This window comes from Capra hircus, unplaced genomic scaffold, assembly GCF_001704415.2.
Source record: "Capra hircus breed San Clemente unplaced genomic scaffold, ASM170441v1, whole genome shotgun sequence".
NCBI classification, from domain to species: Eukaryota; Metazoa; Chordata; class Mammalia; order Artiodactyla; family Bovidae; genus Capra; species Capra hircus.
In genome coordinates this window covers 50,213-122,301 of record NW_017189818.1, presented here as the reverse complement: position 1 = coordinate 122,301, position 72,089 = coordinate 50,213, and the positions used below count along the sequence as shown (strand labels likewise).

Below are 72,089 nucleotides of genomic sequence, written 5' to 3'. Positions count from 1 at the left end.
CAGAAAAGAGATACAGAGATAAAGCACAGACATTTGGACTCTTTGGGAGGAGGCGAGGGTGGAATGATTGAAAGAATAGCATTGAAACATGTATATTACCATCTGTGAAATACATCACCAGCCCAGGTTGATGCATGAGACAGAGCGCTCAGGGCTGGTGCACTGGGATGACCCTGAGGGATGGGATGGGGAAGGAGGAGGGAGTGGGATTCAGGATGTGGGACACATGTACACTGATTGCTGATTCATGTCAATATATGGCAAAAACCACTACAATATTGTGAAGCAATTAACCTCCAATTACAATAAATAAATAAATTTTTAAAAAAGCCAAAAAAGTTGCCAAATTAAATGAAATTAAGAAATTCCTTGAATGACACAAATTCCCAAAACTAACTCAAGAAGAAAGTGAAAACCCTAAATATCCCTAAATCTTTCAAAGTTATGGAACAGAAAACTCCAGGCCCATGTGACTTAACTAGTGAATGCTATGAAATACATGAAGGAGAAATATCACCAAGCCCATACAATTTGTTTCATAAAGTAGAGGAGAGGAAACACTTCTTAAATCATTTTATAAGACCACCCTTACAAAATACCAAAATGAAATGTTAGCAAATTTAATCCAGCAATATATAAAGCATTATGACCAAATGAGAGCTATCCCAAGAATGAAAGATTGGTTATGCATTAAAAAATCTTCAACCAGTGTTATTCATTATATGAAGAAAACACAGGAGAAAAACCAATATGATCATTTTGATAGATGCCGTAAAAGCATTTGACAATATTCCAGAACCACTATGATAAAACTCTCCAAAAACTAGGACTACAAACAGACTTTCTTAATCTGATCAAGGTCACCTACAAAACTCCTACAACTATCCTGATAGTGGAGGAAAATCTAATCCCTCCACTGGGGGTGGGGAAGGCTGCTGGCCTTGGATTTGGAGGGCTGCTGAGAGGCCTATCCAGTCAGGGGGTGAGGATCAAGAGGACTGATTGAATTACCTGCCCCTTCTCGGGAAGTGGCCCTTATCCAGTCACCTCCCATGGCACCAGTGGTTCCCTAGGAGACACACACCACCTCCCAGGCAGTGGTGCCCCAGCCCTTACCCCTGTGTTGAGTTGATCCCTTCCAGACACAGAAATAGACTTGCACCCAGCAGGCCAGGAGACACTAGGTCAACCTCACAGTTGAGGGCAACTGAAAGGTTGTTGCTGAATCACGCAAAGACACCAAGATTCTTGGCCCCTGGAGAAGAATTCAATCCGAGGCCAGAGATGAGGCTTGATCACTCAGAGCTTTTGTGTGATAAAGTATTATTAAAGTATAAAGGAGATAGAGAAAGCTTCTGACATAAGCATCAGAAGTGGGCAGAAGAGTACCCCTCTGCTAGTCTTCAGCTGGATGTTAAATAGTCACTAGCAGTCTGTTAATAAAAGAAAGGAACTTCTTAAAACTCAGCACCAGGACCCTCACCCATAAGATGCATTTTGGGATAATCTTGGCACCAAATGGTTCATCCTGGGCCATAAAATGATTAACTTGAATCTTGTAGAAGGGCAGATCACCATACAAATAGTTTTGTTTACATAGATTAGGGGAACAATACCTGAGTATAACACACTGGTTTGTCAAGTAGATTCTGAGCCATGAGGCAGAACCGACTTGAAGACAGAGTTTGGGGTACATTAGCATAGTTTAAGACAAACATTTCCATAAGAGAAACGCATTGGTTATCTCAAGGTTATCTCAAGGTTTGAGAATAGTTAACTTCAGGTGAAACCAGGTGTCATTATGGCAACACAATATTTTAAGAGAAACCTCCTTTTAAATTTGTATAGAGAAGGAAAAAATATCGATAGTTTGTTTCCTCCTGCCACTTAAGAGAGGTAAACATGTTTGACACTTGCAGGCTATTTCCTCCATTTGGAGACCCCTGGCCTTCCTGCCTGTTACCCTCTCACAGCTGTCACCTCCAGCCCTCTGGAGAGCTGCAAGACTTGTTCCTGGAGAGGGAAAGCCCGTGACAGTTGTGCTAGCAGAGGCCAAGTGACTAATGGTGTCCTGGAGGGTACTGCCCTTCCGAGAGCCCTTGTGTGCAGCTGGTCCCACTGGTGCATCTAGCCAGCCTGGGCTAAGCCCCCAGCCTGAAGGCCCCTGCAGTCTGTGCGCCTGCAGCCCCAAGAGGCCCAGCTTCATGCCATCTCCAGTGAGTCCAACAGCAGTCCTCGCTTCCCTCCCCAGACAGTCAAGCACAGCCCCCTCTGCATCCCTAGTCTCAGGACTCTAGAACTGGGTCCCATCCATCGCCATACAAAGGCACCTAGGCATGAACACAAGCACACACAGATGCCAATTTGCATGCCTCTGACCTGTGCTCTCTTTCATAAACACACACATGCCCATGTTCATGACCCTGTGCACAAGTACACGTACACTCATGTGCATCCACGTGACCACATGCTCTCTCACACACACATACACGCACATGTACTAGCACCAGTGCACTGGCACTTTCTCTCTCTCTTGAGGCACATGCACACACAGACTTGGACAGGCAGATGCCCGTGTTCGTGCACCTGCCTACAGACACACAAACGCACACGTGAGCTATGTGTGGGACACCAGAGGGACAGACCAGGCGTGGCCCAGGGGTGCCCGACTCCCTTCCAGAAGTCGATGACAAAGACCTGCGCTCAGCAGGATGGTCACCTGTGAGTGCGGCCAGGTTAGCAGCAGCACAGACTTGGAGGTGCACAGGGACTGGGGCTCACTTGAGGTTTGCAGGCTTGGACTGGAAACTGTCCTCAGCATGCACTGAGGAGTTGGGTGGGGTCTGTTTGAGCATGCGCACTGAGGAGCTGCCACCCCACACCCAGAGGCCTCACTGATAAGTGGTTTACCAGGGTTCTGGGCCCGAGGCAGGGCTGACTTAGAGCGCCCAGACCACGTGGGTGTGCATCTGCACAGGCACGTGGGGGTGATGTGGCACACTAATGCATGAAGTTTCAGCATGGGTGCCCATTGCCTGAGAGCCTGCAGTCATTGCGGGAACCAATGGTTGGTGGGAACCAATCATGAGGCAGTACCAGGGTGTGTGTGCCCAGGTGGTCTTATGTTGAACTGCAGGTCGCACTATAGGACTGGTGTCTGTAGGAACAGATCAGTCTTTCCCGCTGCGAAGGGAAGGAGAGGGGGTTCAAGATGGAGCCCGAGGCACACGATGGAGGAACCATGACAGCCAATGAAGATGCAGGTGCTGTGGCCTTTGTGGCAGACACAGCACATGGCAGCCACAGTGTGCCAGGTGGTGCTGGTGGCCGCAATGGCCCTGGTGACCCAGCTGGCTCTGGTGATGCCATCACTCATGGAGTTCCTGGTGGCGTCAGCAACCTGAATAATCCCAGAGGCCCCAGCGCTGCAGAAGAGTCAGACGGCGCAGCCTGTGTCATTCCACAGTTCCCAGGGCACCTCACATTCCAGGGCCTGGTCGAGATACTGCACCTAGGGCCAGAGTTCTGAGTAACCGTCCCCTCCAGTTGTATCCTATTCCAGGAGACTTGGTGGACTGGGCGGCTGCAGAGTTCAGGGTGTGGGCTAAGGGTGGTTTGGGGTGTTGCAGGTGGTGGGGTTTAAAGTGTAGGAGGAGGGTACTCTGGAGGGCTGGAGGGTATGTGTCAGGGGTGGTCTGGCTGCCAGGGGAAGGTAGTGAGAAAAAGCATTCTGAAGGGATCCAGAGGGTTGGGAGGTGATATCCAGGGTGTCTGGCAGTGTCCTTGTAGGAGAAAGCAGTTCTCTGTGAACAGGGAACCTGACTAACGTACAGGCAAAATGACTAGTGTGGATGGTGCCTTAACCGTATCTCCACCAGCAGCCGCACTGTGCCTTTCTCATCACACGAGGAGACAGACAATGCCGGTCACTTCCTGACTTGACGTACTCAACTGCAAGGGCGGATTCGGAAGGAGCTCAATGTTAATGGCCACATGTTGGTTCTGTCAGTTGTAAAGAGGGCAGGGGCCGGGCCCGGGAGGGGGTGGTGGGTGGTGGCCAGGGCCAGTCTCGGCCAAGGAATAGCCATGCTGCTGCTGCTGCTGCTAAGTCACTTCAGTTGTGTCCGACTCTGTGCGACCCCATAGATGGCAGCCCACCAGGCTCCCCTGTCCCCAAGATTCGCCAGGCAAGAATACTGGAGTGGGTTGCCATTTCCTTCTCCAGTGCATGAAAGTAAAAAGTGAAAGTGAAGTTGCTCAGTCGTGTCTGACTTTTAGCGACCTCATGGACTGCAGCCTACCAGGCTCCTCCGTTCATGGGATTTTCCAGGCAAGAATACTGGAGTGGGTTACCATTGCCTTCTCCAAGGAGGAAACATAATGGTGGGTTAAGCCTAAAGGAGTGTGGTGCTCTGGGCGTGTCGGTGGGCAGGAACGGAGTGGGGACATGCTCCTCTTCCTCCTCGTTGGGAACTTGAATTTCATTTTCCCTCGCTTTTAGCCGATTGACTGCTGAACACCATGCCCTTCTCCAGACGTCAGTCACCTTCTGTCGGGACCAGCTTTCCCAGGTGATGCGGGCCTTGCAGCACTTTGTGCCCCTCATTTTTGCTAAGCCTCAGCAGTGAAGAGGGGGTTAAACCTAGGCTATGTGCCCTAGCCTCAAGTGTCCTTCCCCAGGGCATTGCTTCCTGCAGTAATTTGACCGGGCTTCATCTTGTGTCTGTGCTGCTGCTTGAGGGCTCAGTGGCTTCATAGTTTGGTGATTGTTAACTGCAGAAAATAAAACTGAGCTACTGTGCTGTTTCTGACTTTATTTTTAGCTTCTGCACTTTCTCATACTGCATTTGTCTTTCAGTTGGAGGGGAGGTTCTGAGATCCAGATATTCAAGGAGTACAATGTAATTGAAAACAATGTTAGAAGTGGGAGAATAAGAAAGTTGTATACTGTCATTCAGTATTAATTTTGGAATATTTTCTCATTTTATAGTTATATTAAATATTAATATAAATTATCAGAGGCCTTCTCTGGTGGCTCAGATGGTAAAGAATCTGCCTGCAGTGTGCTAGACCGGGTTCAATCTCTGGGTTGGGAATATCCTCTGGAGAAGGTAATGGCAATCCACTTCAGTATTTTTGCCTGGAGAAATCTTGGACAGTGCAGCTTGTAGACTACAATTTATGGGGTTTCAAGGAGTCAGACTCCACAGAACAATTGCACTTTTCACTTTTCATATAACACCTGAATGATGTTGTTTTTCAGTCTATAATTCATGTCTGACTATTTGTGCCCTCATGGACTGTAGCACAACAGACTTGTCTGTCCTCCACTATCTCCTGGAATTTGCTCAAATACATGTCCATTTAGTGGGTTATGCTATCTGACCATCTCATCCTCTGTCTCCCCCTTCTCCTGTTGCTTTCAGTCTTTCTCAGCATCAGGGTCTCTTCCAGTTAGTTGGCCCTTCACATCAGGTAGCCAAAGTATAGGAGCTTCAGGATCAGCATGAGTCCGTCCAATGAATATTCAGGGTTGTTTTCCTTTAGAATTGACTGGTCTGTTCTTCTTGCAGTCCAAGTCCTCTCAAGAGTATCCTTGTATACTGAAACCTTGCTAAACTCACTAATTAACTGTAATAGCTCTTTTATAGATCCCATTGGACTTCATACATAGACAATCATTTTGTCTGTAAATAAATGCACATTTCTTTCTTTCTTTCCAATTGATGCATTTTAACTGATTTCTGTTAAAATGAAAGCTCCAACACTTTGGCCACCTGATGTGAAGAGCTGACTCATTTGAAAAGACCCTGATGCTGGGAAAGATTGAGGGCAGGAGAAGAGGACAACAGAGGATGAGATGGTTGGATGGCATCACTGACTCAATGGACATGGGTTCAGGTGGACTTTGGGAGTTGGTGATGGACAGGGAGGCCTTGCCTGCTGCGGTTCATGGGGTTGCAAAGAGTCGAACATGACTGAGTGACTAAACCGAACTGAACTGGAGCCCCCCAAAATAAACCTTTCACTTTTTCCACTGTTTCCCCATCTATTTCCATGAAGTGATGGGGCCCAAGGCTACGATCTTAGTTTTCTGAATTTTGTGTTTTAAGCCAACATTTTCACTCTCCTCTTTCACTTTCATCAAAAAGCTCTTTAGTTCTTCACATTCTGCCATAAAGGTGTTGTCATCTGCATATCTTAGGTTATTGATATTTCTCCTGGCAATATTGATTCCAGCTTGTGCTTCATCCAACCCAGTGTTTCTCATAATGTACTCTGCATATAAGTTAAATAAGTAGGGTGATAATATAAGCCTTGAGGTACTCCTTTTCCTATGTGGAACCAGTCTGTTATTCCATGTCCAGTTCTAACTGTTGCTTCCTGACCTACATACAGATCTGAAGATGCAGATCAGGTTGCCTGTTATTCCTGTCTCTTTAAGAACACTGCAAACAAATATCACTGGCATGTATGTCTAGAGTGCTCACAGTGTATGTAGCACACAGGGTTTGCCCTGGATCATGATGGCCTATGCTTTCCCAGTCTACAGTGCTGAGGCTCCAAGTTGCTCTGCAGGGGATCTCTCCAAAGTAGTCTCTGTGTTTCGTTCATGTCCCAGATGTAAATTTCTCAGGTTCAGGTTCTTGGGTATTCTGCAAGGGCACAGACTCACTTGTGTATGCGTTTTGTGCCCTTCCCAGGTCTGAACAGCTCAGGCGACCAGGAGCTTGGTGCGTGCAGTGTCCCAGGTGGGCTGTGCGTCTTAATCACCTCCCTGGTACTGGCCACTCAGTTTCCTGGGTGCGCCACAGAACACCATCTCAGGTGTGCCATGTGTCTCCTCTGGGGAGCTGATCTCAGGCTCTGACCTTCCTAGCAGATGTCAGCCATCCAGGATCCCAGGAAGACATGGTTACCAACAGGGAGCCTACCCACGCTTTGGTGGAGGATGCCGTCTCTGGGACAGATATTGCCCCTCACCTTCCGGCTCTGGCTGTTGGCCACCTTCAGTGTGGGAGGGGCCGGTCCACAGCTGCTAGCTGTGGTATTCACTCAGTCCTTTGTTCTATGAGAAGGCCAGGCTGCTCGTTAAGTCAGAGCTCTTCCTGGGAAAGTTATTGCCATTTTTTCATCCTTACCCTAAGCATGAAGCCCGTGACTCCCTGTCCAGCCCCTACTCACTGGTGGCAGATGTGAGCATCTGGGGTACTTCTCCACTGGCAGTTGCAGTTAAGTGCGTATTCTCTGCTGTTTTTTTTTTTTTTTTCCTTTCAGTTATGTTGCCCTCTGAGATTCCAAAACTCCCAACAAACCTGCTGGTGAGAGTGTTTCCTGATGTTTGGAAACTTCTCCTCCTTCACGACTCCCTCCCAAGGACGTGTCTCCATCCCTAACTCTTTTGTCTCCCTTTTTGTCTTTTATATTTTGTCCTACCTCCTTTGGAAGATAATGGGCTGCCTTTCTGGGTGCCTGTGTCCTCCGCTGGTGTTCAGAAGCTCTTTTGTGTCAGTTGCTCAGCATTCAAATGATCTTTTGATGAATTTGTTGGGGAGAAAGTGGTCTCCTGGTCCTATTCCTCTGCCATCTGAGGAGCGCCCCTAAATTGGCAATTTTATTCACAAACATTGTTCCTGATGTGCTGTGCTTAGTCGCTCAGTCGTGTCCAACTCTTTGTGACCCTATGGACTGTAGCCCGCCAGGTTCCACTGTCCACAGCGACTCTCCAGGCAAGAATACTAGAGTGGGTGGGTTCTCATGCCCTCCTCCCGGGGATCTTCCGAACCCAGGGATTGAACCCAGGTTTCTTGCATTGCAGGCAAATTATTTGCTGTCTTAGCTGCCAGGGAAGCCCAAGAATACTGGTGTGGGTAGGCTATCCCTTCTCAAGGGGACCTTCCCAAGCAAGAAATCGAACTGGGGTCTCCTACATTGCAGGAGGATTCTTTACCAGCTGAGCTACCAGGGAAGCCCTTACACCACCTGGTCTGTGGTATGTTATTATTATTTTATATGCCAGGCGAACCTGACAAATGGGCTTCCCAGATCGCTCAGTGTTAAAATAAAGAATCTGCCTGCCAAGCAGGAGACATGAGTTTGATCCCTATGTTGTGAAGCACCTCTAAAGAAGGAAGTGGCAACCCACTCCATTATCCTTGCCTGGAAAACCCTATGGACATACACAGAGGAGCCTGGTGGACTACAGTTCATGGTGTTGCAAAAGAGTTGGGCACAACTTAGTGACTAAACAACAAGCTGACAAATTCAGGGTTGGGAGTAAGAAACTGAATACTTTCATACCCAAATGTCTGGAGTTAAATCAATGCAAACTTTTTGGAGGGCCATTTGGTAAAATGTATAAAACATTTTAAAAAGAGATTACTTTTTGACCCAACAATCCTCCTTCTTAAATTAGAACTATTGTACATAATGCGTTGGTGGTAGTGGTTTAGTCACTCAGTCATGTCCAACTTGTGGGACCGCATGGACTGTAGCCCACCAGGCTCCTCTCTCCATGGGATTTCCCAGGCCAGAATGCTGAAGTGGGTTGCCATATCCTTCTCCACATAATGAGTTACACAAAAACAAATGTACCAGAATATTCATTTCAGCATTGTTTGTAATACTGAAAAATTGCAAACAGCCTAAAGGCCTATATACAAGAGATTGGTTCAAATAACTATGGATTATACATTTTGAAAAATATTATATAACTCTTAAAAGCACTGTGGATGGTGCAGGCCTAGCTGTATCCACTCTGTGGCCCACTTTTGTGTCAATTTTTGGTGCCCTGTCTGGAAAGGGATGGCCCTCCTCCTTGTCTCCTTCCTCTAGTTGCCCCTTGCAGTGTCCCTCCCCTCTTTTGACTCATTGGGCTCCTTTTCCACCATGATATGAGTTCATCAGCAAGGAGCTAATCCATTAGCAACAAAATAGGCCTATTTCTACCTTGAAGTAATAAAGAAGGGCCAAGTCTTCAGGCCACATTAGTTAAGTAAGAAATAAATTTATGAACATTCAATTCACTAATAGTCAAGACTTTACTACTGCAAGTGAAAAACAAGTGAAAGAAAAATGACCCAAAATACCCCATTGGTTTTTAAGCCAAAGGGATAATTTCTTGGTCTGTGCAACTACAAGGTACAGAGATAGCTTGTCTTCAGGCATGGCTGGATCCAGCATTTTGTTCCATGAGATTTACCTTCTTGCTCCAGTTCATGCTCTGTCCTTTGCCAGCCTGCCTCCCCTAGAGACCTGAAGTGTCACTGGTTGGATGATATCACCACAGCAGGAGGAAAGTGGTCCTCCAATGGCCAGGCCTGAGCCATATACCTACCCCCGGAATCAAAGGTGAAGTCAACTCTATCACAATCACAATGGCCTAGAGAAAAGGAAAGGGGCAATTTTCCAGGGTGACATTATACCAGTACCAAGAGAAGGAAAATGGATGCTGGGTTACAAAATCCATACATATCTTTGACAGTGGTATAGACTTTTCATCAAATTCAAAATCAAGTTCCAATGTTTTAAAGGAACAAGACTGGGAATGGTTATTTCTTAATCTAAAAGAGCATGCATGCTCAGTCGCTCAGTCATGTTCAACTTTTTACAACCCCATAGACTGTAGACCACCAGGCTCCTCTGTCCCTGGAATTTTCCAGGCAAGAACACTAGAGTGGGTTGCCATTTCCTTCTACAAGGGATCTTCTCAATCCAGGCTTTGAAGCTGCATCTCTTGCATCTCCTGCATTAGCAGGCAGATTCTTTACCACTGTGCCATTTGGGAAGCCCATTAATATAATAGAGCAGACAATTAGTTTCCCAAATAAAGAAAATACTTATGTCAGGGACTTCCCTGATGGTCCAGTGGCTAAGCCTCCACACTCCCAATGCAGGGGGCCCAGGTTCAATTCCTGGTGAGCCAACTAGATTCCACGCACCGCAACTATTAAATAAGAGCTTGCATGCTGCATTGAAGATCCTGCATGCTCCAACTGAGACCCGCACAAATTTAAAAAATATCAAAAGTAATACCTACAGTCACATGGTGGGAGCATACTGTTAAGAATAAGAACATATCATATCCTTACAGATTCCCAACTTCTTCTGATTTCTTTCTTTTTTCTTTGTTTAGTTGCTTAGTTGTGTTCTACTCTTCAACCCTATGGATTGTAGCCCACCAGGATCCTCTCTCTATGGGATTTCCCAGGCAAGAATACTGGATGGGTTGTCCTTTCCTACTCCAGGGGATCTTCCTGAATCATGGATGAAACCCAAGTCTCCTGCATTGGCAGGTGGATTCTTTACCACTGAGCCACCAAGGGATGGGCTTACTCTGATTTACTGAATCTTTATTCAGTGAAGATGCACATTTACTTTTTTTCAGTTTTAACACTGTGTCACTTCCAGGTGGCACACTGGTAAAGAATCTGCCTGCCAATATAGGAGATGTCATTTTGATCCCTAGGTCAGGAAGATCCCCTGGAGGTAGAAATTGCAACCCACTCGAGTATTCTTGCCTGGAAAATTCCATGGACAGGGGAGCTTGGCAGGCTATAATCCATGGGGTTGCAAAGAGTTGAACACAACTGAGTTACTGAGCACATCTTATCTGCAGATAACCTGATCATACATGAAGAAAATATGTTGTAATTCACAGAACTACTAAAACTATCAGGAAATTTGGTTAGGTTGCAGGAAATACTAGACACTGGAGGGAGCTAACTCCTCCCCCCAAAACTTAATTAATTGTCCCCAAACTTCTACATTGAACTGAAACAAGGTCAGTAGGCCATAAAGTTATAGTTCTAGTGTTTCTGAGTTGTTTGATCTTCTGCAAGCTAAGCTTGTTACTTTGGGAGGAATCAGACCTACTGATAAATGGTGGTAGGCAAACTAGAATTCTGGTGGGAGGGCACACTTTTGAGTAGCAACCACCTACTGTAGATGAATAGCCTTAAAAAAATCAATAGAAAAGTGAATTTTTAACTAAGTATTTGTACCCTTTGGAATCTATCTTGAGGAAATAACCAGTCAGGCAAAGACTTTTACAGAAGAATTGCACTGAATCACTATTAGGGACAAATGGAAACATTAAATGTTTAACACTGACATTACAGTACTTCTTTTATGCATCCAAATACATGTTTTTGAAGAAATTTTAGAAGGAGAAAAAGCTTATATGTTAAATTAATTTCAAGAAAAATCAATCCTGAACTTTCAACAATTACATTATTGTTATATATGCAGTGACAGTCACTCCTCCATTGTCCAACACTGCAACCCCATGGACTATACAATCCATGGAATTCTCCAGGACACAATACTGGAGTGGGGTTGCCTTTCCCTTCTCAGGGTATTTTCCCAGCCCAGGGATGGAACCCAGGTCTCCCACATTACAGGCGGATTCTTTACCAGCTGAGCCAAATATTGCCACTATAAAACTAAGAAAATATTCTAAAATACTGACAGCAGTTAACGCTGAATGACAAGACATAATACATTTTAATTTTTTTTCCATTTCCTAAGTTGTCTTCAATACACTGTACTACTAGACTATCTGAAGCCCAGAACCTTCCCTTGAAACCAAGGACAAAGGCAAGAAACTGTAGAGGTGCAGTATTTGAAAATATATTCAGACACAGAATGATAGTTCAGCTTCATTTTATGGTACAAGAAATATTGAAACACCCTCCTCCTCCAGCCAGAGAAAACAACAGGGCCAAGAGTGCCCAAAGGCCAGTATAAGGAAAAAATTAGGCCCCCACAATAAATCAGCAACCAGTGTAGGAATCAATGTCCTGGGGAAGGATGCACTGCCTAGGTTAATTTTAGGTGCTCTTTTTGGCCTAGGCTTAGGGATAACCGGGTCACAAAGTACCCTGTCATTGGTTGGTTGATCCTAAGCAACTAGAAAAGCTGCTTAAGACAGGAGATAATGGAAATTCGGAGCTGGCCACCATCTTCAACAGTCAGTTGTCTAAAAGGGAGGGGAAAAAGAATAATTAAATATGTTAACTGTTCCCCTAATCCTCTCTACCCCCTCAGCTGCTGACAGGCTCAGTGTACATGTCTACATCCTTAGACTTCACCTTTGGGGGGTCTCCAATTGACTATTAGAATAAACCCAGACACCTGCCACCCTCCCAGGTCCCTTTGCAAACTAACATTGCTGGGATGCTGCTGTTCACTGTGAGCGCCTTCCCTACTGCCCTGTGGTAGGGCTAGACGTGTGGGGTCAGGAAATGGCCAGCCATCTCTGCCTCCATGGGTGATGGGATCTGCAGTATGATGGAGCTGGTAGCAGTGAGGTTAAGGGACCATCTCACATCAACCTTGCCTGTGCCTCAGACCTACTCTTCACTTGGAGGCCTGTTTCCTTCTGTCCGTTCTCACTTATCTTCATCCCCACCCCAAGTCTGCTTCATGCCCTTCCAGTCCCTCAGGCCATCTCCCCACTCCATCTCTCCATGCCACCACTGACCCATACCCGCAAGGCCAGGCCCTCCAGCCATCTTTTTGTTCTCCCTCCCTACACCCCTTCCGATCCCCAGGCTGACCACCTTCTCTCCATTCCACTGTCTACAGGAGGCCCATTCCTCCCCACTCCAGGCCCAGCCCCTTGCCTCTCTTCAAATAGGATACAAATTGTGAAGTTGACTTCTTGGTCCTCCAGCCATGTGTGGCACATGCCTATCAAGTCCTGATGCAACATTTACACCAGGCCACGTCCCAGCGTGTCCTCCTGTCCCCTGACCGGCATGGCAACCAGGCCCTAGCACTGCATGTCCACCTGGTCCCCAGCACATCGTGGCCACCGGGCCCCACCAAGGGCTGTCCGCCCAATCGTGGCAAGGTGTCTCTGCTAGGTCCCTGAGGGTGAGGTGCCTGTGCCAGCTCTGGGGCTCCAGCCATGGCTGCGCCTGCTTCTCCCATGCTTCTGAGGCCCTGGTGCCCTTCAAAGCCATCTGGGTCACCAGGTTCATCCACACCTCCCTGGCCTTCAGCACCTCCCGTCACGCCACCTCCGCTTGCACCTGGGTCTGCGGCCTCCAGAACCACTCACGCTGCAGTTTAGCCCACCAAGACCAGCCGGACAGTCTGAGGGGCTGAGACACCCAAAGGAAACCATGCCCCTGGGCGGGTGACGTTACTATGGGTGCCGAGAACACCTATGCAATCAGGCCCTGACAGCAGTCCCTGGATGGCCCTCGTAGGTGGTTATGAGCACATGACTGTTTCCCGCCAAATGTGGAAACACCAAGTGAGCCCCTTCTCCTTACACCTCTGCTGCCATGTTCACGAGACCAGCCTACTGACTTCAGCTTCTGGAAGGGAATCAAGCACCAGGGCCAGGCGAGATCTGTCCCATTCATCTTCCACACGTAGCTCAAGTCTGCATCCTTGTCTGTGCATGTGGGCATGTGCAGGTGCATGCACATGGGTGTGCGCCGGAACCCGTCCCTGGAGTCCTGAGACCAGGAATGCAGAGTGGGCTGTTCCTGCCCGCCTGGAGAGGGAAGTGGGGACTATTGTTGGGCCCACTGGGGAAGGCCTGGGGCAGGGCCACTTGGGTGTCCAGGCACACAGACTATAGGAACTGCAGGGTGTGGGCATGCCCTGGGCCCATCAGAAGCACCAGAGGAACTGGCTAGACTCAAGGGCTGAGGGAAGGGCCATGTTCCTCTGGACACTGCCCAGTCTCTTGCCTTCTGTTTGCACAATGCTCATGGGCTTTCCCTCTCTAGGAACAGACTTGAGGCTCTCCAGAGGGCTGGAGGTACCTGGGGACCTCAACTGGGAGGTGACCCTGTGTCTGCTGGCCTGCTGGGTGCTGGTTTACTTCTATGTATGGAAAAGGGTCAAGTCAACAGGCAAGGTACAGCCGGGGGAGACCCCGGGGCTGGGGCAGCACTGCCTGGGCGTGGGGTGCATCTGCCAGACCACTGGGGCCACGGAAGGTGACTGCATCAGGGATTGTACTTCAATCCGGCCCCTGAGCCCCACCCCCTGGCCGGAGAGTCCTCTCAGCCCTCCAAATCCAAGGCCAGCAGCCTTCCCCCACCCCCACTGGAGGTGAAGAGGCACCAGCAGTGGCTGACCATTTCCTGTGTGTGGGGCATCCCTGTCCCAGCTTCCTACCCTCCCAGTTTCTGTTGATTCTGGCTCCCAGTCAGTTTTAGGGTGTGCAAAGACTTGGTCTACTGCTTGTGTCTGTCCCCTGCTCTGTGGCCAAGAGGACCCCAGCAGGGAGCCTGGACATGTCAATGTATGGCAAAACCAATACAATATTGTAAAGTAACATAAATAAATAAATTTATATTAAAAAATAAAAAGATAAATAAAATTTTAAAAAGAAGTAAACATTTAGGTCAGTATTTCTAATTCTTGGAATATATTAATACTTTAAGGAAATAACCATTAATGGAAAGATTTATACATTCCACTAATCATTAACCATAGTACTATAAAAAGTGGAAACAACTTAAATGTTCCATAATTATATTATTATTATTTTTTATTTAAAGACCCAATCTTAATTTTTTGGCCATGCCACATGACATGTGGGATCTTAGTTCTGCTGCCAGGGATTGAACCTGCAGCCCTTACACTGGAAGTGCAGAGTCTCATCCACTGGACCGTCTGGGAATTCCCAATAATTACATTATGATGCATCTTATGTCTGTTCAATAACACTTTTCTTAAGAGATTTTAGAAAGTGGAAAAGCTAGTATATTAAATGAAAAAAAATTCAGGAAAAAACTTAAACTTGGTAAGTTCTACATCACATGCTCTTATACATTTAATGTGCAAGTACCACCAGAAAATATTAAATGTCGACAGTAATTAGTGCTGAACATAGGGCTCAGTTTTCATTGTCTGAAATTGTTTTCAATTCCCTTGTAACTGAATTCAAATATCTGAATTTCAGAACCTTCCCTCTAACACAAGAACAAAGACAAAAAGTGTTTTTAAAATCCAGAAGTGCATTAGCTGAAAGGAAACTGGGGCACAAAAAGTGACTTAGTTTTATTTTCTGCTGTAATAAACACTGAAGCATCCCACTCCTCCAGCAGCAGGGAAACAAAGCAAGTGAACCAAGAGAGACCAAAGGCCAGTACAGGCCAAAACTTAGACTCAAATAACAAAGTGGCAATGACTCTTAGGTTGAATTCCCTATGCCCTGCCGAGTAGGGGACACAAGGTTAGGCCTCAGCCCCTTTCCTCAGCTTAGGCTTTGGCGAGGTGGGATCCCAAGGCTCCGAATGTTCCGAATCACCAGGGAAAGCTGATCGAGGAATGGGTTCAGGGAAAGTCGGATGAAAGCAAGTTCTTCAGCAGTCCATCTACTAAAAGCAGGGAAAAAAAAAATCAGGTTAAAGGGAAGATTGCTCCTGTAGGTCCAGGGTACCAGCCCTCCTCCTTATACCAAGCCCCTCAGTGTCTCCATCATAGCATGCTTAAGAGGGAGCTCAGACCACAGCACCTGCCACCCCCCACTCCCCAAGGCAAGCTCGTCTGGAACTGACACAAGCAGGTCACTGCCATTCACTGCAAATTCCTTCCGAATCAATCCTTGGTGGCGTTGGGCATCTGGGAGCAGAGATCTGCGAGCCATGTCTGCCTCCAGGGCTGATTGGAAAGGCACTCTGAGTGTGCTGGGAGAGACACGGTTAAGGCACCATCCATTACAGAATTTGCTGGTATCTCGGACTTCCTCACACCTCAGAGGCCCGTTTTTACCCCAGGATGCCCATGCTCCCGACCACAACCTGAGACCACCCTCAGCTGCCTCCGTAACCCTTCAGTCCATCTTCCCCGCCCTCCAGGCTCCTCAGGCCTTGACGACCCCCTTTCCGGCCAGGCTGCGCAGTCCTGCTGCCCCGGATCGCCCCCGTGCTCCCTTCTATCCCTTCCTCAGGCTGCCGGCATGTTTCCCACCACCATACCACTGACTGTGCCCAGGGAGGCTCCATGAAAAGGATACAGCACCACCTCTCCACGTCTAGGCCTTACAGCCAAGGGTGCTACATCTCCAGCAGATCCTAGGCCATCTGGTGCCCGCTCACCCTGGGGACGAGCTACAGCAGCTTCCATCACCGCTCTTCCTCTGCCAAACACACCCCGGCCTTCTGGGGCCTGGTGAACATCCTCACCTTCAGCGCTGCCTGAACCACTCTGGCAAGCGGGTGTTCTGGAGCTCCGCTGGTCATCTCGGCCCTCTGCACCACCGGCGCCACCACCCGACGCCTGCATGGCTGCCGCGAGTCTCCCTCAGACCGCAAATAAGGGGCGGAGAGACTGGGCCCCTCACGAAGTCCCTCCCCTTCTGCGCAAGGACGCGAAAATTGCGCCTGCGCATACACCCCAGCCACCCACGGGCTGCTATGGAGACCCCTGGAGGCTGGCGGAACCCACCTCCCTCACAATGCCACGCTCCTTTCAGGTGCCCCCTGATGCGCCTGCGCACATGGGCCCGTCTAGTGCTGGCTCAGACGGTGTGGGATGGACCCCGCCAAGTGTCCAAAGAGTCGCCACTGAGACACAAATGCCGACTTTCCAGTCTCAAGGCCTAAAGCTAGTTCCACAATGCAACTTTGATTTCTCCAGCGTATGCCACAGAAGGGTCTCACTGGAGTAAGGTGGGAGTCGAGGGCAAGGGGCCAAGCCACACGACCCACCAGCATCCCTTCTCTGCCCACTCCACATCATACGTGTGCTCTTTGACCGTAGTGATAGCTAGCACTTCCTATGGTCTTTGCGTTATTTCAGGTGCTTTCATGTGTTCATCCATCACGTCAGTTTTCAGATAGTATTGCCGTGGCCCAGGCCTCCTTTGTGGCTCAGCTGGTAAAGAATCTATCTGCCTGTAGTGCGGGAGACCTCGCTTTGATCCCTGGGTTGGGAAGATCCACTCAAGAAGGGAAAGGCTACCCACTCCAGTATTCTGGCCTAGAGAATTCCATGGACTGTATAGTCCATGGGGTCACAAAGAGTCAGACACAACTGAGCGACTTTCACTTTACTTCACTTCATAAAATGAGAAAATACTCCAAAAGTAATACTGAACGGCTGTACACTACTGTCTTATTGTCCCGCTTCTTACATTGTCTTCACTAATGTTGTACTCCTTGAATATCTGGATCTCAAAACCTCCCCTCCAACCAGAAGCCAAATACAGTATTAGGAAGTGCAGAAGCTAAAACTAAAGTCAGAGACAGCACAGTAGCTCAGTTTTATTTTCTGCAGGTTAACAATCACCAAACAAACGATGTGGACCTTGAGACTCCCAAGCAGAAGCAGAAGCACAAGCACAAGATGAAGCCCAGTCCATCTACTGCAGAAATCAATGCCTTTGGGAAGGACACTTGAGGCTAGGGCACATATGGTAGATTTAACCCTGACTTTCATGCAGAGGCTTAGTAAAAGGAGGGGGGGCATATAGTGCTGCAAGGTCCAGATCACCAGGGAAATCTTCTGCAGACAGAGGGCAATGGACGTCTGGAGCATGACATGGTCTTCAGCACTCAATCGGTTAAAAGGGAGGGAAAATGAAATTCAGTCAGGCATGTCCTTCCTCCGTCCCCACACACTGACAAGCCCAGAGCACCACACTTCTCCTTTAGGCTTAACCCTCCATTATGGCTCCTCCTGGGCCGAGACTGGCCCTGGCCACTGCCTACCACCCTCTTCCCAGCCCGGGCCCCAGCCCCCTTTAGAACTGACAGAACCAGCAGGCAGCCATTAACATTGAGCTCCTTCTGAACTGATGCTCACAGTTGAGTACTTTGAGACAGTAAGTTGTGGGAGAGTTTTGCCTGAGTGAGCGATGTGAAAGATATGATGAGCCTGCTGGTGGAAATATGGTTAAGGCACCATCCACATTTCTCATTTTGCCTGTCCGTCAGGCTCCCTGCTCATGGTGACCCATCATCTCCCAAACGGCCGCCGCGAGACACCTTGGATATCACCATCCTGACCCTCTGGATCCCTTCAGGTTGATTTTCTTCACCACCATCCCCCGGCAGCCAGACCAACCCTGACCCATACCCTTCAGCCCCTCAGAGAACCCTCCTCCTACACTTTAGGCCCCGCTGCCTGCAATCCCTCAAACCACTCCTAGCCTACACCTAGGCCACACCTAGCTCACCCTGCGACTGAGGCTCCTGGAATAGGACACAACTGAAGGGGTCGGTTACTCAGAACTCTGGCTCCAGGTGCAGTGTCTCTTCCACACCCTGGTGCATGGAGTGACCCCAGGATCTCAACTTTCCTGCAGTGCTGGGGCCTCTGGGATCACCCAGTTTTCCAGGGTCACCAGGGACTGTAGGACTGATGGTGTCACCAGGGCCAGCTGGGTTGCCAGTGCCATCGCTGCCACCATCACCACTGGGCACACCTTGGCTGACATGTGCCATGCCCGCTACAAAGGCCATGGCACCTGCGTCTTCATCGGCTGCCCTCGTGGTTCCTCCACCGTGTGCCCCTCCCCCTCCCTATGCGTCGGGAAAGACTGAACCCTCCCTATAGAACCCAGCCCTGTAGTGCGACCTGCAGCTCAGCATCGGCAGAGCGCCTGCACAGTCACACTCTGGTCCTGCCTCATGATTGGTTTCCGCCAACCATTGGCTTCCACGGTGGCTGCAGGCTCTCGGGCAATAGGCGCTCCCTGCAGAAGCTTTACGCATTTGCGTGGTATGTCACCCCAATGAGCCTGCACAGACACACTCACGTGGTCTGGTCCCTCTAAGTCAGCCCTGCCTCAGGCCCGGAAACCTGGTAGATGGCTTAGCCAGGAGGCCTCTGGGTGGCGCTCCACCCTTTAGTGTGTCTGCAGCTCCTCAGTGCGCATGCTCAAACAGACCCTGCCCCCCGTCCTCAGGGCACGTGCCTGTTTCCAGTCCAAGCCTGCAAACCCCAAGTGAGCCTCGTCCGCTGTGCACCTCCAAGACTGCACTGCTGCCAACCTGGCCACGCTCACAGGTGAGCATCCTGCTGAGCGCAGGTCCTTGTCATCGACTTCTGGAAGGGAGTTGGGCATCCCTGGGTCAGACTTGGTCTGTCCTTCTGGTGTCCTGCACGTAGCTCATGTGTGTGTGCATGTGTGTGCGTGTGTGTCCATGTGCGCGTGGGCAGGTGCATGCACATGGGCATCTGATGTGCATGTCTGTGTCTGTGTGTGCCCAAGAGAGTGCCTGTGCACAGGTGCTAGTCCATGTGCGTGTGAGAAAATGGGTGTGCAGAGGTGCATGCACATAGGTATGTGCATGTGTGTTTGTGGAGGTGCTTGCAAATGGGCGTTCGCATGTGCATGTGTGTGTGAGAGAGCATGTGGTCAGGTGCATGCACATGGATATTGGCATCTGTGTGTGCTTGTTTTCATGTGCAAGTGCCTTCGCATGGTGGTGCATGGGGACCCTGTCCTGGAGTCTAGAGAATAGGAATGTGGAGTGTGTTGTGCTTGCCTGCCTGGGGAGGGAAGCTGGGACTGCTGTTGAACTCACTGGGGATGGCATGGGGCAGGGCCACTTGGGGCTCCAGGCACACAGACTACAGAGGCTCCAGGCTGGGAACTTACGACAGGCCCCCCAGAAGCACTGGCTGGACCAGCTGCACTCAAGGGTTGCCGGAAAGGCAATGTCCCCCATCACACTCCCAGTCCCTTGGCCTCTTCTGGCATGAAACTCATGGGCTTTCCCTCTCCAGGATCAAAGTCTTGTGGCTCTCTGGAGGGCTGGAGGTGCCGGGGCCCTCAACTGGGAGGTGACCCTGTGTCTGCTGGCCTGCTGGGTGCTGGTTTACTTCTGGGTCTGGAAAGGGGTCAAATAAACCCACACAGTACACCCAGGGTTGATGACAGGGCTGGGGCAACACTGCATGGGAGGTGGAACCACTGGTGCCATGGGAGGTGACTGGATCAGGGCCACTGCCCGAGGAGGGGACAGGTACTTCAATCAGGCCCCTTGATCCCCACCCTCTGGCTGGATAGGTCTCTCCATGGCCCTCTGAATCCAAGGCCAGCAGCCTTCCCCCACTCCCAGTGGAGGGATTAGATTTCCTTCATTATCATGTTAGCTGCAGGAGTTTTTTAGTTTACCTTGATCAGATTAAGAAAGTCTGTTTGTAGTCCTAGTTTTCTGACAGTTTTTATCATAGCAGTTGTTGAATATTGTCGAATGCTTTTATGGCACCTGTGGACATGATCATATGGTTTTTCTCCTGTGTTTTCTTCATATGATGAATAACACTGGTTGATGATCTTTTAATGCATAACCAATCTTTCATTCTTGAAATAGGTCTCATTTGGTCATAATGCTTTATATATTGCTGGATTAAATTTGCTAACATTTCATTGTTTGTGCTTAACTTAATGAAGAATATTGGTCTATGGTTTTCTTTTCTTGCAGTGTCTTCATTGGTTTTGGTATTTGTAAGGTTGACCTCATAAAATGATTTGAGAAGTGTTTTCTGTCCTCTGCTTTCTGAAAGAATTTGTATGGGTTTGGTGATATTTCTCCTTTACCTATTTCATAGCATTCACTAGTTAAGTCACATGGGACTGGAGTTTTCTGTTCCATATCTTTGATAGATTTATTCCATATCTTTGATAGATTTTTTTCCATATCTTTGATAGATTTAGGGATATTTAGGGTTTTCATTTTCTTCTTGAGTTAGTTTTGAGAATTTGTGTCATTCAAGGAATTTCTTAATTTCATCTAAATTGGCAAATTATTTTCTTGCTTTTCTTTTTTTTAAAAAAATTATTTATTTTAATTGAAAGCTAATTACTTTACAACATTGTAGTGCTTTCTGCCATACATTGACATGAATCAGCCATGGGTGTACATGTGTCCCCCATCCTGAATACCCCTCCCACTTCCCTCCCCATCCCATCTTTCAGCGTCATCCCAGTGCACTGGCCCTGAGTGCCCTGTCTCATGCATCGAACCTGGACTAGTGATATATTTCACATGTGGTAATATACATGTTTCAATGCTATTCTCTTAAATCATTCCACCCTCACCTTCTCCCACAGAGTCCAAAAGTCTGTTCTTTATCTCTGGGTCTCTTTTGCTGTCTCGCATACAGGGTCATCATTCCCATCTTTATAAATTCCATATATATGCATTAATAGACTGTATTACTGTTTTTCTTTTTGACTTACTTCACTCTGTATAATAGGCTCCAGTTTCATTCACCTCATTAGAACTGATTCAGATGCATTCTTTTTAATAGCTGAGTCATATTCCATTGTGTATATGTACCACAGCTTTTTTATCCATTCATCTGCCGACCGATATCCAGGTTGCTTGCATGTCCTGGCCATTGTAAACAGTGCTGCGATGAACATTGGGGTACACATGTCTCATTCAATTCTGGTTTCCTCAAATGTGTATGCCCAGCAGCAGGATTGCTGGGTCATATGGCAGTTCTGTTTTCAGTTTTTTAAGGAATCTCCTCACCATTCTACATAGTGGCTGTATTAGTTTGTATTCCCGCCAACAGTGTAGGAGGGTTCCCTTTTCTCTGCACCCTCTCAAGCACTTATTGTCTGAAGCTTTTTTGATAGCAGCCATTCTGACTGGCATAAGATGGTACCTCATTATGGTTTTGATTTGCATTTCTCTGACAATGAGTGATGTTGAGCATCGCTACATGTGTTTCTAGCCATCTCTATATCTTCTTTGGAAAAATGTCTGTTTAGTTCTTTGGCCCATTTTTTTGATTGGGTCATTTATTCTTCTGGGATTGAGCTGAATGAACTGTTTGTATATTTTTGAGATTAATTCTTTGTCAGTTGCTTTTTTTTTGCTATTATTTTTCCCATTCTGAAGGCTGTCTTTTCACCTTGCTTATAGTTTCTTTGGCTGTGCATAAGCTTTTCAGTGTAATTAGGTCCCATTTTGTTTATTTTTGCTTTCATTTCCATTACTCTGGGGAGTGGGTTATAGAGGATCCTGCTGTGATTTATTTCAGAGAGTGTTCTGCTTATGTTTTCCTCTAGGAGTTTTATAGTTTTTGGTCTTACATTTAGATCTTTAATGCATTTTGAGTTTATTTTTGTGTATAGTGTAGGAAAGTGTTCAGGTTTCATTCTTTTACAAGTGGTTGACCAGTTTTCCCAGCACCACTTGTTAAAGAGATTGTCTTTTCTCCATTGTATATTCTTGCCTCCTTTGTCAAAGATCAGGTGTCCATAGGTGCGTGGATTTATCTCTGGGCTTTCTATTTTGTTCCATTGATCTATATTTCTGTCTTTGTGCCAGTACCATGCTGTCTTGATGACTGTGGTTTTGTAGTAGAGCCTGATGTCAGGCAGGTTGATTCCTCCAGTTCCCTTTTCTCAAGATTGCTTTGGCTATTTGAGATTCTTTGTATTTCCATACAAAATGTGAAATTATTTGTTCTAGCTCTGTGAAAAATACCATTGGTAGCTTGATAGGGATTGCATTGAATCTATAGATTGCTTTGGGTGGTATCCTCATTTTCACTATATTGATTCTTCCAATCCATGAACATGGTATATTTCTCCATCTATTTACGTCCTCTTTGAATTCTTTCACCAGTGTTTTATAGTTTTCTATATATAGGTCTTTATTTATTTTTTCTTTTTTTTTTAATTTTAAAATCTTTAATTCTTACATGCATTCCCAAATATTAGGTAATGTATTCCAAAGTATTTTATTCTTTTTGTTGCAATGGTGAATGGAATTGTTTTCTTAAATTATCTTTCTGTTTTCTCATTATTAGTGTATAGGAATGGAAGGGATTTCAATGTGTTGTTTTTATACCCTGCAACTTTACTATATTCATTGATGAGCTCTAGTAATTTTCTGGTGGAGTCTTCAGGGTTTTCTATGTAGAGGATCGTGTCATCTGCAAACAGTGAAAGTTTGACTTCTTCTTTTCCAGTCTGGATTCTTTTATATTTCTTTTTCTGCTCTGATTGCTGTGGCCAAAACTTCCAAAACTATGTTGAATAGTAGTGGTGTGAGTGGGGACCCTTGTCTTGTTCTTCATATTAGGGGAAATGCTTTCAATTTTTCACCATTGAGGATGATGTTTGCTGTGGTTTTGTCATATATAGCTTTTATTATGTTGAGGTATGTTCCTTCTATTCCTGCTTTCTGGAGGGTTTTAATCATAAATGGATGTTGAATTTTGTTAAAGGCTTTCTCTGCATCTATTGAGATAATCATATGGCTTTTATTTCCCAGTTTGTTAATGTGGTGTATTACATTGATTGATTTGTGGATATTGAATAATCCTTGCATCCCTGGGATAAAGCCCACTTGGTCATGATGTCTGATCTTTTTAATATGTTGTTGGATTCTGGTTGCTAGAATTATGTTAAGGATTTTTGCATCTATGTTCATCAGTGATATTGGCCTGTAGTTTTCTATGTTTGTGGCATGTTTGTCAGGTTTTGGTATTAGGGTGATGGTGGCCTCATAGAATGAGTTTGAAAGTTTACCGTCCTCTGCAATTTCCTGGAAGAGTCTGAGTAGGATAGATGTTAGCTCTTCTCTGAATTTTTGGTAGAATTCAGCTGTGAAGCTGTCTGGACCTGGGCTTTTGTTTGCTGGAAGATTTCTGATTACAGTTTCAATTTCCGTGCTTGTGATGGGTCTGTTAAGATTTTCCATTTCTTCCTGGTTCAGTTTTGGAAAGTTGTACTTTTCTAAGAATTTGTCCATTTCTTCTAAGTTGTCCATTTTATTGGCATATAGTTGCTGATATTAGTCTCCTATGATCCTTTGTATTTCTGTGTTGCCTGTTATGATCTCTCCATTTTCATTTCTAATTTTATTGATTTTATTTTTCTCCCTTTGTTTCTTGATGAGTCTGGCTAATGGTTTGTCAATTTTACTTATCTTCTCAAAGAACCAGCTTCTGGCTTTGTTGATTTTTGCTATAGTCTCATTTGTTTCTTTTGCATTTATTTCTGCCCTAAGTTTTAAGATTTCTTTCCTTCTACTAACCCAGGGGTTCTTCATTTCTTCATTTTCTAGTTGCTTTAGGTGTAGAGTTAGGTTGTTTATTTGACTTTTTTCTTGTTTCTTGAGGTATGCCTGTATTGCTATGACCCTTCCCCTTAGCACTGCTTTTACAGTGTCCCAGAGGTTTTGGGTTGTTATGTTTTCACTTTGATTCATTTCTATGCATGCTTTGATTTATTCTATGATTTGTTGGTTCTTCAGCAGCATGTTGTTTAACCTCCATATGTTGGAATTTTTAATCGTTTTTCTCCTGTCTAATCTTGCTGCATGGTGGTCAGAAAAGATGCTTGGAAAGAATTCAGTTTTTTTGAATTTACCAAGGCTAGATTTATGGCCCAGGATGTGATCTATTCTGGAGAAGGTTCTGTGTATGCTTGAGAAAAAGGTGAAATTCATTGTTTTGGGATGAAATGTCCTATAGATGTCAATTAGGTCTAGGTGGTCTATTGTATCATTTAGTTTGTGTTTCCTTGTTAATTTTCTGTTTAGTTGGTCTATCCATAGGTGTGAGTGGGGTATTAAAGTCTCCCACTATTATTGTGTTATTATTAACTTCCCCTTTCATACTTGTTAGCATTTGTCTTACATATTGCGGTGCTCCGTTGGGATATATATATAATTGTTATATCTTCTCTTTGGATTGATCCTTTGATCATTATGTAGTGTCCTTTGTCTCTTTTACAGCCTTTGTTTTAAAGTTTATTTTATCTGATATGAGTATTGCTACTCCTGCTTTCTTTTGGTCTCTATTCGCAGGGAATATCTTTTTCCAGCCCTTCACTTTCAGTCTGTATGTGTCCCTTGTTTCAAGGTGGGTCTCCTGTAGACAACATATACAGGGGTCTTGTTTTTGTATCCATTCAGCCAGTCTTTGTCTTTTGGTTGGGGCCTTCAACCCATTTATGTTTAAGGGAATTATTGATAAGTATGATCCCGTTGCCATTTACTTTATTGTTTTGGGTTGAGTTTATACACCCTTTCTGTGTTTCCTGTCTAGAGAAGATCCTTTAGCATTTGTTGGAGAGCTGGTTTGGTGGTGCTGAATTCTCTCAGCTTTTGCTTGTCTGTAAACCTTTTGATTTCTCCTTCATATTTGAATGAGATCCTTGCTGGGTACAGTAATCTGGGCTGTAGGTTATTATCTTTCATCATTTTAAGTATGTCCTGCCATTCCCTCCTGGCCTGAAGAGTTTCTATTGAAAGATCAGCTGTTATCCTTATGGGAATTCCCTTGTGTGTTATTTGTTGTTTTTCCCTTGTTGCTTTTAGTATTTGCCCTTTGTGTTTGATCTTTGTTAATTTGATTAATATGTGTCTTGGGGTGTTTCACCTTGGGTTTATTCTGTTTGGGACTCTCTGGGTTTCTTGGACTTGGGTGATTATTTCCTTCCCCATTTTAGGGAAGTTTCAACTATTATCTCTTCAAGTATTTTCTTATGGTCTTTCTTTTTGTCTTCGTCTGGGACTCCTATGATTCGAATGTTGGGGCATTTAACATTGTCCCAGAGGTCTCTGAGATTGTCCTCATTTATTTTAATTCGTTTTTCTTTTTTCCTCTCTGTTTCATGTATTTTTACCATTCTATCTTCTACCTCACTTATCCTGTCTTCTGTCTCCGTTATTCTATTATTTGTTCCCTCCAAAGTGTTTCTGATCTCATTTATTGCATTATTCATTATATAATGACCCTTTTTTTTCTTCTTCTAGGTCCTTGTTAAGCCTTTCTTGCATCTTCTCAATCCTTGTCTCCAGGCTATTTATTTGTAACTCCATTTTGTTTTCAAGACTTTGGATCATTTTCACTATCACTATTTGGGATTCTTTATCAGGTAGATTCCCTATCTCTTCCTCTTTTGTTTGGTTTGGTGAGCATTTATCCTGCTCCTTTACTTGCTGGGTATTTCTCTGCCTCTTCATCCTGTTTGTATTGCTGTGTTTGGGGTGGCTTCTCCGTATTCTGGCAGATTGTGGAGTTCTCTTTATTGTGGAGTTTCCTTGTTGTGGGTGGGATTGGATGGATGGCTTGTCAAGGTTTCCTGGCTAGGGAAGCTTGTGTCCATGTTCTGGTGGGTGGATCTGGATTTCTTCTCTTTGGAGTGCAATGAAGTGTCCAGTAATGAGTTATGAGATGTCAATGGGTTTCAAATGACTTTGGGCAGCCTATATATTGAAGTTCAGGGCTATGTTCCTGTGTTGCTGGAGAATTTGCATGGTATGTCTTGCTCTGGAATTTGTTGGCCCTTGGGTGGTGCTTGGTTTCAGTGTAGGTACAAAAAAGATCTTCAACACCAACATAATCACGATGGTGTGAAAACTCACCTAGAGTTAGATATCCTGGAATGTGAAGTAGAGTGGGCCTTAGAAAGCATCACTATGAACAAAGCTAGTGGAGGTGATGGAATTCCAGTTGAGCTATTTTAAATCCTGAAAGATGATGCTGTGAAAGTGCTGCACTCAATGTGCCAGCAAATTTGGAAAACTCAGCAGTGGCCACAGGACTGGAAAAGGTCATTTTCATTCCAGTCCCAAAGAAAGGCAATGCCAAAGAATGCTCAAACTACTGCACAATTGCACTCATCTCACATGCTAGTAAAGTAATGCTCAAAATTCTCCAAGCCAGGCTTCAGCAATATGTGAACCGTGAACTTCCAGATGTTCAAGCTGGTTGTAGAAAAGGCAGAGGAACCAGAGATCAAATTACCAACCTCTGCTGGATCATGGAAAAAGCAAGAGAGTTCCAGAAGAACATCTGTTGCTGCTTTATTGACTATGCCAAAGCCTTTGACTGTGTGGATCACAATAAACTGTGGAAAACTCTGGAAGAGATGGGAATGCCAGACCACCTGACCTGCCTCTTGAGAAATCTGTATGCAGGTCAGGAAGCAACAGTTAGAACTGGACATGTGCTGGACATGGAACAACAGATTGGTTCCAAATAGGAAAAGGAGTACATCAAGGCTGTATTTTGTCACCCTGCTTATTTAACTTCTATGCAGAGTACATCACGAGAAACGCTGGGCTGGAAGAAGCACAAGCTGGAATCAAGATTGCCGGGAGAAATATCAATAACCTCAGATATGCAGATGACACCACCCTTAGGGCAGAAAGAGGAACTGAAAAGCCTCTTGATGAAAGTAAAAGAAGAGAGTGAAAAAGTTGGCTTAAAGCTCAACATTCAGAAAACGAAGATCATGGCATCTGGTCTCATCCCTTCATGGAAAATAGATGGGGAAACAGTGGAAACAGTGTCAGACTTTATTTTTTGGGGCTCCAAAATCACTGCAGATGGTGACTGCAGCCATGAAATTAAAAGACACTTACTCCTTGGAAGGAAAGTTATGAGCAACCTAGATAGCATATTCAAAAGCAGAGCCATTACTTTGCTGACTAAGGTCCATCTAGACATTACTTTGCCGACTAAGGTCCATTACTTTGCTGACTGTGGTTTTTCCAGTGGTAATGTATGGATGTGAGTGTTGGATTGTGAAGAAAGCTGAATGCCGAAGAATTGGTGCTTTTGAACTGTGGTGTTGGAGAAGACTCTTGAGAGTCCCTTGGACTGCAAGGAGATCCAACCAATCCATTCTGAAGGAGATTAGCCCTGGGATTTCCCTGGAAGGAATGATGCTGAAGCTGAAACTCCAGTACTTTGGCCACCTCATGCGAAGAGTTGACTCATTGGAAAAGACTCTGATGCTGGGAGGGATTGGGGGCAGGGATTGATGCTGGGAGGAGAAGGGGATGACAGAGGATGAGATGGCTTGATGGCATCACTGACTCAATGGACATGAGTCTGAGTGAACTCCGCGAGTTGGTGATGGACAGGGAGGTCTGGCATGCTGTGATTCATGGGATTGCAAGGAGTCGGACACGATTGAGCAACTGAACTGAACTGATGGAGGCGTTTTATGAGCTCCTATTGATTAATGTTCCCTAGAGTCAGGAGTTCTCTGGTGTTCTCAGGATTTGGAGTTATTCCTCCTGCCTCTGGTTTTCAGTCTTGTTCTTACAGTAGCCTCAAGACTTCTCCATCTGTCACTTTCAAGGCAGTTCCCTCTGTTTTAGCTTCTTCTGTTTGCTGGTGTCTTCAGTGTCTCATTTCCGCCCTGACACAAGGAGGTGGTGGTGGACACTTTCGTAGGCTCACTTGTTCAATTGTGCTCTGGGGCGAGAAGAACGCTGTGAACAAATATCACTGGCGTGTGCTTGCAGTGTCTCGGCCACACTGGGTTTTCCCTCACTCACGGCGTGTGTGTTTTCCCTGTCTACACTGCTTAGATTCTAGGTTGCTCTGCCGGGAACTGTCTGAGGCCGGCCTTGAGTTGTGTGCACTTCCCAGGTCTAAGCTGCTCAGGTTCAGGTACTCGGGTACTCCACAAAGGTGCAGACTCGGTTGGGCCTGCGTTTTGTGCCCTTCCCAGGTCCAAGCAGCTCAGGTGACCGACCAAGTGTTTGATGAGCGTGGTCCCTGCGAGTTATCACCTCCCCCGTCCCTGCCACTCAGTTTTCTGGGTGTACAACCGGTTCACCTCCTCAGGCGGATGTCGACCATCCAGAATCCCAAGAAGTCTTGGTTAGCAATCAAGTCTGCTTGCAGTTTGGTAGATGATGCCTCCCTGTGGCCACAATTGCCCCTTTCCGACTCTGGCTGCCCTCTCCTGTCTCTGGCGGGGTATGGGCCAGTCCACAGCCGGCTAGCTCTAGTCAGTCCTTTGTTTTGTGAGTGGGCCTGGCGGTGTCTTAGGTTAGGGCTTTTCACAGGGTAGCTATCCCACAGTCTGGTTTGCTATCACAAGTTAGTTCCCTCAGATTGCTCTTGGGGCATTCAGGCCCAGTTCTTACTCTAAGCAAAGCAGCCGGTGCCTCCCTGCCCAGCCCCCGTTTGCTAGTGGTGGATGCAGGGATCTGCACTGCTTCTCCACCAGGAGTTACCATTGGGCACATAATCTGTGGGTTTTAATTATTAATATTTATTATAAATATTTTATATTAATATTTTATATTAATATTTGTTTTTCCTCCCGGTTATGTTGCCCTCTGAGGTTCCAAGGCTCACCACAGACTCGCCAATGAGAGTGTTTCCTGGTGTTTGGAAACGTCTCTCTTTAAGACCCCCTTCCCAGGACGGATCTCCGTTCCAACCTCTTTTGTCTCTCTTTTTATCTTCTATATTTTTTCCTACCTCCTTTTGAAGACAATGGGCTGCTTTCCTGGGTGCCTGATGTCATCTGCCGGCATTCAGAAGTTGTTTTGTAGAATTTACTCAGTGTTCAAATGTTCTTTTGATGAGTTTGTGGGGAAGAAAGTGGTCTCCCCATCCTATTCCTCTGCCATCTTAGGTCAGCCTGTATCATCATTTTAATATGTTGCTGGATTTTGTTTGTTAGAATTTTGTTGAGGATTTTTGCATCTATGTTCATCAGTGATATTAGCCTGTTGTTTTCTTTTTCTGTGGCATCTTTGTGTGGCTTTGGTATTAGGGTGATGGTGGCATTATAGAATGAATTTGGCAGTTTACATTCCTCTGCAAACTTCTGGAAGAGTTTGAGTAGGATAGGTATTAGCTCTTCTCTAAATTTTTGGTAGAATTCACCTATGGCTTTTGTTTGTTGGAAGAATTTTTATTCCAGTTTTTATTTCCACGCTTCTGATAGGTTTGTTAAGATTTTCTATTTCTCTTTCAGTTTTGGAAGATTATAGTTTTCTGAGAATTTATCCATTTCTTCCAAGTTGTCCATTTTATTGCCATATAGTTGCTGTTAGTAGTCTATTATGATCCTTTATATTTCTGTGCTGTCTGTTGTGATTTCTCCATTTTCATTTCTAATTTTTTTATTTCATTCTTCTCCTTTTTTTCTTGATGAGTCTGGCTAATGGTTTGTCTGTTTTACTTATTTTCTGAAAGAACCAGCGCTTAGTTTTGTTGAGTTTTGCTATAGTCTCCTTTGTTTCTTTTTCATTTATTTCTGCCCTAATATTTATGATTTCTTTCCTTCTACTAACCCTGGAGTTCTTAATTTCTTCTTTTTCTAGTTGCTTTAAGTGTAAAGTTAGGTGATTTATTTGATTTTTCTCTTGTTTCTTGAGGTAAGCTTCTATTGCTATGACCCGTCCCCTTAGCACTGCTTTTACTAATTCCCATAAGTTTTGGGTTGTCATGTTTTCATTTTCATTTGTTCCTATGCATATTTTGATGTCTTCTGTGATTTGTTGGTTATTCAGAAGCATGTTGTCTAGCCTCCATATGTTTGTATGTTTAATAGTTTTTTTCTTTTTTCCTGTAGTTGACATCTAATCTTACTGCATTGTGATCAGAAAAGATGCTGGAAATGATTTCAATTTTTTTGTATTTACCAAGGCTAGATTTATGACCCAGGATGTGATCTATCCTGGAGAAGGTTCCGTGTGCACTTGAGAAAAAGGTGAAATTCATTGTTTTGGGGTGAAATGTCCTATAGATATCAATTAGGTGTAACTAGTCAATTGTATCATTTAAAGCTTGTGTTTCCTTGCTAATTTTCTGTTTGGTTCATCTATCCATAGGTGTGAGTGGGGTATTAACATCATCCACTATTATTGTGTTACTGTTAATTTCCCCTTTCATACTTGTTAGCATTTGCCTTACATATTGTGGTGGTCTTATGTTGGGTGCATATATAATTTTAATTGTTATATCTTCTTCTTGGATTGATCCTTTGATAATTATGTAGTGTCCTTCTTTGTCTCTTTTCATAGCTTTTATTTCAAAGTCTATTTTTTCTGATATGAGTATTGCTACTCCTGCTTTCTTTTGGTCTCCATTTTCCTGAAATGACTTTTTCTCGCCCTTCACTCTCAGTCTGTATGTGTCCCATGGTTTGAGGTGGGTCTCTTGTAGACAGCATATATAGGGGTCTTGTTTTCATATCCATTCAGCCAGTCTTTGTCTTTGGTTGGGGCATTCAACCCATTTACATGTAAGGGAATTATTGATAAGTATGATCCCTTTGCCATTTACTTTGATGTTTTGGGTTTGAATTTATAAACCTTTTCTGTGTTTCCTGTCTAAAGAAGACCCTTTAGCATTTGTTGGAGAGCTGGTTTGGTGGTGCTGAATTCTCTCAGCTTTTGCTTGTCTGTAAAGCTTTGAAGTCTCCTTCATATTTGAATGAGATCCTTGCTGAGTATAGTAATCTGGGTTGTAGGTTTTTCTCTTTCATCACTTTAAGTATATCTTGTAATTCCCTTGTAGCCTGAAGAGTTTCCATTGAAAGGTCAGCTGTTATCCTTATGGGGATCCCCTTGTGTGTTATTTGTTGTTTTTCCCTTGCTGCTTTTAATACTTGCTCTTTGTGTTTATCTTCATTAATTTGATTAATATGTGTCTTGGGGTGTTTCACCTTGGGTTTATCCTGTTTGGGACTCTCTGGGTTTCTTGGACTTGGGTGGCTATTTCCTTCCCATTTTAGGGAAGTTTTCAACATTTTTTCTCCTCAAGTATTTTCTCATGCCCTTTTCTTTTTGTCTTCTTCTTCTGGGACTTCCATGATTCGAATGTTGGGGTGTTTAACATTGTCCCAGAGGTCTCTGAGGTTGTCCTCATTTCTTTTAATTATTTTTTCTTCTTCGCTTCATTTATTCCACCCTTCTCTCTTCCACCTCACTTATCCTATCCTCTGCCTCAGTTATTCTACTGTTGGTTCCCTCCGGATGCTTTTTATCTCAGTTATTGCATTATTCATTATTGATTGACCCTTTTTTTATTTTTGCTAGGTCCTTGTTTAACATTTCTTGCATCTTTGCCATCCATGTCTCTAGTCTATTTATCTGTAACTCCACTTTGTTTTAAAGATTTTGGGTCATCTTTACTATCATTATTCTGAATTCTTTTTCAGGTTGACTCCCTATCTCCTCGTCTTTAGTTTGGTTTGGTGTGCATTTATCATGTTCCTTTACCTGCTGACTATTTCTCTGCCTTTTCATTTTCTTTAGATTGCTGTGTTTGGGGAGGCCTTTCTGTAGGCTGGAAGTTGTGGTTCTTCTTTATTGTGGAGCTTGCTCCCTGTGGGTGGGGTTGGAGAGTGGCTTGTCAAGGTTTCCTGGTTAGGGAAGCTTGCGTCTGTGTTCTGGTGGGTGGAGCTGGATCTTCTCTCTCTGGAGTGCAATAAAGTGTCCAGAAATGAGTTTTGTGGTGTCAGTGGGTCTGGTGTGGCTTTGCGCAGCCAGTATTTTAATGCTCAAGGCCATTTTCCTGCGTTGCTGGAGAATAAGCATGGTTTATCTTGCTCTTGACTGTTGGGTGGAGCTTGGTTTCAGTGTAGGTAGGTATGGAAGCTTTTGGATGAGCTCTTGTCGATTCATGTTCCCTGAAGTCAGGAGTTTTCTGGTGTTCTCAAGTTTTGAATTTAAGCCTCCTGCCTCTGGCTTTCAGTCTTATTCTTACAAGAGCCTCAAGACTTCTCCATCCATACAGCACTGATGATAGAACATCTGGGTTAATGGTGGAATGATTCTCCACAGTGAATGGCACCCAAAGAGTGTCACAGAGTTACATGGAGCAGAGAAGAGGGAGGAGGAAGATAGAGGTGACCAGGAGGAGAGGAGGGGGTGTCAAAAGGAGAGAGAGCAATCTAGCCAGTAAACAATTTCCTATGTGCTCTCCACAGTCTGGAACACCCACAGAGGTTCACAGAGTTACATAGAGAAGAGAAGGGGGAGGGAGGAGATAGAGGTGACCTGGGGGATAAAAGGGAGAGTACAAAGGGGAGAGAGCAATCAAGCCAGTAATCACATCCCTAAGTAAAAATGAGTACTGAAGATTAGATTTGTAAAGGTACAATTTTGATAACAAATATCAAAAAGAAAAATTAAAGTCCTAGAGTAGAGGTTAGACTCTCAAAAATACAAGATTAAAAATATGAAACAACATCAATCACAAAAATTAAAATTATATATATGAAATTTGCATTAAAATAGGGCCTTTTTTGCAAGTTAATAGTAGGTTATAAAAATGAAAATTACAAGAGTAATAAAGAAGTTAATAATAAAAAAATTGTAAAAAATTTAAAAACTGATAATAGTAAAAATATATCTAGGAATTTCTCTGGAGCTCTTGAGGGCAGTGTTGGGTCAGTACAGTTTTAGATAGTTACTTGTTCCAGCATATAGTACTTCTCAAGGTCTATAGGCCCCTTCCAATGCTTAGTCCATGCTAACTACAGGGTTTTAATCTGTTGCATGTGTCATTTCCAGAGCAGTTCCCTATTCATTGTTTATTTTGGCTTTCTCTGTTTGGAAGTGTCTTCAGTGTCTAATTTTCACCTTGACAGAATGGGATGAAGGTGGTGACTTATTTAGGTTTACTTGTTCAGTTGTGTTGTGGGTAGGGAGTTCAGTTCAGTTCATTTCAGTTGCTCAGGCGTGTGCAACTCTTTGCAACCCCATGGACTGCGGCAAGCCAGGCCTCCCTGTCCATCACCAACTCCTGGAGTGTACTCAAACCCATGTCCATTGAGTCGGTGATGCCATCCAACCATCTCTTCCTCTTTTGTCCCCTTCTCCTGCCCGCAATCTTTCCCAGCATCAGGGTCTTTTCAAATGAGTCAGCTCTTCGCATCAGGTGGCCAGAGTATTGGAGTTTCAGCTTCAACATCAGTCCTTCCAACGAACACCCAGGACTGATCTCCTTTTAGGATGGACTGTTTGGACCTCCTTGCAGTCCAAGGGACTCTCAAGAGTCTTCTCCAACACCACAGTCCAAAAGCATCAATTCTCTGGCACCCCTACTCCCAGGGATCTTCCTGAATCATGGATGGAATCCGAGTCTCTTGCATTGGCACATGGGTTCTTTACCACTGTGCCACCAAGAGATGGGCTTACTCTGGTTTACTGAATCTTTACTCAGTGAAGATGCACATTTACTTTCTTTCAATTTTAACACTGTGCCACCTGGCACAGTACTCCAAAGTACTCCAGTACTTTGGCCACTTCATGCGAAGAGTTGATTCATTGGAAAAGTCTTTAATGCTGGGAGGGATTAGGGGCAGGAGGAGAAGGGGACGACAGAGGATAAGATGGTTGGATGGCATCACTGACTCAATGGACATGAATCTGAGTGAACTCCGGGAGTTGGTGATGGACAGGGAGGCCTGGTGTGCTGTGATTCATGGGGTCGCAAAAAGTCGGACACGACTGAGTGACTGAACTGAAATGAACTCCTTCCTCAAAGACTTTTTTCTACATTGCTCTAAAACAAGGTCAGCAGGCCATAAAGTTACAGATCTAGAGTTTGCAAGTTGTTTTATCTTCTGCAAGCTAAGCTTTTTACTTTGGGAAGAATCAGACCTACTGATAACAGGTGTTGGGCAAACTAGAATTCTGGTGGGAGGGCACACTTTTGAGTAGCAGCCACCTACTGTAGACCAATAGCCTTAAAAATAAGTAGAAATGTGAATTTTTAAGTCCGTACTTCTACCCTTTGGAATCTATCTTGAGGAAATTACCAGTCAGGCAAAGACTTATACAGAAGATTTCTGCTGAATCATTAATAGGGAAAAATGGAAACGTATTAAATGCTTAACACTTACATTATAGTACTTCTTTTGTGCATCCAAGTACATGTTTTTGAAGAAATTTTAGAAAGAAAAAAATGCTTAATGTTAAATAAACATAATTCGAGGAAAAATTAATCCTGAACATGCAACAATTACATTATTGTTATATATGCAGTGACAGTCTCTCAGTTGTGTCTGACACTGTGACCCCATGAACTATACAATCCATAGACTTCTCCAGTCCAGAATACTGGAGTGCATAGCCTTTCCCTAATCAGGGGATCTTCCCAATCCAGGGATCGAACACAGGTCTCCCACATTGCAAGCAGATTCTTTTCCAGCTGAGCCATATAAATGCCACTATAAAACTAAGAAAATATTCCAAAATACAGGCAGCAGTTAATGCTGAATAACAAGACATAATACATATTAATTTTGTCCATTTCTTAAATTGTCTTCAATTACACTGTACTACTAGACTATCTGAAGCCCAGAACCTTCCCTTGAAACCAAGGACAAAGGCAAGAAACTGTGGAGGTGCAGTATTTGAAAATATATTAAGACACAGAATGATAGTTCAGCTTTATTTTATGCTACAAGAAATATTGAAACACCCTCCTCCTCTAGCCAGAGGAAAACAACAGGGCCAAGAGTGCCCAAAGGCCAATATAAGCAAACAGTTAGGCCCCCACAATAAATCAGCAGCCAGTGTAGGGATCAATGCCCTGGGGAAGGATGTACTGCCTAGAGTAATCTTAGGCACTCTTTCTTGGCCTAGGATTAGGGATAACCAGGGTCACAAAGTACCCTGTAATTGGTTGGTTGATCCCAACCAACAGGAAAAGCTGCTTGAGACAGGAGATGATAGAAATTCGGAGGTGGCCACCATTTTTAGCCTTCAGCTAGCTAAAAAGGAGGGAAAAAGAAAATCAAATTAAATATGGGAATTGTTCCTCTAATTCTCTCTGCCCCCTCAGCTGGTGACAGGCTCACTGTATATATCTACATCCTTACATTTCACCTTTGAGGGTGGGGGTCTCCAGTTGACTGTTAGAATGACCCCAGACACCTGCCACCCACCCAGGCCCTTTTGCAAACTACCATTGCCAGGATATTGCCATTCATTGTGAGCTCCTTTCTTACTGCCCTGCGGTAGGGCTCAGGGACTGGTGGGCCATCTCTGCCTCCATGGGTGACAGGAAGAGCACTATGTTGGAGGTGGTGACAGTGAGGTTAAGGGACCATCTCATACCAACCTTGCCTGTGCCTCAGGCCTACTGTTCATTTGGAGGCCTGTTTCCTTCTGGCTGTTCTCACTTGTTTCCATTCTCACTCCAAGTCTGCTCCCAGCCCTTCCAGTCCCTCAGGCCATCTCCCCCCTCCATCTCTCCTTGCCACCACTGACCCATAGCCCTGAGGCCAGAACCCCCAGCCATCTTCTTGGTCTCCCTCCCCACAGCCTTTCCTATCCCTAGGCTGACCACTTTCTCTCCATTCCAGTGTCTACAATAGGCCCATTCCTCCCTGGTCCAACCCCTTGCCTCTCTTCAAATAGGATACAAATTGAAAAGGTGGCTTCTTGGTCTTCCGGCCACGGGCGGCACATGGCCACCAAGTCCCTATGCAGCATGTCCACCAGGTCATGGTCCAACATGTCCTTTTGACCCTGGGGCAGTGTACCACCAGGCCCTGGCGCCACACATCCACCTGGTCCTGGGACAGTGGTCCCACCCAGCCCTGGCATGAATTGTCCACCTGGCCAAGGCATGGCATGTCTACCAGGCCCTGCCAAGTCCTGTCTGCCCAAGCTGGGCACGGCATCTCTGCCAGGTCCTGGAGTGTGAGGTACACGTGCCGGCTCTGGGGCTCTAGCTGTGGTTGCACCTGCCTCTCCCATGCCTCCGAGGCCCTGGTGCCATTCAAGGCCATCTGGGTCACCAGGTTCATCCACGCCTCCCTGGCCTTCAGCACCTCCTGCCACACCACCTCCACTGGCACCTGGGTCTGTGGCCTCCAGAACCACTCACTCTGCAGTTCAGCCCACCAAGGCCAGCTGGACTGTCTGAGGGGCTGAGGCACCCAAAGGAAACCATGCCCCTGGGCGGGTGCCAAGAGTGCCTATGCAGTCAGGCCCTGGATGGCCCTCCTAGGTGGTTATGAGCATGTGACTGTTTCCTGCCAAACGTGGAAACACCAAGTGAGCCTCTTCCCCTTACACCTCTGCTGCCATGTTCACGTGAGACCAGCCTACTGACTTCAGCTTCTGGAAGGGAGTCAAGCACCAGGGCCAAGCCAGGTCTGTCCCATTAGTTTCCCACATGTAGCTCAAGTCTGTGTTTTAAGAAAATTAAATGTGCATTACTTTTTAAAAAACACCATCCTTGTACAGAAGGGGGACAAAAAGAAGCAAATGTAGAAAAATATGGGAAACCTATTGAAAATGTGTTCATTTCCCCAGTACCCCTCGACTCCTCCATCCTGCAACACAAAATTAGTGCAGCTCAAGTTTTCATCAAAATTCTGCTGTAACTCAAAAAGCAATATGGGCATGTGGGCATGTGCATGCATATACATGGGGGTGCGCCAGGGCTGGCCCTGGAGTCCTGAGACAAGGGATGTGGAGTGGGCTGTTCCTGCTCACCTGGGGAAGGAAGAGGGGACTACTGTTGGGCCTACTGGGGATGGCATGGGGTAGGGGTGTCTGGGGGTCTGGGCACATAGACTGCAGGGACTCCAGGCTGTGGGCATGCCCCGGGCCCCTCAGAAGCACCAGAGGAACCAGCTAAACTCAAGGGTTGGGAGAAGGGCAATGTTCCCCTGGATGCTGCCCAGTCTCTTGCCCTCTGCTGAAACAACTCTCTTGGCTTTTCCCTCCCCAGGAATAAAGTCTTGAGGCTCTCTGGATGGCTGATGTTGCCGGGGAACCTCAACTGGGGGTGACCCTGTGTCTGCTGGCCTGCTGGGTGCTGGGTCTACTTCTGTGTCTGGTAGGGGGTCAAGTCAACAGGCAATGTACAGCTGGGAGTGACGACAGGGCTGGGGCAGCAATGCCTGGTAGTGGGGTGCATCTACCAGGGACCACTGCTGCCAAAGGAGGTGACTGCATCGGGGTTGTACTTCAGTCTGGCCCCTGATCACCACCCCCTGGCTGGAAAGTCCTCTCGGCCCTCCAAATCCAAGGCCAGCAGCCTTCGCCCACCCCCCTAGTGGGGGAGAGGCACCAGTAATGGCTGACCCTTCCCTGTGGTTGGGGCATCCCTGTCCCACCTTCTCACCCACCTAGTTTCTCTTGATTCTGTCTCTGAGTCAGTTTTAGAGTATGGGTAGACCCAGTCTAATGCCTGTGTCTGTCCCCTGCTCTGTGGCCTAGAGGACCCCAGAAGGGAGCCTGGACACATCTCTCCCTCAGGAGCCCACTGTCAGGTTGGGGGGACATTTGAAAGAATAGTTGTGCTGCATAAGGGGGCTCACGAGAATACAATGGACTAGAGGGTTAATGGCCAAGCCACTTGACCTACCAGGGTCCTCTCTCCTCCCACTCCACATCTATACCTGTGCCTTTCATCCATAATGACAACTAAAACTTGCTATGGTCATTCACTCTTTGAGGTGATTTCCGTGTATTCGTCCATCACATCAGTGTTCAGACAGTATTGCCATATCGGTGTCCTGTCTCCCATAATGCAGATCTCCTCCAAACAAACCACACACAACAACTCTCTCCCCAACACCAGTGGCTAAAAGCCTTGAACATTTTGGTTTCTGTATTTCACAAAACTATGATGAAAACAGTGCTCTCTCAGGCATGGGACTTAAGTTGCATCTGAATTGTGAGATCTCCAAAAGAAAATAATGACAATGAGAAATAATATGTGTGACAAGAGAGTGACAGAAGTATGAAGGAAAGACAGTGTATGATAGAATGAGGTTCTTAGTTTACCACTGTGACAGGTAAATGGTTTTGAGTGAGTGTGACAGAGTGAATGTGTGATTGGGACAGGAATTTAAAAGGACAGAATGTGATGGAAAGAAACTAAGATGCAGATGATAGTGATAGCAGTAGTCAGCCCCCGAGATGATAGATGATAACTTAATGTGTACGGTGAATGGTGCTGCTGGATTCCTAGTCTCCAAAGGGAAATATTTAATTCTGAGACCAAGAGACACAATTTCAGTCACTCAGAGATTTGTGTAGTAGGAATTTTATTAAAGTGATATTGATTGAAAAAGCTTCTGACAGACATCAGAAGGGGGTAGAAAGAGTACCCAGTTTGCTAGTTTAAGCAGAGCATTTTATACTTTTCTGCTAGCTGCTGAGAATAGATTAAAAGGATGCCTTGAGGCTGTGAAAATCAGGTGTTGGTGTGCTGACCTGGCATGGATGGAGCTGGTGTGGTCTTAGTGGTGACCTGAGTGGGGTTGGACCAATACCTTGTGAAGGTTTCCTGGTTGGGAGGATTTTTATTTGTGTTCTGGTGGGTGGAGCTAGATCTTGTCTTTCTGAAGGGCAGTGCCTGGGTCCAGCAGTGTGGTTTGTGGTGTCTATGGGTTCAGTATGGCTTTGGGAAGCCTGTCTGCCAACGTGCAAGGTTGTGCCCCTATTTGGCTGAAGGATAGGAGAAGGGTGTTTAGCACTACAGCTTGCTGGCTTTTGGGTGTGGCTTAGTCTTAGTGTTGAGATGGAGGCCTTTGGGAGGGCACTCGCCTATTAATGTTCTGTGGGGCCGGCAGTTTTCTAGTGATTGGAAGACCTAGAGTCATTAGCCTTCAGCCATTTCCTTCTCCAGGGGATCTTCCCCACCAAGGGACTGAAGTCAGGTCCCTTGCATTGCAAATTCTTTACTGTCTGAGCCCCCATGGAAGCCCCTAGAGAATGCCTAACACAGATTAAATATTCAACAAATACTTGTTAAAAATGAAGAGTATAGTCATGAATAGTAGGGATTGATTATCATGACGATTATTGTTCTTATTTCACAAGTCTTTGCTGTCAGATTATAGCAGGAATGTGTATGGTAGGATGTAGGAACACAGTACACTTTCCAACTGTGTGTTTATCTGAAAGTTTCTACAGTTGATGACAGGTCCTCAATTACCTACTAAAGACAGTGACAGGATTTTGCATTGCTCTCTCTCTCTCTCTCTTTAACCTTCCTTCACTTTCTAATCTACTCATTGTTGTTGAGTAGTGGCTAGGTCATGTCAGCCTCATTGTGAACCTATGGACTGTGGCCCACCAGGCTCCTCTATCCATGAGATTTCCAAGCCTCCCCTCCAAAAAGAAGCCAGGTTTGGGGAAAGAACACATGGGCAGAGACCTCTGAGGACAGAGGGATGGAAAGGCCCACCAGGATGGGATGAGGGTCAGAAAGCTTCAGGTTTACAAGAGGTCTGGGCAGGAACCACAGCTCCCAGGCCTGGCCATGGACACTTCCCAGCACCCCTTCTCCCTGCCATCTGTCTGCCCTGCCCCACATTTGCCAAGAGTGCTGGGGTCTAGACTGTGGTACTTGCTGAACTCTAGACACAGCTATCTGCTTGCCAGTGTGTGGGAGGGGTGGAGTGCTCTTTAAGACTGGTTGAAAGTGAAAGTGAAGTCGCTCAGTCATGTCCGACTCTTTGCGACCCCATGGACTGTAGCCCACTGGGCTCCTCCATCCGTGGGATTCTCCAGGCAAGAATACTGGAGTGGGTTGCCAAGACTGGTTACAACTCTGAAAAGCGGGACTGAAATGCAGGGGTTAATCTGGCTCCAAGGAGCTGAAGGGCCTATATTGCTCCCAGGGCCAGAGGCCAGACCAGAGCTGCTGAAGAAGGAGCCCAGAGGATTTCTTGAAAAACCTCTGAAATTGATTAGGAAGCAGCACTGAAAAGACTACAAACAGAAACCTGATATAAACTGAAGTGTGAAACAAATGTAAGGAATTGTTGTCACTGGTGTTTCATAGAAAGCTGGATTAAATGTGTTCCATAATCAGCACATTTATCACAGAACTTTCAGTTATATTTCCAACACACAGCATCACAACTTCATGGAAGGTATTTTTCATTTTCACAAAAATGAGGGCTGACAATTTGCTGGGAAGGAGGCTTGAGCTGGAATGCCCAGCACCAGGGCACGTGGTGGCTTAGTAGTATTTGTTCCCAAGTCCCTGGATGCCTGGATCCCACTGGGGAGGCTGGTCCAAGCCGGAACAAAGCAGACAGTAAACGTTTAAAAAGGGCTCAATGTGGGGCACCCTGCCAGGCTCTCTCGAACCCACCCTAGTTGGGCAGTGGGACCCAAGCCTGGTTACGCTCCAGGGATGGGTAACAGCCCCAGTCCAGGAGGCCTGGGGGAATAAAGTAGGCACTGGTTTTCTTTCCATCTCTTTAATATCATGCCTGTGCTATGTTTCAGTATGGTCGATTTGCAATGCTGTGACTGTTGTCAGCATACAGCCACCTGATTCAGGTATGATGAATCTATGGGAGATCTATACCCTTTCCCAGATTTTTTTTTCCCTAGGTCAAACAGATGGCTGAGTATCAGGTCCTTCTGGATTATGTATGTGAGATTCAGATTTTGTGTATACAGTGAAAGATTATTTCTGTGGATGCTCACCTAGAGTTACACATTTCTGGGTTAGAGATACAGATTTCTGTGTTTATGTAGAAGGAAGGAAGAAAGGGTCCCTGGAAATTCACCATGGGCATCCTGGAGGTTCAACAGAATGGAGACCTCAGGACCTCATCCTGGAGCTCAAGATGTAGGTGCAGGCCACCACCCTTTTGAAGGAGGAGGTACAGTTCAGTGAGGTGCTGGCAGCCTCCAACCTGGACCCCTCAGTCCTGTCACTCATGTCCCGCAAGTTGGAGGTAGGCTTTGAGGGCTGCAGGTGGGGCTCCGTCCCTGCAGTGCAGACCTTCAGTCAGCCTCGGGGAGGGCCCATCGTGGTTTCCTGGCCAGAGCACCCAGGCCAGCGTGCTCTGTGGTCTCCTGGCTCCAGTGTCTTCAAGGTCTCCCCAGCCCCTTCCTGGCCTTCTAGTCATCCTAGCCCGAGTCCACTCCCTGTTGCAGCTTGGCCTCTTAGCCAAGGCCACAGCTGCCATCTGCCTGGACACTAAGATGAACTGGAAGAGGCCACAGCAGGAGAGGAAGGTCCGTGGTGGCCTGTGTGGTGGATGCTGGGAAGGCTTCCCTGGGAGGCACTTCTTGGCACAGGCTGAGCGTCTGTTCCCTGGTGTTTCCATGGTGGTGTGTGGCATTCCCCTGGGCTGGGCTGTCCCCATCACTGGGCACTGCCAGGAAGAGACAGACGAGGCCTTGGTGCCCAGGAGCCGGAAGGCCAGACAACACCTGGCAGACACCCTGCCTGGAGCCGGGCCTTGTTTCTCTGCCCTCTGACCTGGGAGATGTCACAGAAAGAGTGGGTGATGTGGACAGGGGACTCTGTGTGGTCAGGCCTGGCTCTGGGGTCCTGGCCAGTGGGGTGACCTGAGGCAGCCAGCCCCAAGGCTAGGTCCCCTCAGGGTCTGAGGGTGGATACACACCAGGGCCTCGCTCCGAAGCCTTCCCACGGCAGTCTCTATGTGGATGTCCCCGCAGTGGAGTCAGGCCACACTTCCCTGACACCTTCCTCTCCTCAGTCTTTCTGGAATCGAAGAACAGCACCATAAAGGATCTGTAGTACAAGCTGGCCCAGGTCTGCAAGGTGCTGGATGACGCCACCCCTCCCTAACCCAGGAGCCCCCTGATCTTGAAGTCAGAGTGCTGACACAGTCTGAGGCCATTTATGCCCACCCAGGGTCACTGGGCCTGCGTGTGGCCTGGAGTCTCTGCTGCCACTGCTCAGTGCACATCCTGGCTGGTGTCCTGGGTGACCCTTGTTCTGGCAGCATGCTGCTAGCCTGTCCTCTGGGGCCATTGTCGGAGGCGTGGGGATCTTTCTGGTCTCTCAGGTGAACATCCACATCCTCCAAGCAGGGGCAGGTGGGGCTCTGGCCTTTCTCAACCACTCACAAAGACTTCCTGTGCCGTGCTCTGACTTTGGTATCATCTGTCCTATACCGAGTGTCCCCAGCTCTCTGGCCAAACCCATAGCTCTGTTAGAGCTTGGCCTGTGGGGACACAGATGCATTGTGGCCTGCAGACAGCAGACACCACACAAGTGTGACTCAGACAAGAACCCTGGGTCTTGGAGCCCCAGGTTAGGGCAGTGCCGTCATGGGCCCTCGCTCTCTGGTGACCAAATCTCCCGGGCTTCCCTGCCCATCAGGCCCTCCCTGGTGCTCTGAGAACCCCCATATGTCCTGACACAAAATTAGGGCCATGAACTGGGTGCATGTGCCTCTCGGGAGAACTTCCATAACCCACATCTGATTGTCGGGAGGGCTGAACCCCAGAGAAGCAGGGGGGCTGAGGCTCAGCCCCTGAGTTCTCCTGGAGCCCGGACCTCGCTCCCCTTTCCTCTCAGCTCCAAGCACTTTGTCTTGACTGTGTTGGGGACAAGGGGTCCCTCTGAGCTTTCTTCCTGAGTCAGACCAGGCTCTCAGCATGTAACGTGCTCTGCTCTTGAAAGGTTTACCACCACCTTGTGAAATGTGCCCTTTCAAAAAGAGCAGGGGGACAGAGATCCTGCCTGCATGGGTCCTGCCAGCACTGTTACCCAGATCTCAGCTTTTCTTGTAAGGGGGAATGGAATAGATGGCGACAGACATGGCAGAAAGGGTGATCCCCAGGAAGGCAGGGATGGTGGGCCTGAGTAACAAATGCCCAAGGGGACCAGGAACTCTGAGTGCATCCCCTCTTCAACCTCCGCAGGCATAAATCAGGGACATTACCTGAGGTCCCACACATGAAGTGGCTGGGTAGCCCCCTGAGAAGTTCTTAGACTCGGGCCAAACTTCTTCTGGACAGTAGGGACACCACTGGCTACCATCCAGCTGAGCTGGGTAGTGTCTGTCACCTACTCACCTGGACCCGCACTCCTGAGGGTGGAGACTCAGTGACTTTGATCCACTTGGCTTCAAAGGGTGGCTCTTTCCACGAGGTCTTTCTTTGATGGATATTGTCTTGAGGACACCAATCACCGAGGTGTGTCCTGCTTACTTTAATTATCCCCTGGTGCATCATGTGCTCTAAAAAGCTTTACATGCCTCTTTATACCACTAACCGCTGGGCAAACACTCTTCTTAAGGCGGGGACATTAAGAAGATGGGTGACTGCAGCCTTGTGGTCACTCTTACCTGTCACAGACCTCTCAGAGGCCATCCACTGGGTGAGTGCAGAATAATGGTCGCTTTGGTGTGTCATAGACCTCTCAGAGGCTGTCTGCTGTGGGAATGCAGGCTTGTGGTTACTCTTGTCTGTCAAAGATCTCTCACAGGCTGTCCATTGGGTGAATGCAGAATAATGGTAGCTTTGGTGTGTCATTGACCTCTCAGAGGCCATGTGCTGGGTGAATGCAGGCTCATTTATTTCATTCAGTCTTAGTCTATTTAACATGCACTAGGAATCCCTGGTTAAAAATACATCTTCAGCCAGACTCCTCACACCCTCACTCCCATGCATCTTCAGCCAGCCCACTCTCCCCTCATGTCTGGCAATGAACTGACCTCTGAGGGGACTCCCCACTGCTGTCTCTTCCCAAAAATGAACCGAATCATCATCTTGGCACAAAGAATATACTGCTTGCAGTCGAATGCTGCATGGTTGTTCTGTGTCATCCAGGAAGACCCCTGGGACCTGCACATGGACACAGGTGCTGAGGATTTGGTGTTCTGTCCAGCCTCCTTCCTCTCCCTCTGTGTTTCCTCCCACGACCACTGGCATCGCCTTTCTCGTCTCTGGGGCTGCAGCACTGGCTGCTCCCCTGCGTGAAATCCTTTCCCAGAGGTGTTATCTCTACAGAGATCCTGCTTCACCATCCTGCGACACACCCCACCCTCTGCTCACGCTAATCTGAGGCACTTTTCCTGCACCGGTTGCTCAGAGCACCAGCCCCTGTCTGGTATGAAGCCAATGCTGCCCCAAGGCAGTGGTTCTGTCTGTTTCAGTGCATGGGGCCCTGTCTGGCACAGAGTATGAACTCACATGACAACAAGCTGAAACAGTAACTGAATGCAAATCACTGTATGCATGTCACTTAGAAATGTGGAGTAAATGAGGGAGAAACAGGTAAAGGTGAGAGTGCTGGTAGGTGCTAGAAAACTTACTTTTAGCTTCTAAGACTTTCAGCAGAAGGTGATGTTACAGATTTTTTGCATGAAATATTGAAAATTAGAACTAACATTTTAATATAAATATTTTTCACAACAGTCATATGAAATGAATCAAATTCTGAGGCATTTTAATTGCAACTTGAGTGACTTTACACTGGATTGTACTATGCTTCAGAATCGGACCTGGGAAGCTCCCCAGGATGGGATGGGGTGCTGGAAGAGGGGTGACACTCTACTCTCCCGGCCGCGAGCATGCTCTTCCCCCTGCTTTCACACCTGATGCCAAGTTTCTCGCCATACTCGTCCCCATACCAGACCAGCAGCTCACAGCCAGGCCTGACCACCTGGCAGGTTCTGTAGAAGATCTGCCCATGATACTGGAAGGCCACCAGGTTCTGCTCCTCATAGTGTCGGGCACAGTTCACATACCTGGGGTTGAGGCCAGGAAAGGGAAAGAAACCACAGGTGATGAGTCCCCTCCACTGTCAGACCATGCCCAGCTCCTTGCATTCAGGGTCTGAGGCCACCATGGCTCCCACTGCCCCTCATGGGGACCGTCTGTTCACACCTTTGACGATGGCATGTGAATTCCTATTTCCAAATCCTATTTCTCATCCTCTTCCTGGATGGAATGCTTTCCTCTCCTTGCCTAATTAGCCATTGTACAGAGCCCAGTTCCAGACTTGTTTCCACCTGGACTGTCTGTAAGACTGGTGACCTCCAGCTCCTCTAAACTCTGAATTAAGTTCTCTTTCATTTCATAGGACTGGGTGCTCTTAGGCTAGCATGCATCCCTCAGCACTCACCCCAACCTGCCTTTTCTCCTGAGGCTTTTCTCCAATCTCCCCATGTGTATCCAGGGTCCTATTCACTTGCCCACCCCCTCCCATGGAAACTTGTAGAGTGCTCTGACATAGCTTGAGACAGACAACAGTAATAGTTTATTCACTTTCTGTCTGCACTGATGAAAGGAGAGGCCCTCAGAGAAGGGGCATACTCATGGCCATTCTGCCCCACATTCCTCCCCAGGCCTCAGGGCCCACTTCTCACTGGAACCGAGCCTAGGGAGGTTATTGCCCACATGGACTCAAGGTCTCCTATTTTAGGTTATCCTGGTGCTGTGCAGTCATTCAAAAATAGAAAAATTAATGATACTATTCCTAAAATCAACTGGTTCATGCCTGTCTTCAGTATGTTCTCCAAAAGGACATGGGTTGTGTGATCTGCTTCAGTAATGAAGTTCACTGTCTAAACTGGGACATAAGGTGCTTGGTAAATGTTAATTAAGTGAGTTAAAGTGTCCCTGGTGAATCTAGACTCCTCAAGTTGTTTTCAAGTACCTCAGTTTTGTTGAGCATATAGACTTATATTTTGAGGGCACATGCTATATTTTTCTTCCTTTCTTTCTAACGTATTTTGAAATGAAAGAGCATGATATGGAGGGAAAAGAGGAAATATGTGAAAGCTATTGAGGGAGACGGGTTGAGAAGGAAAGGGGTGTAGGCTTGAGGGAGGAGCAATGTCTACAAACTCCAGGCTCACTGCACTCACCTCATCCAGTTGGCTAAAGAAGTGTCCTTTCCATCCACATACTCATAGCTCTTTCTCCCTTTGGTGATCTGAGTGTCAGAAAAGAGATACAAGCTTTCATCTTTTTTTTTGTGGAAGTACTAGAAGAAAATTTTCCCTCTGCTGTCATTCTGCTCTTCAGCTTGCATGGATTCAGCTGCCAGTCAGACTACATGGTAAGGTCCTTAATCATAATTTTAAGTCTGAGTCTATTGGCACATTGAAGGCAAGGGCTCTACAAGAAAGAAGTCACTTCTGTATGCCTGTACCACTGTCTCTCATCTCTCTTCTGATCTTTAGATAGAAGTCATGTGTTCATGTAGTCCAGTAGTCATGTATGGATGTGAGAGTTGGACTATCCAGAAAGCTGAGTACTGAAGAATCCATGATTTTGAAATGTGGTGTTGGAGAAGACTCTTGAGAATCCTTTGGACTGCAAGGAAATCCAATCAGTCCATCCTAAAGGTGATCAGTGCTGGGTGTTCATTGGAAAGACTGATGTTGAAGCTGAAACTCCAATACTTTGGCCACCTGATGTGAAGAGCTGACTCATTTGAAAAGACCCTGATGCTGGGAAAGATTGAGGGCAGGAGGAGAAGGGGACGACAGAGGATGAGATTGTTGGATTGCATCACTGACTCAATGGACATGGGTTTGGGTAGACTTCGGCAGTTGGTGATGGACAGGGAGGGCTGGTGTGCTGTGGTTCATGGGGTCGCAAAGAGTCGGACACAACTAGCAATTGAACTGAACTGAATCTGTGTTCATGCACAGTGCACACAGTACACAGGGCTGACTGTATCACTGCCGACCATATCATCACCATCTGCAACCTTGTATGTAGATATGAAGTACCCCTCCCAACACACACAAGCGATTAGTGGCCAGAGGCCAGAGAAAGAGGGTTATTTCTCACCAGCCAGGAGTATCCACTGTTGACGGCCTCTTTGTCATCTGTGATTTGGCCCTCGTAGGGGCCAAAGTGCAGGCCCAGAGGCAGATGAGATGCCTCGTTCCACACTCCAAGCCCAGCCTCAGGGATGCCCGACAGTCTGATACTTAACCCAGGGGGCAGAGTGAGGGCTGAGCGGTTGGCATGTCCCTTTTCCACTGCAGAGTCCTTTACAAAGGTTGGGGGCCCATGGGCATCACAGCTGTTAATGAAGAAGTTCTGACACTCCTGACAATCTGGAGGTGAGAGCAACAGGGATGAGGGGAGGTATAGTGATGTTGGTGGTTGTAAAGACCTTCAGAAAGAACTGGGGAACTCATGGCATTTGGCCTCGATCCTGTACCCCAAGACATAGAGGAAGGGGATGATAGGGGAACCAAATGGTGAAGTGAAGTTATTGTATCAAGGCCTCATAACCCCTTCATGAGTGGGCCAGTGGGGTCACTCACAGAGGTAGTCATCATCCTGGGGCTCGCTGACCTCTTGGTACACATGGCCCTTTCTTTCTCGCAGACTGTACCTCTTCATGTCAGTCTCCTTTCTTCCAAGTTCTAAGATGGAGAACAGAAGCTAAGCAAGGATGGTGGGGTCTGGAGAGCTAGTCACTGTTTTATCAGAAACTGTGAGATCTCATACTTGTCCATCTATACACTTTGTCAAAACATTTTCTTTCCATTTATTTTCAAACTTTTACTTTTGTATTTTATTGTTTTCATGTTACATTATTTATTTATTGGCCATGCTGCATGGCCTGTAGGATCTTAGTTCCCTGACTAGGAATGGAACCCACACCTTCTGCAGTGGAAGCATGGAGTCTTAGCCACTTAACCACTAGAAAGTCCCTTCTCTATACTTTGTTCTGCCTTTATCTAGTGGTTCAGGATACCGAGATTCCACAGATGCCCAGTTTAGTGTTAGCGTCCTGCACTTCCTGTTAGTAGGTTTTACTTCCCAACCTTCTTACTTAGGAAATGGTTCACTGACACATCTATTCAGAAAATAAATGTTTAAGGGCACATGACACATAAGGCATTGAGCAGAGATCTGGGCATAAACACTAATAAAGCATGGTCCCTATTATCACAGCTGGATTTATTGATCTACTTGTATGTGTGAGCAGTATTGCATTTAATGTAATGCTTTCAAACACTGTATGAGTTAGGTATCCTTATGTTCACTTTACAGATGAACAATCAGGACCTCAGAAAATGTATAAGATTTTCCTCAGGTCCCAGTGCTAACTTCATGTCTCAGATACGTCCACCTTAAACCCACACCTACCTAAAGTCCACACCACACACCTACGCCATACTTGTTACCTTTTCTACAGGAATTAGAGGAACCAATTAGAGCAACTCCCCAAATTTTCTCTTACCGACTTTTTGTCTGGAGTGCTGTCCAGGGGTCCTTGTTTCTCGGTGAGGGTTCACTGGTTCCTGAGCCCACTTGGAGCCACTTTTCTTCAGCAATTTTGCTGCTCCTGGCAATTTCTTCAAACTGGACGCCTTACTTAATGGTCCCCTGGACTTTCCCTTACATGTGAGTAAAAGAGAATATGTATTTCTTTAGTTCTTTAGGACTGTATGAAGTGTTTTCACATGCATGACTTTAGTTAATACTTTTAAAATTATTGGAAATACCCGATGGAGGGGAAGTCTGAACACTGGAGTGTAAAACAAGGACCTAAGTGGATACTGAATCAAAACTAGAATTCATATCTTAAGGTTCTTCTCCTTCAACATTCTGCATAACAGTTAAGAGCAAGGCAGGGAGAATAGTTGGAGGTCAGGGAAAGAAGAGGGTAAGGGCTCATAAGGAAATCCAGGGTTTTTCTATTAATTAGTGGATGTTTGATGGTCGAGGAAGTATGAAAAATTACAGAGGGGACAAAACACATCTGGAAAGTATGGTGACAAAGCAGTGAGATTGAGAAGAGAAAAGACAACTGGCAGAAGGACATTTAGACAATAAAGAAGATGAACTGAACGTTGCAGGTTGCTATGTCCTAGAAACAATGTTCGAATTAAAGTAGCTGGTCTCATCAATTCAGCTTGAAGAAGGCTGTACGACTAGCTGGTTCTCCTCAATTTCCTGATCCATAAATAGGTATACATTCTAATTCTAAATGTTACAGTGGACATGAAATTTAATAACATTCAACAAATCGTTGTGTGAGCTATTTAATACAGTATGCATGTCAGCGTACACCCTTGCCATCAATATATTCTCTCAACTGCCTGTATAATTGAAGTCTAGCTCACAAATACTATCTTCAGCATTCCTTGAATTCTTATTCCTAGATGAATGTTTAAATGTGGAGTCACTCATTCACAAAACATTCAGGGGGCCCTCAGGGGCTTTGAGCAGAGCTTGGACTTCTGAGAATTAACAGGTATGGGCTAGGCTCTCAAAGCTCACAACACAGGGGCAGGCTAAACAAGTGATTCCAAACAGGATAGTTGCCTAATCAGAGCTCAGAGGAAGGGCTTGTTACTTCCTTCTACAAGAATGAGCATTTGAAATCATGTGCAGATGAGTTTCTACTCAAAAGTAAGTAACCTATGTGAAGTCCTTCAGTTCTTTTCTTTTTCTTGCCAGCGACTTAGCAGTTTATCATTATTATTATTTTCCTTTACAATACTGTATTGCTTTTGACATACATTGACATGAATCTGCCACGGGTGTAGATATGGTCCTAAACCTGAACCCCCCTCCCAATCACATCTCTCTGGGTCATACCAGTGCACCAGCCCGGGCACCCTGTATCATGCATCAAACCTGGATTGACAATTCGTTTCACATATGATAATATACATGTTTCAATGCCACTCTTTCACCCTCACCCTCTCCCACAGAGTCCAAAAGACTGTTCTATACATCTGTGTCTCTTTTGCTGTCTCGCATACAGGGTTATGGTTACCATCTTTCTAAATTCCATATATATGTGTTAGTATACTGTATTGGTGTTTTTCATTCTGGCTTACTTCATTCTGTATAATATGCTCCAGTTTCATCCACCTCATTAGAACAGATTCAAATGTATTCTTTTTAATGGCTGAAGAATATTCCATTTTGTATATGTACCACGGCTTTCTTGTCCATTTGTCTGCTGATGGACATCTAGGTTGCTTCCATGTCCTGGCTATTATAAACAGTGCTGTGACGAACACTGGGGTACACGTGTCTTTTTCAATTCTGGTTTCCTTGGTGTGTATGCCCAGCAGTGGGATAGCTGGGTCATATAGCAGTTCTGTTTCTAGTTTTTTAAGGAATCTCCACACTGTTCTCCAGAGTGGCTGTACTAGTTTGCATTCCCACCAACAGTGTAAGAGGGTTCCCTTTTCTCCACACCCTCTCCAGCATTTATTGCTTGTAGACTTTTGGATCGCAGCCATTCTGACTGGCAGTAATGGTACCTCAAGGTGGTCTTGATTTGCATTTCTCTGATAATGAGTGATGTTGAGCATCTTTTCATGTGTTTGTTAGCCATCTGTATGTCTTCTTTGGAGAAATGTCTGTTTAGTTCTTTGGCCCATTTTTTGATTGGGTCGATTAATTTTCTGGAATTGAGCTGCATGAGTTGCTTGCATATTTGTGAGATTAATTCTTTGTCAGTTGCTTCATTTGCTATTATTTTTTCCCATTCTGAAGGTTGTCTTTTCACCTTGCTTATAGTTTCCTTTGTTGAGCAGAAGTTTTCAATCTTAACTAGGTCCCATTTGTTTATTTTTGCTTTTATTTCCAATATTGTGAGAGGTGGGTCATAGAGGATCCTGCTGTGATTTATGTCGGAGAGTGTTTTGCCTATGTTCTCCTCTGGGAGTTTTATAGTTTCTGGTCTTATGTTTAGATCTTTAATCCATTTTGAGTTTATTTTTGTGTATAGTGTTAGAAAGTGTTCTAGTTTCATTCCTTTTTTTTCTTTAGGTTTTTTAAAAATTTTTATTTTTACTTTATTTTGCTTTACAATACTGTATTGGTTTTGCCATACATTGACATGAATTAGCCACGGGTGTACATGAGTTCCCAATCCTGAACCCCCCTCCCACCTCCCACCCCATATCATCTCTCTGGATCATCCCCATGCACCAGCCCCAAGCATCCTGTATCCTGTATCAAACATAGACTGGTGATTCATTTCTTACATGATAGTATACACGTTTCAATGCCATTCTCCCAAATCATCCCACCCTCGCCCTCTCCCACAGAGTCCAAAAGTCCATTCGAAACATCTGTGTCTCTTTTGCTGTCTCACATACAGGGTTATCATTACCATCTTTCTAAATTCCATATATATGTGTTAGTATACTGTATTGGTGTTTTTCGTTCTGGCTTACTTCACTCTGTATAATTTGCTCCAGTTTCATCCACCTCATTAGAACTGATTCAAATGTATTCTTTTTAACGGCTGAGTAATAATCCATTGTGTATATGTACCACAGCTTTCTTATCCATTCATCTGCTGATGGACATCTAGGTTGTTTCCATGTCCTGGCTATTATAAACAGTGCTGCGATGAACACTGGGGTACACGTGTTTCTTTCAATTCTGGTTTCCTCGGTGTGTATGCCCAGCAGTGGGATTGCTGGGTCATATGGCAGTTCTATTTTCAGTTTTTTAAGGAATCTCCACACTGTTCTCCATAGTGGCTGTACTAGTTTGCATTCCCACCAACAGTGTAGGAGGGTTCCCTTTTCTCCACACCCTCTCCAGCATTTATTGCTTGTAGACTTTTGGATCGCTGCCATTCTGACTGGTGTGAAGTGGTACCTCACTGTGGTTTTGATTTGCATTTCTCAGATAATGAGTGATGTTGAGCATCTTTTCATGTGTTTGTTAGCCATCCGTATGTCTTCTTTGGAGAAATGTCTATTTAGTTCTTTGGCCCATTTTTTGATTGGGTCATTTATTTTTCTGGAATTGAGTTGCATAAGTTGCTTGTATATTTTTGAGATTAGTTGTTTGTCAGTTGCTTCATTTGCTATTATTTTCTCCCATTCTGAAGGCTGTCTTTTCACCTTGCTTATAGTTTCCTTTGTTGTGCAGAAGCTTTTAATTTTAATTAGATCCCATTTGTTTATTTTTGCTTTTATTTCCCATATTCGGGGAGGTGGATCATAGAGGATCCTGCTGTGATTTATGTCGGAGAGTGTTTTGCCTATGTTCTCCTCTAGGAGTTTTATAGTTTCTGGTCTTACGTTTAGATCTTTAATGCATTTTGAGTTTATTTTTGTGTATGGTGTTAGAAAGTGATCTAGTTTCATTTTTTTACAAGTGGTTGACCAGTTTTCCCAGCACTACTTGTTAAAGAGATTGTCTTTTCTCCATTGTATATTCTTGCCTCCTTTGTCAAAGATCAGGTGTCCATAGGTGCGTGGATGTATCTCTGGGCTTTCTATTTTGTTCCATTGATCTATATTTCTGTCTTTGTGCCAGTACCATACTGTCTTTTTTTTTTTAACTTTTATTTTTACTTTATTTTACTTTACAATACTGTATTGGTTTTGCCATACATTGACATGAATCCACCATGGGTGTACATGCGTTCCCAAACATGAACCCCCCTCCCACCTCCCTCCCCATAACATCTCGCTGGGTCATCACCGTGCACCAGCCCCAAGCATGCTGTATCCTGTGTCGGACATAGACTGGCGATTCGATTCTTACATGATAGTATACATGTTACAATGCCATTCTCCCAAATCATCCCACCCTCTCCCTCTCCCTCTGAGTCCAAAAGTCCGTTATACACATCTGTGTCTTTTTTGCTGTTTTGCATACAGGGTCATCATTGCCATCTTTCTAAATTCCATATATATGTGTTAGTATACTGTATTGGTGTTTTTCTTTCTGGCTTACTTCACTCTGTATAATCGGCTCCAGTTTCATCCATCTCATCAGAACTGATTCAAATGTATTCTTTTTAACGGCTGAGTAATACTCCATTGTGTATATGTACCACAGCTTTCTTATCCATTCCTCTGCTGATGGACATCTAGGTTGTTTCCATGTCCTGGCTATTATAAACAGTGCTGCAATGAACATTGGGGTACATGTGTCTCTTTCAATTCTGGTTTCCTCGGTGTGTATGCCCAGCAGCGGGATTGACCAGTTTTCCCAGCACCACTTGTTAAAGAGATTGTCTTTACTCCATTGTATATTCTTGCCTCCTTTGTCAAAGATCAGGTGTCCATAGGTGCATGGATTTATCTCTGGGCTTTCTATTTTGTTCCATTGATCTATATTTCTGTCTTTGTGCCAGTACCATATTGTCTTGATGACTGTGGCTTTGTAGTAGAGCCTGAAGTCAGGCAGGTTGATTCCTCCAGTTCCCTTTTCTCAAGATTGCTTTGGCTGTTCGAGGTTCTTTGTACTTTCATACAAATTGTGAAATTATTTGTTCTAGCTCTGTGAAAAATACCGTTGGTAGGTTGATAGGGACTGCATTGAATCTATAGATTGCTTTGGGTAGTATACTCATTTTCACTATATTGATCTTCCAATCCATGAACAAGGTATATTTCTCCATCTATTTGTGTACTCTTTGACTTGTTTCACTAGTGTTTTATAGTTTTCTATATATAGGTCTTTAGTTTCTTTAGGTAAATATATTCTGAAGTATTTTATACTTTTCATTGCAATGGTGAATGGAATTGTTTCCTTAATTTCTGTTTCTATTTTCTCATTGTTAGTGTATACGAAGGTTAGAGACTTCTATGTGTTGATTTTATATTCTGCAACATTACTATATTCATTGATTAGCTCTATTAATTTTCTGGTGGAGTTTTTGGGGTTTTCTATGTAGATGATCATGTCATCTGCAAACAGTGAGTTTGACTTCTTTTCCAATCTGGATTCATTTCTTTTTCTGCTCTGATTGTTGTGGCCAAAACTTCCAAAACTCTGTTGAACAGTAGTGGTGAAAGTGGGCACCCTTGTCTTGTTCCTGACTTTAGGGGAAATGCTTTCAATTTTTCACCATTGAGGATAATGTTTGCTGTGGGTTTGTCATATATAGCTTTTATTATGTTGAGGAATGTTCCTTCTATTCCTGATTTCTGGAAGGTTTTTATCAGAAATGGATGTTGAATTTTGTCAAAGGCTTTCTCTGCATCTATTGAGATAATCACATGGTTTTTATTTGTCAATTTGTTAATGTGATATATTACCTTGATTATTTGCGGGTATTGAAGAATCACTGCATCCCTGGGATAAAGCCCACTTGGTCATAATGTATGATATTTTTAATGTATTGTTGGGTTCTGTTTGGTAGAATTTTGTTAAGGATTTTTGCATCTATGTTCATCAGTGATATTGGCCTGTAGTTTTCTTTTTTTATGGCATCTCTGTCTGGTTTGGCTATTAGGGTGATGGTGGGCTCATAGAATGAGTTTGAAAGTTTACCGTCCTCTGCAATTTCCTGGAAGAGTCTGAGTAGGATAGATGTTAGCTCTTCTCTGAATTTTTGGTAGAATTCAGCTGTGAAGCCATCTGGACCTGGGCTTTTGTTTGCTGGAAGATTTCTGATTACAGTTTCACTTTTCGTGCTTGTGATGAGTCTGTTAAGATTTTCTATTTCTTCCTGGTTCAGTTTTGGAAAGTTGTACTTTTCTAAGAATTTGTCCATTTCTTCTAAGTTGTCCATTTTATTGGCATATAGTTGCTGATATTAGTCTCCTATGATCCTTTGTATTTCTGTGTTGCCTGTTGTGATCTCTCCATTTTCATTTCTAATTTTATTGATTTTATTTTTCTCCCTTTGTTTCTTGATGAGTCTGGCTAATGGTTTGTCAATTTTACTTATCTTCTCAAAGAACCAGCTTCTGGCTTTGCTGATTTTTGCTATGGTCTCATTTGTTTCTTTTGCATTTATTTCTGCCCTAAGTTTTAAGATTTCTTTCCTTCTACTAACCCAGGGGTTCTTCATTTCTTCATTTTCTAGTTGCTTTAGGTGTAGAGTTAGGTTGTTTATTTGACCTTTTTCTTGTTTCTTGAGGTATGGCTGTATTGCTATGACCCTTCCCCTTAGCACTGCTTTTACAGTGTCCCAGAGGTTTTGGGTTGTTATGTTTTCACTTTGATTCATTTCTATGCATGCTTTGATTTATTCTATGATTTGTTGGTTCTTCAGCAGCATGTTGTTTAACCTCCATATGTCGGGATTTTTAATCGTTTTTCTCCCGTAATTGAGATCTAATCTTACTGCACTATGGTAAGACAAGATGGTTGGAATGATTTCAGTTTTTTTGAATTTACCAAGGCTAGATTTATGGCCCAGGATGTGATCCATCTTGGAGAAGTATCCATGTGCACTTGAGAAAAAGGTAAAATTCATTGTTTGGGAGTGGAATGTACTATAGATATCTATTAGGTCCTACTGGGCCATTGTTTCATTTAAAGTTTGTGTTTCCTTGCTAATTTTCTGTTTAGTTGATCTATCCATAGGTGTGGGTGGGGTATTAAAGTCTCCCACTGTTATTGTGTTATTGTTAATTTGCCCTTTCATACTTCTTAGCATTTGTCTTACATACTGTGGTGCTCCTATGTTGGGTGCATATATATTTATAATTGTTATATCTTCTTCTTGGATTGATCCTTTGATCATTATGTAGTGTCCTTCTTTGTCTCTTCTCACAGCCTTTATTTTAAAATTTATTTTATCTGATATGAGTATTGCCACTCCTGCTTTCTTTTGGTCTCTATTTGCATGGAATATATTATTTCAGCCCTTCACTTTCAGTCTGTATGTGTCCCTTGTTTCGAAGTGGGTCTCTTGCTAACAATGTATATAGGGGTCTTGTTTTTGTATCCATTCAGCCAGTCTTTGTCTTTTGGTTGGGGCATTCAACCCATTTATGTTTAAGGGAATTATTGATAAGTATGATCCCGTTGCCATTTACTTTATTGTTTTGGGTTGAGTTTATACACCCTTTCTGTGTTTCCTGTCTAGAGAAGATCCTTTAGCATTTGTTGGAGAGCTGGTTTGGTGGTGCTGAATTCTCTCAGCTTTTGCTTGTCTGTAAACCTTTTGATTTCTCCTTCATATTTGAATGAGATCCTTGCTGGATACAGTAATCTGGGCTGTAGGTTATTTTGTTTCTTCACTTTAAGTATGTCCTGCCATTCTCTCCTGGCCTGAAGAGTTTCTATCAAAAGATCAGCTGTTATCCTTATGGGAATCCCCTTGTGTGTTATTTGTTATTTTTCTGTTGCTGCTTTTAATATTTGTTCTTTGTGTTTGATCTTTGTTAATTTGATTAATATGTGTCTTGGGGTGTTTCACCTTGGGTTTATCCTGTTTGGGACTCTCTGGGTTTCTTGGACTTTGATGACTATTTCCTTCCCCATTTTATGGAAGTTTTCAACTATTATCTCCTCAAATATTTTCTCAAGGTCTTTCTTTTTATCTTCTTCTTCTGGAGCTTCTATGATTCAAATGTTGGGGCATTTAACATTGTCCCAGAGGTCTCTGAGATTGTCCTCATTTCTTTTAATTCATTTTTCTTTTTTCCTCTCTGATTCACTTATTCCTACCATTCTATCTTCTACCTCACTTATCCTATCTTCTTCCTCTGTTATTCTACTGGTGGTTCCCTCCAGAGTGTTTTTGGTCTCATTTATTGCATTATACATTATATATTGACTCTTTTTTATTTCTTCTAGGTCATTGTTAAACCTTTCTTGCATCTTCTCAAAACTTGCCTCCAGGCTATTTATCTGTAACTCCATTTTATTTTCAAGATTTTGGATCATTTTCACTATCATTATTCGGAATTCTTTATCAGGTAGCTTCCCTATTTCTTCCTCTTTCGTTTGGTTTGGTGGGCATGTATCCTGTTCCTTTACCTGCTGGGCATTTCTCTGCCTTTTCATCTTGTTTATATTGCTGTGTTTGGGTTGGCCTTTCCCTATTCTGGCAGTTTTTGATTTCTCTTTATTGTGGTGGTTCCTTGCTGTTGGTGGGGTTGAATGGTTGCCTTGTCAATGTTTCCTGGCTAGGGAAGCTTGTGTCAGTATTCTGGTGGGTGGAGCTGGATTTCGTCTCTCTGGAGTGCAGTGAAGTGTCCAGTAATGAGTTTTGAGATGTCAGTGGTTTGTTGTGACTTTGGACAGCCTGTATATTGACGTTTGAGGCTATGTTCCTGTGTTGCTGGAGAATTTGCGTGGTATGTCTTGCTCTGGAACTTCTTGGCCCTTGGGTGGTGCTTGGTTTCAGTGTAGGTATGGAGGCGTTTGATGAGCTCCTATCGATTAATCTTCCCTGAAGTCAGGAGTTCTCTGGTGTTTTCAGGCTTTGGACTTAAGCCTCCTGTCTCTGGTTTTCAGTCTTATTCTTACAGTAGCCTCAATACTTCTCCATCTATACTACACTGATGATAAAACATCTAGGTTAAAGATGAAAAGTTTCTCTACAGTGAGGGATACCCAGAGAGGTACACAAGAGTTACATGGAGAAGAGAAGAGGGAGGAGGGAGATGCAGGTGACCAAGAGGAGAAGAGGGAGAATCAAAAGGGGAGAGAGCAAGCTAGCCAGTAATCTCTTCCTTATGTGCTCTCCACAGTCTGGATCCCTCAGAGATGTTCACAGTGTTACACAGATAAGAGAAGAGGAAGGAAGGAGACAGAGGTAGCCAGCAGGATAAAAGGGGAAATCAAAAGGAGAGAGACAGATCTAGCCAGTAATCAGTTTCTGAAGTGATCTCCACAGCCCAGAATACACAAAGAGATTCACAGAGTTGGGTAGAGAAGAGAAGGGGGAGGGAGGAATTAGAGGCGACCTGGTGGAGAAAAAGGAGAGTCCAGAGAGGGAGAGAGCAGTCAAGCCAGTAATCTTGCTCCCAAGTAAAAATAGGTACTGAAGATTGTGTTCTTTAGTTACAAAATTAATAACAAATACCAAAAAGCAAAGATTAAAAATCTAGTGTAGAGGTTGGATTCTCAAAAATACAATATTAAAGAAAAAAAACAAAGTCAAAAATTATATATATCTGAAATTTGCTTTAAAATAGTTTTTTTGCAAAGTAATAGTAGGTTATAAAAATGAAAATTAAAGGAGTAATAGAGGTCTTAAAAATGAAAAAAAATAATTTAAAAACAGTAGTAAAAATATATCTAGGATTTTCTCTGGTGTTGTGGACAGTGTGGGGTCAGTTCATTTTCAGATAGTTCCCTGATCTGGCTTATACTTCTCAAGATCTATAGGACCCTTCCTATGTTCAGTTCAGTTCAGTCACTCAGTCGTGTCTGACTTTGCGATCCCCATGAATTGCAGCACGCCAGGCCTTCCTGTCCAACACCAACTCCCAGAGTTCACTCAGACTCACGTCCATTGAGTCAGTGACGCCATCCAGCCATCTCAACCTCTGTCGTCCCCTTCTCCTCCTGCCCCCAATCCCTCCCAGCATCAGAGTCTTTTCAAATGAGTCAACCCTTTGCATGAGGTGGCCAAAGTATTGGAGTTTCAGCTTTAGCACCATTCCTTCCAAAGAACACCCAGGACTGATCTCCTTTAGAATGGACTGGTTGGATCTCCTTGCAGTCCAAGGGGCTCTCAGGAGTCTTCTCCAACACCACAGTTCAAAAGCATCAATTCTTTGGCGCTCAGCTTTCTACACAGTCCAGCTCTCACATCCAAACATGACCACTGGAAAAACCATAGTGTTGACTACACAGACCTTTGTTGGCAAAGTAATGTCTCTGCTTTTGAATATGCTATCTAGGTTGGTCATAACTTTCCTTCCAAGGAGTAAGCGTCTTTTAATTTCATGGCTGCAATCACCATCTGCAGTGATTTTGGAGCCCCCCAAAAATAAAGTCTGACACTGTTTCCACTGTTTCCCCATCTATTTCCCATGAAGGGATGGGACCAGATGCCATGATCTTCGTTTTCTGAATGTTGAGCTTTAAGCCAACTTTTTCACTCTCCTCTTTCACTTTCATCAAGAGGCTTTTTAGTTCCTCTTCACTTTCTGCCATAAGGGTGGTGTCATCTGCATATCTGAGGTTATTGATATTTCTCCCAGCAATCTTGATTCCAGCTTGTGTTTCTTCCATCCCAGCATTTTTCATGATGTACTCTGCATAGAAGTTAAATAAGCAGGGTGACAATATACAGCCTTGACATACTCCTTTTCCTATTTGGAACCAGTCTGTTGTTCTACGTCCAGTTGTAACTGTTGCTTCCTGACCTGTATATAGGTTTCTTAAGAGGCAGGTCAGGTGGTCTGGTATTTCCATCTCTTGTAGTCGGTGCTAACTACAGGGTTTTAATCTATTGCACCTGTCACTTCCAAGGTGGTTCCCTCTGTTTGTTTTAGCTGCTTCTGTTTGCTGGTCTCTTCAGTGTCTAATTTCTGCCCTGACACAAGGGGGCGGTGGTGATCACTTTTTAAGGCTCACTTGTTCAGTCATGCTGTGGGGAGGGAGGAACACTGCAAACAAATATCACTGGTGTGTGCTTGCAGTGGCTTGGCCACACTGGGTTTGCCCATGCTCATGGCATGTGTGCTTTCCCTGTATACACTGCTTAGGCTCTGGGTTGCTTTGCCGGGAACTGTATGAGGCAGGCTCTAAGATGTATGTACTTCCCAGGCCTAAATCACTCAGGTTCAGGTTCTTGGGTACTCCACAGAGGTGCAGACTTGGTTGGGCCTGCGTTTTGTGCCCTTCCCAGGTTTGGGCAGCTCAGGTGACCAGGTGCTTGGTAGGCACGGTTGCCCCCAGGTGAGGGCTGTGACTTATCACCTCCCCTGTCCCAGCTGCTTGGTTTTCTGGGTGTTCAATGGGCACGCCTTCTCAGGTGTGCTGTGTGTCTCTTCTGGGGAGCTGATGTCTGGCTGCGACCCTCCCGGCAGATGGCGACTGTCCAGAATCCCAAGAAGTCTTGGTTAGCAACGAAGCCTGCTTGCAGTTTGGTAGAGGATGCCTCTCTGGGGCCGCAATTGACCCTTTCTGGCTCTGGCTGCCCCCGCCTGCCTGTTTCCAATGGGGAATGGGCCGGTCTGCAGCCGGCTAGCTTTGCTCAGTCCTTTGTTCTGGGAGCGGGCCTGGTGGTGTCTTAGGTTAGGGCTTTTCGCGGGATAGCTATCCCACAGTCTGGTCTGCTATCTCACAAGTTAGTTCCCTCATATTGCCCTTGGGGCATTCAGGCCTGGTCCTTACCCTAAGCAATGCAGCCCATGCCTCCCTGTCCAGCCCCTGCTTGCTAGTGGTGGATGCAAGTGTCTGCACTGCTTCTCTTCTGAGAGTTGCCATTAGGCACGCAATCTGTGGGTTTTAATTATTTATTTACTTTTCCTCCCGGTTATGTTGCCCTCTGAGGTTCCAAGGCTCACCACAGACTAGCCAGTGAGAGTGTTTCCTGGTGTTTGGAAACTTCTCTCTTTTTTAAGACTCCCTTCCTGGGATGGATCTCTGTCCCTACCTCTTTTGTCTCTCTTTTTATCTTTTATATTTTTTCCTGCCCCCTTTCGAAGACAATGGGCTGCCTTTCTGGGTGCCTGCATTCAGAAGTTGTTTTGTGGAATTTATTCAGCATTCAAATGTTCTTTTGATGTATTTGTGCGGGAGAAAGTGGTCTCCCCATCCTATTCCTCCACCATCTTAGGACTGCATCCTACAGTTATTTTCTTATTTATTGTTTTTGCGTCATAAACCTGAGGTTTGTCATGGCTGCGAGTTGCTTCCTCTTATTAGAGTGGGAGGCTCTGAGGTAGGGATCATGTCGCCTTCTTCATCTTGGACTGTCCACTTTACAAACTGCCCAACATATCCTTAAGCTTCTTCATCTTGGACCATCCACTCTACAAACTGCCCAACATGTCCTAAAGCTTCCCTTAGTCAGATGTCTTAGCATAGCCCTCACTCAGTTCAGTTCAGTCGCTCAGTCGTGTCTGACTCTTTGTGACCCCATGAACTGCAACATGCCAGGCCTCCCTGTCCATCACCAACTCCCAGAGTCCGCCCTGACTAGCACAGCACAAAAGAACTGAGTTTTAAAGCATCTCTCAGATGAATGATATAAAGATGTATGAATTAGATGTATGAATAAACTTTATTGACCTATGAAAGTTTTAACCAGTTTGTAAGGGGTTTAGAGAAGGTGCTTTGGATTAGATTGCACTACCATTGATACATAATCAAACATTTTTTTTTACCTCAGTTTCTTGATCTATAATGGTGATAGCTATATACATACTTATAGGTACTGTAGGATTGTTTTAAGGTTTAAGTAAATTTATTCACATAAAAGGCTTAAAGTCTATAATATTGTGAAAATAATATAACAAATAGAACAGCCTACTATTGTTGCTGTTCTTACTAACTATAAAGATGGTGATGATATCAGACATTGTGCTAAAGCTTCAGGACAGGAAGGCAGCAGTCTCCAGGATCTCTGTGTTTTCTCCTATTCTCACCTGTTACTGGATCCATGAAGAGGATTTTTTTGTCAATAGGATTTTGGGAAATACTCACCTTTTGGTGTTTTCTGTGCTCCACTCTGAAGGCCTTCCTAGAAGGTTTACCTAGAAAATGATGAGAAATAGTGTTTTGATGGGTAAAAATTTCCAGTCTCTGGGTATTCTAATTAAGGACACAGAATTCTGAGCCAGAGAGTGACAAGGACAAGGAATAGCAAAGGAGGAATGGAAACTGATTTCTGTATCATCAACTCCTATGCTTCCACTGCGAGCATTACATAATTTTCTTAAAATTAAAAAAAAGAAAGTTCATTTGTGCTTCATCTGAGGTCCATAAAGTATATAATAAATTTACTAGCCTTTCATGACAAAAATATTCAACAAAGTAGAAATAGAAGGAAGTGACTGCAATATAATAAAGGTAAATATGAAAAGTCCATCTCTAACATCACAGTCATCAGTGAAAAGCTGAAAACTTCTAAGATCAAGGAAAAAAGGCTAGGATGCCCATTCTCAACATTTCTGTTCAACGTAATATTAGCCCATTCTCAACATTTCTGTTCAACATAATATTAGAAGTCTTAGGGCATTAGATTAGAAAAGGAAACCAAAGGCTTCCATTTGGAAATAAAGAAGTAAAATTATGTCTGTTCACAGAGGACATGATTTTAGAAAATCTTTAAAATTCCACACACACAAAAAAAAAACCTGCACAGAAAGTTGCACAGTACAGAATCAACATTCAAATATATGCATGAACAATCAACATTCCAGATAGGAAAATAAGAAAACAATCTTATTTATATTTTTAAAGCTGTAGTCAAGAGCTAATTTGAATTAAAAAAAAATTATTTATTTATTTGTGCCAGGTCTTTGTTGTGGCATGTAGGATCTTGTTCCCTGATGTGGGACTGACCTCAAGTTCTCTGCATTGGGAGTGTGGAGTCTTAGCAAGTGGACCCCCAGAGAAGTCCCAATAATCTTATTTATAATAGTATCAAAAAGAATGAAATAATTGGGAGTAAACTTAAGGAGATGAAATAATTATACATTGAAAATTACAAAATCTTGCTGAACGGAATCTGACAAGAGTAAATAGAAAGGTGTCTCACATTTATGGATGTGGAGACTTAATATTATTAAGCTGTTCATACTACCCAAAGCAATTTAAAGATTCAGTGTAATTCTTATTAAAATCCCAATGGAATTTTTTTCAGATATAGAAAGTCCATCCTACAGTTAATATGGAATCTCAGAGGACCCCAAATAGACAAAAAAAAATCTTAGAACAGAAAAGCTGGAGGCCTCTGATTTCAGAACATATTACAAAGGTACAGGAACCAAAAAGTGTAGTTTTGGCATAAAGTGCGTGCTTAGTCATTCAGTCATGTTGACTCTTTGGGACCTTTTAGACTGTAGCCCACAAGGCTCCTCTGTCCAGGGGATTTCTCAGGCAAGAATACCGGAGGGGATTGCCATTTCCTTCTCCAGGGGATCTTCTTAACTCATGGATTGAACCCACATCTCCTGCGTCTCCTGCACTGAAGGCAGATTCTTCACCTGCTGAGCCACTGAGGAAGCCCACTGGCATAAAGACAGATGTACCAATAAATGGAACAGCATAGACAGCCAGAAATAAATTCTTGGATACATGGTCTAATGATCTTTATCAAGGGTGTCAAGACAACAGGGAAAGTTTAATCCCTGTAACAAGTGGCCCTGGAGAAACAAAATATCCATATGCAAAATAATGAAGATCTTACATCACAAAGAAAAATCAACTCAGAATGGGTTAAAGACCTAAATGTAAGACTTGATAAGACTCTTAGAAGAAAACAAGGGTGAAGCTTCATGACATGAATCAGGAATGATTTCTTAGATATGATACCAAGTGCACAAGTATTAGTAACAAGGTAAAAATAGACAAATGAGATTATGTTAATCTTAAAACCTCTGTGCAACAAAGGACACAAAGTGAAATGGATGAATAGAGTGAAACAAAGGAACGGAGTGAAAGACAAACTACAGGATGGTAGAAAATATTGTAAAATATGTATCTGATAAGGGGTTCATAAGTATACACCAATATGAAGGCTACTTATAAGCCAGGAGGAGAACCTGATTGACCACAATGGCACCCTGATATCACACTTCCATGCTCCAGCATTGGAAGAAAACAAACTTCTGTGGTTTAAGCCATGCAGTCTGTTTCATTATGGCAGCCTGAGCTGACGAACATGGTGGGAGAAGGCATTGAATAGACATTTCTCCAAAGAACCTCCACAAATGCCAATAAACATATGAAAAGATGCTCAATATTACTAATAGGGAAATACAAATTAAACCACAATGGAAATTATCTCATATCTTCTGTGATGGCCAATATGAATAAGAGGACAATAGCAAGTTTCGTAAGGATATGGAGAAATTGGAACACTTATACACTATTGTTGGAAATGTAAAATGTTTCAACCTTTACAGAAAACAGTATGGAGTTTCCTCAGAAAATTAGAACTGCTGTATTTCCATAAAAATTTGAAAGCAAGATCTTGAATAAATCTTGTGCACATCTATGGTCATTGCAGCATTATTCCCAGTTGGCAAGATGTGGAAACAATCTAAATGTTCATTGGTGGATAAACAGATAAAGATTATATATATCATATATATTATATACCCATGCACACAATGGAATGTTTTGAAGCCTTAAAAAAGAATTTTAGCATATGTGACCTCAGGGATGAGCCTTGATGATATTATGCTAAGTGAAATGAACCAATCAAAAAAAGACAAATATTGCATGATTCCACTTCTGTGAGGTACCTAAATTAATCAAATCCATGGAAACAGAAAATACAATTGTGGTTGCCAAGGACTATGAGGAGAAAGAATTGGAGAATTGTTGCTCAGTGTGTGTAAGGCTTCAGTTATGCAAAATGAAAAAGTTCTACAGATTTGCTGTAGAGCAATGTGTACATAGTTAGCAATAGTGTACCATACACTCAGAAATTAAGAAGGTAAACAAAGATGTGTAGAGGTATGGTGGGAGAAGGCAATGGCACCCCACTCCAGTACTTTTGCCTGAAAAATCCCAAGGATGGAGGAGTGTGGTAGGCTGCAGTCCATATGGTTGCTAAGATTCGGACATGACTGAGCAACTTCACTTTCACTTTTCACTTTCATGCACTGGAGAAGGAAATGGCAACCCACTCCAGTATTTTTGCCTGGAGAATCCCAGGGACTGGGGAGCCTGGTGGGCTGCTGTCTATGGAGTCGCACAGAGTCGGACATGACTGAAGCGACTTAGCAGCAGCAGCAGCAGAGGTATGGTGAACCATGGGGTATGTATTCCCTATGAAGAATCTCTCTTCATGTCAAAACCTTTGGTTTTCATTTCTCTTACACTAGTTTTCATAACCTAAGGGAATAGATGGTCTTCCCTGGTGGCAGAGTGGATGAGGATTTGCCTGCCCATGTAGAGGACACAGGTTCAGTAGCTCGTCCAGGAAGAGTCCATTTTCTGTGGGGCAACTAAGCCTGTGTGTCACAAACTACTGAGCCTACATGTGCTCTGCCATGAGAAGCCAGTCACTGCAACCAGAGAAAGCCCCTGCACAGCAGCGAAGACCCAGTGCATCCAAAATTAAATAAATAATTTTTAAAAATATGGGAGAACAGAAATCCATTGATGGAGAATCCTAGGACTATCAAAATTGTTTTCTCCAGTCTAGGCAGATTACCTCTTCTAAACTCTCTGAGCAACAGAAGAGAAAATGAGCTGCTCACTTTTATTTTATAATAAGTGTACTTAATTTTTTATTTACCTGAGGCTGTTTCTGGTCAGTGAAATGTGGGAAAGATCAGGGAGAATATAGAGTTCTCTCAAACCCTTTCCCAGATTCAAAACAAAGAATTTGTTTCACCTTAGGGTAAGAAGATCATGTGGTGTTAGTTTTTTATACACACTTAAATAATGTATCTTGACATAATATGTTAATCATTTGCTCTTCTAAGAGATTTACTCCAATAACTATTATGAGATTAATATTAGAAATCTCTTTGGTGAATTTATAGCCTAAGGTATCTTTAATTGCCTTTCTTAAAAATAATTCTTTTAAAAAAGAATCATAAATTTTAAACAAAAAGCTTTTGAGAATTACACTGGAAAACCTATACATTCATCTTCATTCAGGCTTATGTCAATATTCAGCCACAACCACTTCAGAATGCTGAAAATTATGTTTTCTTTGCTAATGGCTGAGATGCAGTTGAGACCTTAGCCCAGGCTGATTTTGGGAAGACACCTCTACATCCTCCTGGTCCCTCACCTTGCTGCCATGGTGTCCATTCTTCATCAGAATCCTCAGTATCATTTCCCTGGGGTTTGATGACCTGCCTGCGGTGATGCATGAAAGCTGGTCGAGTGGCTCTGAAACCTGGAAAGAAGCAAAATATATGTTGTAAGAAGGAGGCACAAAGCACAGAAGCAATGGAAAGTGTCACAAAGTCAGGGAAATCAGTAGGATGGGCTGGGAGCATGTAGAACAAGGCAAGAGGTGAGCTCTGCACTGCCAGGGTCAATCTCACTTTGGTAAAACAATAAAAATTTCCTGCAGGTTAGTCTCCACACAGAAGGGAACTGTGAGCAGATGAAGCCACCTAAGAGAGAGCCAAGGAAACACTGAGGCTGAAGACCTGTTTCATGTTTCCCAGGCTCACAGGCACCCAGCACTTCCTGTTACCTATAGCAATTAGCGCTTCACAGTTCCTTTTCACATTCCCGTATCAGATTTTTTCCCATTCTCCCATCTCTGCCCATTCTTCCTTGGAGAAGTATATGGAAATGTCTTTGAAAGCACCTTTGGCCTAAGGAAAATAATAGATTTCATCAGGGACTTACTAATATAAGTCAGACCTTAGAGCTGACTTCTCCTCTACCTTTTGTGCAGGGAGTAGCCTGAAGCTACTGGATGGTCTCTGTGAGACAGGAACAAAGACTTTCCTTCCTGCCTGTGTCCTACTTAACTGAAAAAACACTGAGCATTTTCCTAACTCTCGCTGGACACAGAGCAGTTGATGATGCTAGTGTCCTGTTTTGTCCTGCTCCACACCACCGTCTCAGGATCAGGCATTCCCATCCTGTGTACATTCACAGAGAAGTTCACTCAACTGTCCAGTCAAGCAGTCTGTTGTCCTTTAGGGACTGGGGCTGTGTCCTTCCTATAGAGCTGGCTTAGAGCCCAGCTTTGCCACCTCTGCCTCTCACCATGAGCTTCCACTCTGTTCTCCCAGCATCTCCCTCAGTTCTCTCCTGTGGAGACCTGTTTCAGCTCATGGCCATGGGAATGCCTCAATGCCAAGGTGCCTATGGAAGGAGAAGATGCTGAGATAGCCCAGACCACTGTCCAGAGCCTGGTCTGTCTTCCTTGGGTGGAGTGTCTACGGTGGGAAGGTGTAGGGAAAGTCAGAGTGAGGGTGTTGGTGGGGTGGACAGATTCTGACCAGCTATGACAGGCCAGCCTAACGTGAACTAGACATGGTTTCTTTGGTTCCCCTACAATTCAGTGCCTCTGAGGAAAGGCACTGGGAGGGATGTGTCTGTGGGTGACAGAGGGAATCTTGAGGAGACGTGGAAGCCCCTAACTGCTGACCTGGGTTCAGGCTGAAATCAGGGCTCTGTTTCAGTGCAGGAGAGGGAATATTTCTCTAAGAAGGGTTTTGAGGATCTGCCCCTGGGGACTGTGAAAAATCTGGGCCAACATGGGTTCTACGTTTAAGGGAAAAGCTGTTCAGCTTGAGGAGATCTGGGACACAGGGGCTGAAGGAACTGGGATCCTCAGACAGAGGGGACTGGGGATCTTTCAGCTGATGTCAAATGCGCAGCGTGAGAGAACTTGGGATCTTTGAAGCTGAGGAAATCGGAGGTTTCTTATTAAGGGGCTTTAAGTCTCTGACAGGGAGGACAGTGGGATCTTGAGGACAAAGAGTTTTAAGAGCTCCCAGGCTGAGGTATTCAGGGTCTCTGAGGTTAACGAAATTTGGTTTCTCTGCGGGTGCTATTTTGAGGGTGCCTCAGGCTGACGGGAACTGGGGTTACTCTAGGTATTTGAGAGTCGCAGCACTAGGGTATTCAGTTTTTCTGCCAGTGAAGGGACTTGGAGTCCCTGAAGATGACAAATTGCAAGCTCTCCTCAGGTTAGGACCCAGGTTCCTCAAAGCTGATGGGATTTGGGGCCTCTCACCCTGGAATTAGAAGCCGTCACTCTGAGGGTTTATGACGGTTGCACAGGGTGCGTTCCGTTCAGTCTCCTTGCTGTTCTGCGGCACTTCCGACCCCAACCCTTGTCGGGATAACAGCTCAGTGGCTACTCCTCCCGCGCTGAAGCAAAGTGAAGGGGGCGCAGCCGTCTTGTACGGTTCCAGGCACAAGTGACCAATCGGGGCTGCAAGCGAGGCAGTCCAGCCAATAGGCACCAGGAGGGTGCAAAGAGGGAAGGAGGCCCCGCCCAAAAGCTGGGGGAATGGCTGCTCAGGGGCGTGTTTGTCAAAAAGCCTCCAGTGCGCAGGCGCACTTGTTTTCAGGCATGGCCTCTTAGGCCTGGATCCTCAAGTGGGCGCATTGTCCTCAGGCTGGATGTTTCCTTCCAGTGCCCTCAACTGGAATCACGACTCCACCAGACTGTAGTCATTCTCCCGGATTTTCTCCTAGGCCCACCTGTGCCATAGCTGGTCAAATCTAGTTTGGGGAAGAACTCTATGTGGTGAGTACTGCATTATTCAGGGGAAAACTGTGTAATTAACTAAATTCTGATGAGACACAAGATAAACAACATATGGTCAAACATTTAAATGCAACACATGGAATAAGAAAGAAAAAAACTTGGAGGATTTTAAATCTCAAAGTAGAAGTGGCACGAGTAGTCTGTATATTTAATGTAAGTATCAAAAGCCTTCAAAAATCAGGTATAAATAAAAACTCAAAGTCTTGCAGGTGTTTTTGGTAAAACGAGGCATTGAAGTGGAGGACAATGGATCCACAGAGATGAGTTTGCTTGACACCTACTGGCTTCTCAAGATAAAATAGGGACACTGTTTCTGGCCCTTAGCTAGATTGCTCACAGAAAAAAAAAAAGTGATTTCCATGTATTGGAAGCAAGAGTACTGACTGTAGAATTAGTATCAAGTGGTGGTTGGGAGTCTGGATGGAGAAATGTTACCAGAAAAGTGAGTTCATCTCATGGTGGTGTTGAGCCAGAAGATACAACCCAGCCAAAGCTCACGGGAAGGAAAAGTGTATTACTTGCAGGACTATGGAGAATGCCGTGCAGCTTTCTGAAGCACTGTCTCTCTAAAGTGCAAAGGTGGGAAGCTTTAATCTATGAGAACAGGCATGTTGAGGCTTCCATGGTGGCTCAGACAGTAAACAATCTGCCCACAGCAGAAGACCCAGGTTCAGTCCCTAGGTGGGGAAGATCCCCATAGGAGGGCATGGCAATGCACTCCAGTATTCTTGCCTGGAGAATCCCATGGACAGAGGAGCCTGGTGGTCCATGGTGTTGCAAAGAGTCAGACACAAGTGAGTGACTAACACTTTACCTTTACAGGCATGTTCATTAAGGGTCTTGGGCTGTGTGAGATTCCAAGCTTCAGTTGATTGAAGTCTTGAGAGTCAGAACCAGTCACCATTCAGCATCCCTTATGTTCCAGCTTCCCTGGTGGCTCAGAGGTTTAAAGTGTCTGCCTGCAATGCAGGAGACCTGGGTTAGATCCCTGGGTCAGGAAGATCCCCTGGAGAAGGAAATGGCAACCCACTCCAGTATTCTTGCCTGGAGAATCCCATGGACAGAGGAGCCTGGTGGGCTACAATCCACAGGGTCGCAAAGAGTTGGACATGACTGAGTGACTTCATTTCATTTATGTTCCAGCTAGTCTGGTGTAGATATAGATATCTATTCTTAATATTCTTTTCCCTTATCAATTCAGTTCAGTCACTCAGTCGTGTGTGACTTTTTGTGATCCCAAGGACTGCAGTACACCAGGCTCCCTGTCCATCACTAACTACCAGAGCTTGCTCAACTCATGTCCATAGAGATGGTGATACAATCCAACCATCTCATCTTATGTCATCCCCTTCTCCTCCCACCTTCAATCTCTCCCAGCATTGGGGTCTTTGCCAGTGAGTCAGTTCTTTGCGTCAGGTGGCCAAAGTATTGGAGCTTCAGCTTCAATATCTGTCCTTCCAATGAATCTTCAAGACTGATTTCCTTTAGGATGGACTAGTTGGATCTCCTTGCAGTCCAAGGGACTCTCAAGAGTCTTCTCCAACACCACAGTTCAAAGCGTCAATTCTTGGGCACTTAGCTTTCTTTGTAGTCCAACTCTTACTTCCATACATGACTGTTGGAAAAACCATAGCTTTGACTAGATGGAACTTTGTTGGCAAGGTAATGTCTCTGCTTTTTAATATGCTGTCTAGGTTGCTTAGAGCTTTTCTTCCAAGGAGCAAGCGTCTTTGCATGTTATGGCTGCAGTCACATTTCCAGGGATTTTGGAGCCCAAGAAAATAAAGTCTCTCACTGTTTCCATTGTTTCCCAGTCTATTTGCCATGAAGTGATGGAAACGAATGCCATAATCTTTGTTTTCTGAATGTTGAGTTTTAAGTCAGCCTTTTGACTCTCCTCTTTCACTTTAATCAAGAGGCTCTTTTGTTCTGCTTCACTTTCTGTCATAAGGGTGGTGTCATCTGCATATCTGAGTTTATTGATATTTCTCTTGGCAATCTTGATTCCAGCTTGTGCTTCATCCAGTCTGGCATTTTGCATGATGTACTCCACACCTAATTAAACATGGTGACAGTATACAACCTTGACATATGCTTTTCCTAATTTAGAACCAGTCCGTTTTTCCATGTCTGGGCCTAACTGTTGCTTCTTGACCTTCATACACATTTTTCAGGAGGCAGGTAAGGTGGTCTGGTATTCCCATCTTTTGGGAATTTTCCAACAGTTTGTTGTGATCCACACAGTCAAAGGCTTTGGCCTAGTCAATATATCAGAAGTAGATGTTTTTCTGGACTCTCTTACTTTTTCTATGATCTAGTGGATGTTGGCAATTTGATCTAAGGTTCTCTCCCTTTTCTAAATCCAGCTTAAACATCTAGAAGTTCTTGGTTCATGTATGTTGAAACCTCACTTGGAGAATTTTGAGCATTTGTTTGCTAACATGTTAGATGAGGACAATTGTGAAATAGTTTGAACATTCTTTGGCATTTCCTTTCTTTGGGAATGGAATGAAAACTGACCTTTTCCAGTCCTGTGGCCACTGCTGAGGTTTCCAAATTTTCTGGCATATTGAGGGCAGCACTTATTTTTAGGACTTGAAATAGCTCAGTTGGAATTCCATCACCTCCACTAGCTTTGTTCGTAGTGATGCTTCCTAAGGACCATTTGACATCGCTTTCCTGAATGTCTGGCTCTAGATGACTAATAACACCATCGTGGTTCTCTGGGTCATTAAGATCTCTTTTGTATAGTTCTTCTGTGTATTCTTGCCACTTCTTCTTAGTATCTACTGCTTCAGAAATGGCCCATAGCATTTATTTCCTTTACTGTGCCCATCTTTGCATGAAATGTTCCCTTGGTATCTCTAATTTTCTTAAACAGATCTCTATTCTTTCCCATTCTGTTGTTTTCCTCTATCTTCTTACATTGTTCACCTAAGAGGTCTTTCTTATATCTCCTTGCTGTTGTATGGCACTCTACATTCAGATGGGTGTATCTTTTTCCTTTTCTCTTTTGCCTTTAGCTTGTCTTCTTTTCTCAGCTATTTGTGAGGCCTCCTCAGACAACACCTTTGCCTTTCTGGTCGTCTGTTTCACATATGATAATATACATGTTCCGATGCTATTCTGTCCTAGCATCCCACCCTCCCCTGCTCCCACAGAGTCCAAAAGTCTGTTCTTTACATCTGTGTCTCTTTTGCTGTTGTGTTTAGGGTCGGTGTTACCATCTTTCTAAATTCCATATATATGTGTTAATATACTGTATTGGTGTTTTTCTTTCTGACTTACTTCACTCTGAATAACAGGCTCCAGTTTCTTCCACCTCATTAGAACTGGCTCAAATGTGTTCTTTTAAATAGCTGAGTGATATTCCACTGTGTATATGTACTACAACTTTCATAACCGTTCATCTGTCTATGGACATCTAGGTTGCTTTCATGCCCTAGCTATTATAAGGATTGCTGCAATGAACACTGTGGTATGGGCATCTCTTTCAATTCTTGTTTCCTTGGTGTGTTTGCCCAGCAGCTGGATTGCTTGGTTCTATGGCAGTTCTATTTCCAGTTTTTTTTTTTTTTTTAAGAAACGTCCATGCTATTCTCCATAATGGCTATACTAGTTTGCATTCC

The 72,089-nt window shown here is 44.6% G+C and overlaps 1 pseudogene; it reads right to left on the bottom strand.

Moving 5' to 3' along the window:
- Window positions 1–16,097: 16,097 nt before the first annotated feature.
- On the bottom strand, window positions 16,098–67,013 carry LOC102187758 (annotated as a pseudogene).
- Between the last annotated feature and the right edge of the window lie 5,076 nt (window positions 67,014–72,089).